The sequence below is a fragment of the Saccostrea cucullata genome, unplaced genomic scaffold (genome assembly GCF_032062105.1).
Source record: "Saccostrea cucullata isolate Sc308-1 unplaced genomic scaffold, CSIRO_AGI_Scuc_v1 ctg3156, whole genome shotgun sequence".
Lineage (NCBI taxonomy): Eukaryota > Metazoa > Mollusca > Bivalvia > Ostreida > Ostreidae > Saccostrea > Saccostrea cuccullata.
The window spans coordinates 38,686-100,026 of NW_026921961.1; the positions used below are offsets into that span (position 1 = coordinate 38,686).

Here is a 61,341-nt window from a genome sequence, read left to right on the forward strand (position 1 = left end):
TATTTTTATGTTGGGATTTACATGCCTAAACAGTAAGTTATGTAGAAATAATTGTGACAGAGAGTCAAGTAAACAACTAAATGACAAAATTGAAGGGAGCGGCAGTGTTGCCTTTGTAAATAATTCTTGCTATAGTCGGCCAAAGTTGGGGCTCAATTTCCAGACATGAATTATGAAGAATTGTCCAGAGATTCTGTAGGCGTCAGTCCAAAGATTAATAATCAGTGACCTCATAATGTCAGCTTTTCTCAAAATGGAGTACAACTTGCAGCAAAAATTTGTTGTATACTTTAATTATAAGAACGATATCCTGAATATTGAACAGGGTGTGATGATAAAAAATATTCAGACCACAAATTGTTGTCTAGTTTTCATATATTAAGAATAATAAGAGAATTTGAACTACATTTTAATGTTAAGATGACAGACAGCTAAATCCTGCCCCCCCCCCCCCCCCCAAAAAAAAAAAAGAAGAGATGAACAATATTAAAGTGAAATCAATCATTGAGAAAAACCTCATGAAAATTAGATCTGAGTTTAGGAAAGTGGATTGTAACAATGCCGGTTAGTGCATCAAGTGTATTTAGAAATATTAAATTTGAGTTGTTTGACTGCATATAACATTTCAGCATTTAAAGCCAGTTGACTTTCAGAGTCGGTTCAAGTTTGCAATATTGACTAAAAAGAAGAGCGAAAGAAGTGGACACCAGTTAACACATGCCGGTATTTCTGAAACAACACATTTACTTATATGCAACTTTAAATGAAAAAAGATATTTATTTTGAGTGTGCCAGATATAAAACAAGAAAAGTCTCAAGTATCCAGAGAAACTTACAAAACAGTGGTCAGAAATTTCAAAGCATTAGTCTCATAAGTTATTTAGGATGTAATGTTGGAAAACACTTTGAAAATAACATTTTAGGATTTGTTGCCATAGTAACAGAAGTGGAGAATGTTGGGTACTTCTGAACCCGAAAAATAATTTTGAATATATGCTGATTAAATTGATATATAAAATGTATTTGTAGCTTTAGTTGTCATTTATCTATCAGTCTTTAGATGTGTGACATGTATTGTGAAACACCCTGTATGTTCCTTGAATATTAGCCTTGCAATTACGAGATGCATATCACTGATTCTTTTTTTACTGCTTACATTAGCTTCCTTTAAATAAAAATCGCATGAATCCCATAAGTTCAAGAGTTTTGACTTTATGTATGGCCAACGAAATCTCTATCTCACAAAGATTCTAAAATTAAATATCACAGGATAAACAAAAAAAAAATAATAAAATAATGGAGTGTAAAATTCATTGCCTGAAAAATACGTCTGGGTCAAAATAAAATTTTTGTCATTCTCCACTACATTTCTCAGCCTACACTTTTGATTCCAGAGCCCCTTTATAATTATATGACTTCTTACTGTTTAGACTGAAATAAAAATGCACAGCTGTCACCTGCCTGGATGTGAATGTTATTTACACTGCCGTAGCTACTTGGTCGCAATAAAATTAATAATTGTACGACAGTATACATCTATACCACATCAGTCCAAAAAGTAATATCCATATTGCACATGACATGCTCTATAAACAAATATAAATGCAAACTATCTAAATAAAATGTGAACACTAGAGCAACATAAGGAATAGCACACGTCGGCCATGATTTCAAGGTGTGTTAACAGGTGTTACGAAGGCAAAGTGTACTAATTATATCATAATTTAAATTACATTGCTGATACAAAAGTAAGAAAGATCGTCTGTGGTCATTTACAAGTCGTGTTCAGATTGAACAAAATAGCATGCGGATATTAGAGCAGAGCTTCCGCAATGTATTTTCCAACATATGAAGGGTGTAAACTATGTTGTGCATGGGATGTAGGCTTCCGAAGGTCTTGCTTATATTTCTTCAGTATTACAAGGTATAGACATTTAAAGGTTTCTACTGGTATACGATATCGATTGTTAGTTTAGTTTCTTTTAATATCCACAAGAAAAGTTCTGCATCTTGTTAGACACTTTTTGAAATTCTGTAGATGTTTGTTTTTTGGGGTGCATCGTATTTCGTGAGTATATACTGTAGCATTTTCTTATTCATTGAGGATGTAATTCAGAAACATCCCTAAAATAAGCACCACCCTGTTATTTGATAGATTTTTTTATGATTTGAATAAACCAGCATAATTCGAATATAAAATGAATGCAATATTCTTTTTAAGTCGCTGTCCCTGGGATGTCACTAGGGAGCATAAAACAGAATTCTACAATAATGTTTTTCCCTAGCTGCATTGATATCCTTGTAAGAATGCAGAATTGTATAAATCATATTGTATACATTTATTTGAGAAATGGAGGATTTGATTGAATATGTAATTTTCTTGTAATTGAATGGTCTTTCTTTGATAATGATAAAGCTATTTATTGATTACTAAAGCATTTATACTGAATATTTATATATTAATTGTTGTTTCAAAAAAGACTTTTTTATTTGGTACATCTGTAGAGTATTTTAATTATTTTCCTACATTGAACATCTGCAATATTAAACATATGAACCCTTAGCAAGGACTTGGTTATTTTTTTATCAATCTTGAACACCCCATCCGTGCAACACATCCGTCAATAAAGATACCATCTTTTCCAACCTAAACGAATGGCCTTGTATTAGTCATCGTATAACAAAAGTCTGTTTTATTTTTCAAATAAAAGATTACACAAGAGAGTTTTTTGACAGAAAACGGAGCCGTGATTGTATAAATCACCATAATTGTCCTAATCACACAGTAGTTTTAACAGATGCTACGTAGTGGATGGATTCTTTTTAGATTAATCATTTCCATCGAACATATATTACATTATATATTTTGCAAAGCTTTTGAGGGAGAGTAAAAACGATGATTTCAAAAATATAAACAACCACTGAGAAAAAGATTTGAAAAAGCATACTAAATATTTTCCATCACGCATGATTATGTTATACAAACAAAGATAACCATTTTTCATTGATTTCTATGGTAAAAAATACGAGTTTTACCAAAATTTTAGAATTGTCTCTTGTTGCTGTCCCAAATAAGCAATGTTTTATGAAAATCTTTTAAAAATTTATATATATATATATAAATCTGAAAAATAATTCGAATATCTTAATTATTTTGAAAATTGACTTGGATGTAGGCAGAAGAACAATGCTATCGTTTGCAGTTCTAAATTACAATTACTGACTTGGTTTCAGGGTTATGTTTGCTGAAAGAACTAAAATGGAGCCGTCAGGCTGAAGACAAACAGTTTGATTTGAGGGGGCGATAATAAACATTTTGAAGCTTAGACTAAAACGGATCTATGCGATTAAACGCCTATTTTTACATATACGTATTCAATGGCTTGTACAATAATTTTTTTTTAAAAAGTTACATTCAATTTATACAAATGTACATGGTGAACAATGTATAAGATTTGAGCTTATACGGACCACAGTGTAAAAAAAGCCGTCCATGTCCAACATCTCACTGACTAGTGTGCAATCAAACATGGATTCTGGACTGCTCTTCCGCTGAAAATTGTAAGACTTCTTAATGTATATAGCAGATTTGCTTATTCTCTGAAAACATACGCTGAAAATTTGTCCTACATCATTTAAAAAAACTTTCTATCTAATTAAAAAAAAAAGATTCGTCTGGTTATGTATATATTGTAGTCAGATTTTAAATGCACTAATGTTGATGAGTACTTTTGATGCTAATTCAATGAAATATATACACATGTAGTAAAATACGTCTTTCCTGCTGGTATATGCATGTCATTACCATGCTCATAATACTAAAATTAAGCAGAGGAATTTCTTATTACTCAATACAATTAGTGAATTTAGAATCTGAGTAAATTTAGAATCGATCTATTTGTGTTAATGCCCAATTTCTTGCAAAAACTTTTACAAATTTCCACACACACGAAATATATTCTCATCACGACGTGCAACGTCGTGGGAAAAAAATTGACAAAGAACTCACTCAAAATAAAGCATGCAATCCATATATTCGATTTTATTCTTTGATGATAGTTTTCATGTAAACATTGCCATAGTTTGCAAGGCCAACTACATGGGGCTGATGTATGATTTGTATCTCTCAATAAACTCAAACAAGACAAAAAATAGAACATATAAGTAAGTACACCAATTAAAAAGGAACAAAACAAAAACAACTGAGAGTTTGCAAATTTTATTGAGGTAATGATATATAAGAGACAAATAAAATGATATGTATTTAGAAAATGTTTATAAATATCTTTGAACAATTATTAGAGGATTTGTAAAATGTAAAGTCACCAAAACTGAAAATGAACAATGAATAAAATACCAGCAATATCAATAATTTACACTAATAATAGTTTGAGTGTGTTTAGGTATTAATCTAAAATGATTGGAAAAAAATCTGGTCATTTTACAAATGGAAGTAATTATAGTTACACAAAATTTTTGTCTGATCAGCTGCTTTAAAATTTCCTTTCTCTATAAAAAAGCTATCTAGCAGTCTAAAATCAATTTTAGAAAATATTAAGTACTTAAAATAATTGAATTTAAAAGCATAAACATGTAACAATCATATTGTATTGTAAAATTTAAAATGAAACGTTTTTCTTGTAAAAAAAAATATCCAACCAATGATATATTTGCATGATTATAATACAATGCAGATGAAACTCATTAATAAATTGATGATGGTGCACAGATAACAAAAAAAAACTACAAACAATTCAATGACGTACACACATTCTTTTTAAATATATATCGACAAATGTCAAATCCATCTTTAATAATTATACCACTAGTACCTTAAAATTATAGAGTCTGTAATTTACAAAAGCAGAATGTGCTTTATGTATAACATATAATTATGATGAACCGTAATAAATCACATTATGAATGAATCTCATACCACGAAAGTGACTGCATATCATACAATGTGACACACGCATCAATTCATCGGCATAATCCGCATATGATATATTAATTTTGTGTTGCATATTTCATTTTAACTTACCAGTTATTCACTAAGAAAATATTATTATTCAATTATGTTTCTTTAAAAAGAATACCGCCTCACATGTTCTTTTAACTCATCCAAAGTATCCACGTGTGATAACCCCAATCGCCGTGTCCCTTCTAAAACAGAAAAACCCTCTCCGTTCAACATTAGATAAGGATTCTTTATCTTCTCCCTTTTACTCAATGGCCATTTGAACAACTCAGAAAAAGTTAAAACCTCGCATTTAAATAGAGTATCTTTTGACACATCTTTTTCGTGTAACACAGTATAATACTTTTTGTATCTTATCAAAAAGTTGACTTCCGCCCCAGCGTTCAAAATGATCTTTACCCTCTCTACTCTATCGACGCTTCGAAAATCATCAATGAGTGTAAACAGCAGGGGCAATGATAAAGCTTCAGACTTATTTTTATACCGATACATCAACTTATCTTTATTTAGCCCTACTAACTGATTGGGATCTAGACCACAATCTAACAGATGTTTTAAAACATTACAATCACCTACAAGAAACTCATGAATATCTCCAAAATATTTGATATGCCACACTTTTTTCTTTGTCCTTATCACATCATGCTTTGTATCAGCCATCACATCAGATTGCCTCAAATTAACAAGACAGTTGAACTGAATGTAACTTCAATGTTTTCAATTCAATTTCCCTCTCGGCTTTCAACAAATGTCTCACAACATCAGTATTGTTTTTTAGAAATGCAATATACATGTATAATGCTGATAACCCCTCTTCATTACAGATAGTTGGATCTGCACCATACGTTTTGAGAATCAGCATAATAGGTATGAAAGTTTTGATGTCATTTCGTATTGCCATATAAAGAGGAGTTCGTCCTGCTTCATATTGTGCATTTACATAAGCTCCATTTTCCAGCAGCTTCTGTTTTCACGTGTCCGCCCTCACATGCTGCTATCAGTGGTATTTTATCTTTATTTTGTGGATTTACATTAGCTCCCTTTTCAATAAGCATCTTCACTAAACTCAAATGTCCAATCTTACATGCTGCTGTAAGTGGTGCACCATGTTCCCTTTGATCATTGACATTAGCTCCTGCCTCCAGCAGTTCTTTTACTACACTCAAATGTCAATAGCTACATGCTGTTATCAATGGTGTATGATAATCATTTAAGCATTTTTTATTAACATCAGTCCCTACCTCTATCAGCTTCTTTACAACATTGAAATGTCCTTCATAACATGCTTCTTGCAATGGATGAAGTCGATTGACATCTGCACCTGCTTCTAACAACTCCTTCACTACACTGATATGCCCATGGCTACATGCCTTTTCTAGTGGAAAATCTAAATAATCTCGTCAAAAAACGCCCCTTGCCGCGTTCACCAACTCCTTCACAATATATATGTTCCCTCGAGAAGATGCTACATAAAGTAATCTTCCAAACGTGTCATAATTATTTCCATGGAAATTAGCCCCAGCCTCTAGCAGCAATTTCACAACACCCAAATGATCACCTTTACATGCTGCCAGTAAAGGAGTGTGTTTGATTTTAGTCACTTGATCTTTATCAGCGGCTGCATTTAATAGCGCCTTTACTACAATTTCATGTCCACCCTTACATGCAGCTGTCAGCGGAGAATAACCATAAGATTCTTGATTGAGGTCAGCATCAGCTCGTAAATCTAGTAACATCGTCACAATGTCAAAATGTCCATACCTACATGCTTCTACTAGTAAGGTAATATAATTATTCAGTTCTTGGTCCTTTGTTTCCATCAGCTTCTTCACTATATTTACATTTCAACCCTCACATGCTGCTTTTAAAGGCCAATTATCAAAACTTTGTATTTTGGCATCTGCCCCTGCCTCTAGCAGTGCAGTCACGACTTTCATATATCCACCCCGACTTGCTGCATCTAGTGGTGTTTTATATAAAACACGCTTTGTTGACATCAGCTCCAGCCTTTAATAACATATTAACTACTCCTATGTGTCCATTCTCACATGCTGCTAATAGTGGTGATTTATCTTCACCGATTAGATTGACATCAGCGCAAACCTCGAGTAGTTTCTTTACTACATGTGTTTGACCACCCATACATGCTGCAGATAGTGGTGAAATACCAATATTTTCAACTTTCAAATTAACATATGCACCAGCACCAAGCAGCTCTTCCACAACAATCAGGTGTCCGTTCCTGCACGCTTCTATAAGGGGTTCGAGATAAAACAGAAAATTTGTTAGATTTACTTCCAGTAACTTCCTTACAACACCTATATGTCCAGACCTACATGCTGCTGTTAATGCGCTATCATTAAGACTTTGGTTGACATCAGTCCCAGCTCTTAGCAACTCATCAACGACATCCAAATGACCACCCATGCTTGCCACAGTTGGTGGCGTCTGAAAGTTCCCCATCAGATTGACATCCGACCCCGCTTCTATCAGCCCCTTAACTATATTCAAATGCCCTAACTTGCATGCTGCTGTCAGTGGTGTGTCCTCCCTTCCGTAGCCGCTACACATTTCTCCTGGTTCAGAATTTATTAAATCTTTATCGATGCATTTCAATAATAATCTAACAGTTTCTAAATTCCCACTGTAACAGCCCAGTAATAATAAGCGGTATTGCTCAGGGGTATACCGACTGACAATTCCATAGGTTAAACCAGACCCAAAAAACTCTGACTGTGTTTCTTTGTGCAGTTCAGTTTGTTCTAAAATATATTGAGTAGTCTGATTGTGCCCGTAGTAAATCACCCAACTAATAACCTTAAACTGTATTCTATTTTTGGATACTCAATTTCATTCACCAACACTCTTTGTCTGTGATCTTCGTTCATGGTCTCGCCCAGTATCCACAGCGGGCCAGTCGCATTTTTGTCTGTGTTTAAAAAACCTCCTTTGTGCACCGTTTCTTGTCTTCCATATTCCGCTCCCCCCTCTTCCTACCTATACGTATTCCTCTTCCCACTACCTTTGGCACGTCATTATGTACTGACAGAAATAAAGACTTCAGTTTTGTGTAAGGCATTTTCTTTAACAAGTCAATAAACGATTGACATACTTTAGTTTGTTTTAAATCGTTATTCATATAAACATCATTAAGTTCCATGTCTTATATATATCTGATCAAACGCTCTGCAAACATAGAATATAGATCCTCTCCTGTTGGTATTCGTAGATCCAATGACTCCATTCTGTAATTAATTTCATCATTGATTTCCAGATTTTCTTTACATAGTTAGCAATGTATCCACTACTCATGAATTGTAAAATAACGCCTGGGAACTGACAACCTAAGTGAAATGCAATAATTTCAAACATGGAATCATGAATTAATGTATACTCGGTGCCATGGCGTGTTGTGTATGTCCCCTCCATCTCTGACAAAGCATTGATAAATTCAAAATTATCAGTATGACTGCTGACGTTGCATTTTCGAAGAACACAGAGTTTCATTTCATTAAACAGATTCATACCTGTTCTGATTCCCGTTCCGTTTAAGATATAATGTTATAAACTTATTGAATAGAGGTCATGTTCTGTCACAGAACATCAGAAATGCGACAAAGCTCTAGATTTAATTTTGGAAAAAAAACTCCGGTCTGTTTCATGATATAGTAAAAAAAATACACTTAAAGAGATTAAAATGCTTAATTTTTTCCAAATATAGTGTAAACATCAAATACTGTAGATCACTAAATTTTTGCGACACCTTATTTTCGCGAGATTCTCATTGACTCTTGATTAGCGAGACAAAATTTTCACGAATGGTGGTTATTTCTCTATGTAATCTTAAGGAATGATATTATACGCGAGAATTAAATGTTCGCGAACACACCGTCTTGCGTAATTACGCGAAAATAAAGTTCTCGCGAATAAAAAGTGATTTACAGTATTTACACAGTCTCACAAATGCTATTAATAATGACGCTTTCATGATTTTGTATCTTTTGTAGTTTGTATTTTTCTTTCTGAATACACATGTTAAAATTTTTTAAAAAATCAAAAATCACTGACATTTTAAAATATCATATTACTTTTTATAAAAGAACACTCCATGGCTAGGACATGACGTCTCAACCGCTGAACTATGATGTCACTCGCAAAGCACTGTGTTAGGAAAACGCAGTAAATTTAAAAAAAAGGTAATGAAAAGCATGTTCTACACATGGACATGGAATTCGTATTATGTACAAGACTCATGATTTTTTTTTAAATCTGCCCCACTTGTGACATTAATTCCATAGTAAAGAATAAACATTGAATATCCTCTTTTTCTACAAAACATAAATATAAATCAATATAATAAGGATTGTTGTTTTTGCAGAAAAACTCCAAAAGCCCTTTACGCCAGAAAGTAGTAAATTTTTGTTTTCTTGTAACTTTAATTCCCAAACTTAAAAGAAGTTAGAGCATTTCGTTTTTAAAGTGAGTGACCTTTTATAAAGATTTTCAATGTTTTTCATACACATTATAGAGGTAAAAATTATACAATCCAAATTTGCACGATAGCTCCATCTATAAGATTCATTTAACATAAAATTGAAGGTGAACAACTTTCTAGTACAGATCTAGATATCACTTTGACAAAGCAATACTGTGTATAAAAAACAAATTCAATTAATTTTACCCTTTGTCAAAAATTTAAAAAGACATTCATTAATTGTGCTCTGAATTGTTAACTATAACATTAGACGTAAATATAGTAAATAATGAGGACCTTAGATAACTTATTTTAAAAGGTTCTAAATGTGGAGAACCCCGATTCTTCGACTGGCAATTGAATTTCATAAATATTATCTTTTGAATATTTTGCCAGGCGATTTGGCAGAAACGAAAAAAAGAATACGTTGACACTTTTCCAGAATGGATTAAATAACCCAGATCCATGTTAAAATCATGTCTTTAAAGATTCTTTGGCAACATAAAGACCATTTATCCTTTTGTATTCAATAATCCAGAGGTGAAAAAAGAACCAGACAAATCACATGATCAGTACGTGCTGATCTCCGCTGAAGAAAGCATGTAACAACGTTGTCTTCGTTTGTAAGGGTCAATACATAAATAGTATTTTAGAAGAACTTGGATTTAATTCTGCAAGTGGTAATCCAACTTAAAGTGAAAATTCTTCAAAATCATGTCTGTTTTGAATATTTTTAATATCCAAAAGTACCAAAATGAATTTGAACAACCATATAAATTGGATTCCAAAACTTCATAAGAATCGGGTTCCAGTACATGTTCAAGTTCCTAAATGTTCAACCAAGCCTCCTTCGTTACTCCTCAATACGATATTAACAATAGTTAAGGATAAATTAAAAAATATATTCAAGAAGTGGTGTAAATAAGATGTGCATACTTAAAAACTCCACCAAAATCAACAGTTTTAAAACCTACGAATTTTCAACTTTATTCACAACCATTCCCAACGATAAGTCTAAGTCCATGCTTTTGATATCTTTGAAAGCTGCTTTTTAAAACAAAATGGAAATCGTTAATTTACCTACCCTGCCATTGGTCAATTGCAAAATTATATTATTAGAAAAAAATTCTGATTGTACACTCAAGTACTTTGAAGTTGACTTCAAAAAGATGCTAGAGTTTTTGATTGACAATATCTTTGTGGTTTTTGGAGACTAGGTCATCAAAAAATCTATTGAAATTTCTATGGGTACCAATTATGCCGCGTTACTAGCAGATCTATTTTTGTATTCATATGAAGCAGAATTTGTGCAAAAGGAAAATAAAGGAAGAAAATATTTGCTGTGGCTTTCAACTTGACATTGAGATATATATCGATGACGTATTATCAATTAACAATAGTGATTTTCACTCTTATGTCAATACGATATATCCTGATGAGCCTGAGATAAAAGATACCTCATAGTCTGATACATCTGTTTCATATTTGGATACTTTAATTCAAAAAGACTTTAATGGTAACCTAACTGCCAAGCTCTATGATAAACGTGATGACCTTCACTTTTCTATCGTCAACTTATCATAAGATAACTATGACTTAACTTTTTCAATACCCAATCGCAGTTTACGAAGTATTATGTTAACTGATGATGTCAGTTGTTGATTTCAATTGCAATAAAAACAAATATTGTGATTGGCTAAAGATGACGTCACAGCAAACAGGCGTAAATATTCAAGATAACGACACTTTATGTGATCAAGCAACCATGGGCAGGAGAGAGCCGTGGTTTGAGACGTTAGACTGTGTCAGATTATTCACTTTGATTGATTTTATAGCTTGACCATTTTGGAATACGGTGAACGGTAAATATTTGGTAATTGGAACTCAATGCAAGTGATATTGACCTCAGACACAGAAGAAGGATATGGAGATAACGAACAGTACTCAGTCTCCAAGTCTATAAAAATAAGAGCAGAGCAAATACGGACCCCAGAAACAACAGAGGTGGGATCAGGTGCCATGGAGGAGTGAGCATCCCCTGCCGACCGGTCACATCCGCCGTGTGCTCATTGTCATGATCAGGAAATAACGGAAAAATCCGTCGTCAATTCAGTGTATAAACAATGGACTAACAATTGGTATGAAAAACGTCAGTCACCATTTGACTCAATGACAAATTTAATTTGCTGACAAGGCCATTGTATCGACCATAGAACTTACGAAATGATGACTTTAAACGAGACTGCTGATATTCTTGATTCATCAACTTGCTTGTCAATAATTTACCTCGTTTCAGAAATTGTTCATACGTAGAGCATGCTCTTGCGTATCGAATTAACTGAGATATATATTCTCCGTATGCAGGTGATGAAGGTACTTAGTATGTTGCTGCATAAGTAAGGGAAGTTGACAATAGAAAAGTTAAAGTCATCACGTTTATCATATAGTTTGGTTGTTAGATTACCATTAGCGTCTTTTTCAAGTGTGAGACTCTGTGTCAATATACGTAAATGTCGAGTTGAAGGCCAGAGCAAGTGTTTTCTTCTTTTCACGCATAAGATTTTGCATAAATTCTGCTTCATATGAATATGAAAATAAGTCTGCTAATAACGGAGCGCAATTTGTATCCATAGGAATTCCAATAGACTGTTGGAATACCTGGTCTCCAAAAACCACATAGATATAAAATAGATATAAAACAGATAGAAAATAAAAGCAACCGAGGAGCATTTGACTCAGTGATAAATTGTATATGCTGCCAAGGTCACTGTATCGACCATAAAACCTACAAAATAACTGAAATTCTTGTTTCATCATCTTGTCCGACAATAATTTACCTCCTTTTAGAAATTATTTATATGTAGAGCATGCTCTTGTATGGAACGCCGTCACTGCCTTATAGCAGAACACAATAATTGCATTGCGTCAACCTTCCATTACATTATGTTAATACTTTATGACATTTACTCACACTACTATTGCATAATGTCAACCTTCCATTACATTATGTAAACTCATATGACATTAAACCACAATACTATTGCATTGTGTAAACCTTCCATCACGTTATGTCAACTCTTTATGATATTAACCCACAATACTATTGTATTATGTCAACCTTCCATATTTTGTCAACTCTTTATGACATTAACCCACACTACTATTGCTTTATGTCAACCTTCCATTACATTATGTTATGTCATTTACATAATGTCCCGCCCTACAAGCTTTAGTGACCAAAATATTCATAAAATTGATAAATTTATTGGTTTTACTTTGTAGGAGAATTGCATTAGTTTTACATTAAGTTTAGTTGAATTAAGTTGAAACTTTTTTTCTATAAAACTGTTAAGCCTAAGAGCGTCTCTGCTTTCCTCCTTGGTCTCCAATCATATACCGTCCCCCTTCCTGTTTCAAGATTCCCATATCCTCCACTGATATGTGCCCATGCATGTTTACTAAGGCATATTCAATTGATTTAGACGTGGGACTGGTAGATTTCTGTAATAGAATTCTGGCCTTAGAATGGTTGAAAAATTTTCTAATTCAAGTGACGTAGCTTCTTTTTTGAATGGAGAGGTCAGCCAGAAAAAAATATTAATTTGCCCGAAAAAACTTGACAAGCCCCAAAAAATTGTCCAAGCCCGAAAATACTATTTCGGGGAGGGGGTCCAACTTTGATCAGTCCTTAAAATAAATTTCAGATATACTACATTGCCCTCAGTGGATTATACTTCAACAAAAAGTTGGGGTAGGGACTGCGCTTTCAATGAACATTAGATTTTCAATAGTAAAATTATGTCTGGGAAAGAGGGTGGGGAGGGGCTGATATTTTGTGCCTGTAGTTCTTCCTTATCAATCAGGACCCCCCCCCCCCTCTTAACAGTCATTAAAACACGGTCGTCAACATTCATTGTATACCAGATATACAGCTTTGAGATAATGTAAGTGTATTTTTACATCAGGTAATGCACTTTTGGAATCATCATAATAAAGAGTTAACACAATATAAAGATATTTTTAAATCACATTAGAAAGAGTTGACATAACGTTAATATACCGGTATATATCCACATCACGGTATGGAGTTTTGACATAATGTAAAAAAGTGTTAATATAATATAAAGATATGTTCACATTATACCATCGTCTTCCACCTTCCTCAAATAATTTATTTTCTCCACGAATGAGTCTACTCTGCTCTGTTTTTTGCAAATATCAAAACAAAATGTTTGTTGTAAATGAGCATTTATTGTAATGCCAAACAAATTTAACTTGTCGACAAGTAATAGCTTTTCAAAAAAGCTTGCCTGACTAATGCAATCAATATCTATAGAACCTATAATCATGATAAGTTATATATATAAACGTTTACATTGGGGGAGGGGTAATTATTTCATTAGAGTTAATTATGAATACGTCGAACAAAACATCATGCATTAATTTTAAGTTGTTCGCTACTTATGAAAGCAATGGAGAGCCTCGTTTTTGAAAGTGTGTGTGGGGGGGGGGGCAGCTAGATAATTTTTTTTTCACTCATCTGCAAAAAAAGAAGGAATATGCCCTAATTTGAAAATCCTATTTTGGGGGGTGGGGGGATAGGTGGGTAGTGACCAACTTTTATTCAGTGTCAAGTTCTTTCTGTGCCAATTTTTTTTTTAGCATTAAATACTGCATTTCCCTTAAATAAATTTCCTGTTATATACAGGGGGATCCAACCTTTCAATTAATATTTCGTATAAATAGTAAAAGTAAGGTTGGGAAAAAAAGAGGAGACAGCCCCCCCCCACCCCTGTTGCTACGTGTCTGATGGAAAAGGAACAGTGAGATTTTATTTAAAAGGTATATTTTGTATGTGTTAAAAATTGGTTTTGATTTGTTTTTCGTTTGTTGTATAATGACGCCTGTGGAGTGTTACAAATACTTGGAACTCGGGACCAATGAGCAGTTTCATGTAATCATTTTCGTGCTAACACCTACTGCGACTCGGGACTTGGTTTTAAACGGTCTCATCCTAAGGACCGATCTCCACGTCCTGCAGTGGATTCAAACACGCGACGTAAAGCTCAGCTCCTCATTCCGCAACTCTATAAATGGTTTTAGAAGATGTAGTAATTAAATAAGGGAAATGAACTAATGAATTAATGTATGCTGGAAAGCCGTGCCTATGTAAAGGTTATATATTAATTTTAAAATTAAAATTTAGAATTAGATTCAACTGCATAGACTACCAGGAAGACAGCTGAGAATATGATAACTACAAGAAATAAATGAATCGTTATGATTAACATGCAGAATATGTTTAAGTACTAGATTGTTGGGTATGCCAGAACATCAAAGATTGTTGGAAACAGCCCGTTATGCATAAATGACCCAACGAACTTGACGGTGATCCCTTATATTCCTTAATCCTGGAATGGGAGGGGCCTTTTCCTAGGTCTATTTTCTGTGTTTCATTGGAGAAAGAATTTTATCTCTGAAAACTGGGGGGGGGGGGGGGCCGCGAGTCCGGGCGAGATATGATCAGAAATATTATGCATATTTGGCCAGTTTTCCTCTTAAGGTTTCGTCAAAGGTCAACATGTCTAAAAATTTAATTTTATAATAGCCCCAAAACTATGTGGGGTATAAAGTTAAAACTTTTACAGTTTATTAATATATCATTGATTAATAGACAGAAAGTATGACTTGATGAAAAATACTTGGAAAAAATATTAATTGAGAAAAATTCTTCTTAAAAATGCATATATTTTCAAAAAATACACCTAATTAATTCCGTGCTCTTAGTGAAAACCATTATTGCAGAAACAAAATATGTTTATCAATGAAGGGCAAGTTGGACTTGGAGAGCCTATGGAAAGTTGTTTTCCCTGTTTATTTTGTCCAAATGTTAAGACTTGAAAGTGAAAGTACATTACAAATGGCGTATTTTATAGGGGTCTTGTCTTTATACATGTCATGCTTTGAATAACAGCCTTTCAGAGACCATTCACATCCAACTTGCCGTTCAATGATAAACATATATTATTTCTGCAATGATGGTTTTCACAAAAAAGACAATTAAGCAGGTGGATTTTTCTTTAAAAAATGCAAATTTTCTGATACAATTTTTCTTAAATAATATCTTTTAAAAAAATATTTGTTAACAAACGATACTTTCTATCTATTAATCAATGATATATTCATAAACTGTAAAGGTTTTGACTTTATACCACACATAGTTTTGGAGCTATTGTAAAAATAATTTTTTAGTCGTGTTGACCTTTGACGAAACCTTAAGAACTCTTTTTCCGTTTCGTTTTATTTACTTTAAATTATGATGTAACTTCTAACTTTTTTCACAATATCATCGATATGTTTTTTTCCCAAAGTTCGAAATTCCGATAAAAAGAACAGACTTGAAGTTTTATTTCCATTCAGTGCAGTAGAATCATCAAGGAAAAGGGCGCGAAGATATATACACGTGACGTTTGGCGCAAAATGATTGTGACACCCCTTACCTAGAAGAAAAATGGACTCATCCAATAGTACAGAAACGCAGAAAAAAGGTCAAACGGACATGTCCGTATATGAAATCGCATGAAATAATCAGCTGCATGCAAAAAAACTAAAGGAAATAAACACATCAATACGAGGGCCGTTCAAAAATTACGCGGACTGTGCTATTATTTACTTTTATGGACGTCATATAGTTACGAAATTTCACAGAAATATGTATCTCAAAGATTTCAATAAATTTTGGGCTAAATTTTTGTATTTTAGAAAAATTCTACTAAATTTGCGGTATGTTGATATCGCTGATAGAGAGGTACGGAGCACGACAAAAAATTTGAAGCAAAAGCATGCGGAGTCCAAAATTTAATTCATTAATTTCCTATAATTCGCGATATTTTTCGAAAATTTTTTCAAATTTATCTTTAAATTGTTCTATTATTATGTATTTAGATTTCTGACATGATATTTGAAGTATTTACAGAAATATAGTCAGTTTTCTCTGATGCGATTCCCGTGGAAAAGACTGTGAAAATGACGTCTCCTGAATTGACGGCGCACCACACTTTTGTTAAATTATGTGTAATGCTCGAGATATCGCCAAAATAGATCCAAAATATGCATAATAAAACATGTAGTCAACTGGTGTATTCGTGACATTCGTCCACAAATAGCTTATTGAAATTTTAGACCGGTAGACCTCTGTAAAAAGGCTATACAGGAGGACGGGAAGAAGATTATCGACGAAAACTTTATCCGGACTGTAAAGAACGTGATTGAGAGTGACCAATGCCACGCTTTATCTCATAAATACCTGCAGTTTTTGGTTTTAAAACAAATAAAAAGAATATTCTTTACTTGTTTAATAAATTTTAAGCTTGACAAGAAATGGAGTTTGGATGTTGAGTAGATAAGGTAACTCAAACTATACGGGTACTCCTGGGAAAATGTTGAGAAAATGAAAGCTCAATCACAATTTTTTATAATGCCTGTGACGTCGAAGATTTTCCTGATCCGTTACTTAATGATATGTCCTGAAAAATCACTCAGAATTGATACCAATTTACACCATTTTGATATGAAATTTGGAATACCATATAAGTAAAGATTCTTTTATATTATGTTTGACATTTTGCCCGATTATGTCGTTAAACATTTTTTCTGTAGAACAAGTCCGCGTAATTTTTGAACGGCCCTCGTATATTGTATCAGTAAGACGGTTATTTTTTCTGCTAAATGTTTTGTTGAAACGGAGGTAACAAATTCCAGTGATAATCAGCATGCACAAAATTTTGCTGGCTAACTGTGACCTCTTCCCTTCGCACCTAGGAAATATCAATCCTTATACAGCCTGACGCCGTGACGTCAGGCAATAACTAACAAGTTATGGACAAGTGCCCCATTCTAGAAATACATGAATTTTGGTTATAACATAAAATTACTAAATATAATCTAAAACTAGTATGACAGGTAAAGCATATCAAAGATAAAATGAAAGTATTTGACTTTGAATTGCAATTTACAATCTAAGTTTACAATCTAAGTAAAGTGGTTATTTATTAACTTTGTTTTGACATTAAATCAAATCCTTATTCTGAAATGTACATTACCAGGAGTGCTAAATTAAAGTTCTACAAGAGATGTGTATAACAATTTTTTTTAAATATCCATATCATCAACATATAGGGGGTACCCACATATAGGAGCATAATTAGCTTGTATTAAGTTGTAATATACACCCTGGGACAGAGAAACACATATATGTACTTTTTTTTTTACCAACATAACAGGCACACAATTTGCCATATCTAAATGTCAGGGCACAAATATAAATGTGAAGAAATTATGCTTATTTGAGTGCCATAATAAACCAGTACTCGTAGTTTGATAAAACACCCCAACCATATAGGGGCACAATAACAAAACAATAATTATTGCACAAGAATCTTCCATAACAATAACGCGCAAATACTTAAGGGCACAATAATAAAGCAATTATGCTAGCTAGAAAATAAACCCCAACCATATAGGGGCACCAAAATAAACCAGTAATCAGGCTAGGAGACAAACTCCAACCATGCAAGGAGACTTTTAACCATTAATTCGTATGCAGACATTGCAATTAATAAAATAAAAAATACTGCATCATTTATAATTCTGCAGACCATAAAAACGACAATGAAGAATAATCTCAACTATGTTGGGTGTCAAGATCCTTCTAAAACTAAAAATCATATAGAAGTGAAATCCTGAAAAAAAAAATAATCTGTGACCATATCAAAGTACAGGAACCTGCTAAACTTAAACTCTTGACTTAACAGGTGGTATCCTGTAAACATGAAAACCCAAACCATATATGGGTGCTTGATCTTGCTAAAATTAAACTCCAAAAATATAGGGAAACAAAACCTGCTTAAACTAAACTCCGACCATAAAGGAGTATAGGATCCTGCTAAAACCCAAACATATAGGAGTATAGGATCCTGTTAATATTAACCCCAACCATATAGGGCAGAAGATCCTGTTAGTATTAAAACCAAACCCCTTAGGGGGAAGGATTTTGTAAAATAAACCCCAGCCATATAACTGATATAGGGGTAAATGGTCTTGTTAATATTAATATTAAATCCCAACTATATGGGGGTACAGGATCCTTTTAATACTAAACCTCAACCATATAGAGGTAAATGATCTTGTTAATATTAAACCCCGACCATAAAGGGGTACAGAATCATGTAAATATTAAACTTCAACCTTAAAGGAGAACAGGATCCTACAAAAATTAACCCCGACTAAAAAGGGTATAGGATCCTGTTAATATTAAACTCCAACCATATAGGAGTACAGGGCCCTCTTAAAATTACAATCCGACCATAAAGGGGTACAGGGGCCTCTTAAAATAAAACTCCAACCATATAGGACTTCTAGGGCCCTCTTAAAATTAAACTCCGGCTATATAGGAGTACAGGGGCCTCTTAAAATTAAAATCCAACCATATAAGAAAACAGGGCCCTCTTAAAATTAAACTACAACCATATAGGAGTACACGATCCAGCAAAAGTTAAACCCCAACCATATAGGGGTGCAGGATCCTGATAATATAAACTCCAACCATATAAGAGTACAGAAATAGGATCCGTAAAATTCAACATTGATCATAGTCACAAACAGGATTACTGGACGTAGATAAAATTAAATCCAGACAACAGAATGTTGTGGGAATTAAATGGAGCTCCTTCATTAATATTTTCAAATGTAAGTAAATAACAAATTCAATAATTTGTTCCAACTATATAGGAGTACAGGGGCCTCTTAAAATTAAACTCCAACCAGATAGGAGTACAGGGCCCTCATAAAATTAAACTCCGACCAATTAGGAGTACAGGGGCCTCTTAAAAATAAACTCCGACCATAGGACTACAGGAGCCTCTTAAAATTAAACTCCAACCATATATGAGAACAGGGCCCTCTGATATAATCAGCTAATGTACTTGCAGTGTTTTGTAAACAGAGTTTAAAAATATTGGGTAGCAGACAACTTTATAAGCCCAATCAACGATGAAAGAAGATATAAATCAATTCAGATACTCACACGAGTCAAGAAATCAAAAATTATTTCCATCAGAAAGCGTGGTCTGGATAAACAAGATCGAGTTACAAATATAATATAGTATCAAGAATTCCAAGCGGCATTGAAAATTCCGGAAAAATTCTCTCATAACAATAGACTAACAGAGATGGTATAAATTACTTTATGTTGCACATAAATACAATTATGTCATATACTTTTTACATCACTAAAGCACTGACATGAAGGTAAGATGTGTTCACCTCACATCATGATGCTCTCGCCGTAAAATAAAGATAAATCCATATCACGTAATAATGCTTTGATATAATAAAAATATACACTCTCAAAAAGGAATGGATTTTTGACTTCATGTAATGATAAGTTTAATTATAAAACGCAATTTACTTGACGTAATGCAATTTTGAACTCACATATTAACGAAATGAAATGATGTAAAGAAATTCATTTCACGCAATAAAATTTAACACAATGTAAACAAATTATCACTTCACATAATGAATGTTTTACTTCAGCTTATGAAGTGCTGACATAATGAAAGGATGTATTTACTTCATGTAATGCAGCATTGGCATGATGTAAAGATATTTTTACATCATCTCATTAAAAATTGATGTATCGTAAAGACATGTTCACATCACGTTATGATAAATTGACATAATAAATGCATCGTTGGATGCTTAAAGGCAGTTATGGCGTTCCATACTCTTGCGTATCGCATCAACTTAGATTTATAAACTCCTTAAGCTGGTGATGAAGGTATATTGCTGCATAAGTTAGGGAAGTTGACGATAGAAAAGTTAAGGTCATCACGTTTATCATAGAGCTTGGTAGTTAGGTTACCATTAAAGTCTTTTTGAATTAAAGTATCCAAATATGAAACAGATGTATCAGACTATGAGGTATCTTTAATCTCAGGCTCATCAGGATATATCGTATTGACATAAGAGTGAAAATCACTATTGTTAATTGATAATACGTCATCGATATATATCTCAATGTCAAGTTGAAAAACACAGCAAATGTTTTCTTCCTTAATTTTCCTTTTGCACAAATTCTGCTTCATATGAATACAAAAATAGATCTGCTAATAACGGGGCATAATTGGTACCCATAGAATTTCAATAGATTTTTTAAAGACCTAGTCTCCAAAAACCACAAAGATATTGTCAATCAAAAACTCTAGCATCTTTTTGAAGTCAACTTCAAAGTACTTGTGTGTGCAATCAGAATTTTTTTTAATAATATAATTTTGCAATTGACCAATGGCAGGGTAGGTAAATTAATGAGTTTCATTTTTTTTTTTAAAGCAGCTTTCAAAGATATCAAAAGCATGGACTTAGACTTATCGTTGGGAATGGTTGTGTATAAAGTTGAAAATTCGTAGGTTTTTAAGCTGTCGATTTTGGTGGAATTTTTAAGTATACACATCTTATTTACACCACTTCTTGAATATATTTTTTAATTTATCCTTCACTACTGTTAATATCTTATTGAGGAGTAACGAAGTAAGCTTGGTTGAACATTTAGGAACTTGAGAAGAGAGAGAGAGAGAGAGAGAGAAAGTTTTAGAATCTCATTTATATGGTTGTTCAAATTCATTTTGGTACTTTTGGATATTAAAAATATTCAAAACAGACATGATTTTGAAGAATTTTCACTTTAAGTTGGATTACCACTTGCAGAATTAAATCCAAGTTCTTCTAAAATACTATTTATGTATTGACCCTTACAAACGAAGACAACGTTGTTACATGCTTTCTTCAGCGGAGATCAGCACGTACTGATCATGTGATTTGTCTGGTTCTTTTTTCACCTCTGGATTATTGAATACAAAAGGATAAATGGTCTTTGTGTTGCCAAAGAATCTTTAAAGACATGATTTTAACATGGATCTGGACTATTTAGTCCATTCTGAAAAAGTGTCAACGTATTCTTTTTTCATTTCTGCCTGGCATAATATTCAAATGATTTCATAATACGATTTATGAAATTCCATTGCCAGTTGAAAAATCGGGGTTCTCCATATTTAGGACCTTTTAAAATAAGTTATGTTAGATCCTCATTATTTACTATATTTACGTCTAATGTTATAGTTAACAATTAATATTCAGAGCACAATTAATGAATTTCTTTTTAAATTTTTGACAAAGGGTAAAATTAATTGAATTTTTTTTTACACATAGTATTGCTTTGTCAAAGTGATATGTAGATCTGTACTAGAAAATTGTTCACCTTCAATTTTATGTTAAATGAATCTTATAGATGGAGCTATTGTGCAAATTTGGATTATATACATGTAATTTTTACCTCTATAATGTGTATGAAAAACATTGAAAATCTTTATAAAAGGTCACTCAGTTTAAGAACTAAATGCTCTAACTTCTTTTAAGTTTGGGAATTAATGTTACAAAGAAAAAAGAATTACTGCGTTCTGGGGTAAAGGGCTTTTGGATTTTTTTCTGCAAAAACTAAAATGCTTATTTTATTGATTTATATTTATATTTTAAAGAAATAGAGGATATTCAATGTTTTGTTCTTGACTATGGAATTTATGTCACAAGTGGGACAGATTAAAAAAAAATACGAATTCCATATCCATGTATAGAACATACTTTTTATTACATTTTTATTAATTTACTGCGTTTTCCTAACACAGTTCTTTGCGAGTGACATCATAGTTCATCGGTTGAGACGACATGTCCTAGCCATGGAGTGTTCTTTTATATACAGTTTTATGATATTTATACCCGCTCTTTCTAAAGAAAGTTCGGGTATATTGTTGTTATTCATGTACGTCCGTCCGTCCATCCGTCTGTCACACTTTTCTTCCCTGAACCCCGTACGAAAGAATAGGCACGGCTTGGGTACAGCTAAGACACGGAATCCACTAGGGTTTTTAAAAAGCCGCACGGGTTCTGCGTGTCCAAGACACGGACACGGCTTCCGTGACTGAAAGTGAGGAATCCTTACTCACAGAAACCCGTGTGGAGGCACGGAATCCGTTATCCAGGGAAAGGGTTTTTAACTTAGGCGGGTTTTGCTTTAAACTATTTATTTATATCTCACGGCTTTTTACTGAGCATGCTCAATCATAACTTCCTTTATTTGAATATTAAATTGGAGGGATTCATGGTCATTAACTAAGTCAATGTGTCTTTTTGCTCTATTTTAAGGATATTTAACTAAATAGATGTCAGTTGGAATTGTGTTTATATCAGTTTCGGATAATTTCTTCACTCTTGAACTAAATGCAGTAAGTGTTATCTAGAATAAATAAGTCAATTTTTCAATTTTCATGATCTTCCTTTATTGCGATGTTGACAATGAACATGATGAAATGGTTTAGGTTTATATGAATGACTTTAGTTGGACTTTCACTAATCCTTTATAGTAAAATATTTTATGTGACATCACTGTGCATAGGGAAAGTTTTATTAAAGTAAATTCTTTCACAAACACTCAAAAAATTGTGCAGACTTAGCTACAAGATTAAATTACAATTGAATATTGTACATTATCATTAAAATCTTAGTTAAAAACTAGCATGGATTGTAACTGATAAATTTAATCCTTAACAGAAAGTAAATGGACACATTCATATAAGATTTTTAACTTTTGAAATTCTAAAACTAAGCATTAATGTAAAGCAATGTGAAGTTAGTTTGGTTTCAGTCATCAAATTTGCATCCACATGCAGTTACATCAGGAGATTCTCTAAAGGTCATGACCTAGATGTAAACAAATGCACAGATCCCGTGACTCCTTATATGTTATACGGCACGGCTTTTTGACACGGGTTTCTAAAAAACTGTGTCTCCATAAATGGAAAAGGACACGGGTTTCAGACACGGGTTTACAGAATCTGTGAGTCCATATATAGAAACAAGCACGGCTTTCTGAGTTTTTGAAAACCGTGTGATCTCATTTAAATATTCGGCCAATATCCCGTGCCGTGTCCGTGCCTCGACCACTTTTAGGCACGGCTTTCCATACATACTTTACATAGGAGCAGGGAATGCTAAAGCACGGGTTTCTGGAGACGGAATCCGTGCCTGAGCCGTGTCTAAGCCGCCCGGACTGTTTCGTACGGGACTCCTCATACATTTTACACATTAGCTTAATCATCTTTTGGGAGATGGTTGGTGGTGTCATGTAGATGTGCAGTAAAGTTTCGGAATTTTGATTTTGCCCCGGGAGGTCAAATGGGGGTCGAAAAATGATGTTTTTTATGCCAAAAGCCCCATCTTCCCTGACCTCCTTCTACCTTTTACATAGTAGCTTAATCATCTTTTGGGAGATGGTTGGTGGTGTCAGGTAGATGTGCAGTAAGGTTTCGGAATTTTAATTTTGCCCGGGGGGGGGGGGTCAAATGGGGGTCGAAAAATGAAGTTTTTATGCCAAAAGCCCCATCTTCCCTGAACTCCTCTTACATTTTACTCAGCAGCTTAATGAGCTTTTGGAAGATGGTTGGGGGGGTCATGTAGATGTGCAGTAAGGTTTCGGAATTTTGATTTTGCCCCGGGGGTCAAATGGGGGTCGAAAAATGACGTTTTTTATGCAAAAAGCCCCATCTTCCCTGAACTCCTCTTACATTTTACTCAGCAGCCTAATCATCTTTTGGGAGATGGTTGGTGGGGTCAGGTAGATGTGCAGTAAGGTTTCGGAATTTAAATTTTGCCCGGGTGGGGGTGGGGGTGGGGAGGGTCAAATGGGGGTGGAAAAATGACGTTTTTGTGCAAAAAGTCCTGTCTTTCCTGAAGTCCTCCTTAATGTTACACAGAAGCCTAATCATCTTTTAGGAGAGTTAAATATTTTGAAAATTATGTAAAACATCAACGACAAGGGGTAAAAAAGCATCGCATGCTTGGAAACACCTTGAATTCTTATGAGTAATTAATGTACATGTCAAATGTCATATCTCATCTCAATCAAAAGTTATAAGCAAATGCAACATTTTTGAAAACTTTTCTCTTTCAAAATTATGAATTTATAACAATTTAATGTTTTTGCAAGTAGGTCAACTTCTAGGTCATATGTAAAAAAAGAAACCCATGCCATTCTCACAGGTATATACTAGTACATAAGTTTAATATGAATGCCTTGTCTCTTCTCATTCAGTAGATATGACCGTGATGACCAAGGTTAAATTTATTGAGACAGATGGACAGTCTGACATACAAATTAAATATACATATTTCTATATGAATTGGGTAAAATTGGCCCAGTGGTTTCAAAGAAGTTAAAAATGTAAAAAGTTTTCAGACAAACAGATGAATGACACGTCACGACAGACGTTATATGATAAGGAAACCAGAAAAGCTCAAATGAGTGTTTTGAAAGGGTTACAATATGGTTGCAGTATTTGAAAAGCTGTTTTTTTCATGCAGAGATATGCATGGCCAACATATTCATGTTTTATATTTTCTTTAGTAATTTGTTTGTTTGTTGTGAAAACATCTCTCTCAGATATTTTTCCCTCATATGGAGACACCACCAAATAAAAATGAAGAAAAGATGTGTTTGTGAAACACTGATGTCCCTGTATGGAAGCCTATGGCAAAGGTTGAAGTTTCTCAAATATATGTCAAACTAAAATGTCTAGGTCAAAGGGTTCAAATTGTTGATATCAGAAGAAAGTCTTGTCACAAGGAATGCACATGTGAAATAAGTAATCCCTAGTACTTCCTGTTCAAAAGTTAATTGCCAAGGTTAATTTTTTTTAAGTGGTTCAAACCCTAGGGTCAAGGTCAAACATATTTATACCTGTTCGACAGTTCACAATGAATACACATGTTAAGCATGAGAGCCCTAGCACGTACTGATAAAAATTTAGGCCAAATTTAAAGTTTGGTATTTTTCTTGTAAAAATGTGTATCCTAGGTCAAGCGATCAGAGGTAAAAATTAATGGCACCCAAATAAAAGGTCTTAATTGTCACAAGAAATAAACCTATAAAATGTGGAAGCCATTTGTATAGCCCATCCCACTGAAAACTTATGGGCAATGTTATAATTTCTGCAGACAAATAGACAGACATAATATTTGTTGTTAAACAAGACTATATACTGAAGCAAATAAAAAATGACTTTGGACATCCTCCCCCTAACTTAGAAAACATTGACCCCACTATCATTGTTTTTATTTTGTTTATTTGTTTTCAGTTTTTTCTCTCCTGCTTGTCAGGAAATTCTGGGCTGGAATTTTTTTACTGAGATGTGAACCCCTCCCTACTCCCCCCAAAAAAATCTGGATCCGCACCAGTATTGGCAGAAACTGAATGTCACATCGACAACGGGAGATAACTTCACAATATGAAATTCGTCTAGTGTGGCATGCGATGATCTTTGACCCTTTTTGAATTTTAACCTAATCGTTTGGGTTTATTTTAACCCCCCCCCCCCCCACTATACTTAAACTTGTACTTACCGACCTCCATAGGTCTTGTCAACTTCATGAAATATATAATCCAATTATAACGCAAAATGAATTAATCCAATGCACACCAGACTGTAGCATGTGCTAATGCTATTCCATTCGGCAAACCTTCGTGCCGTCGATTCCGTCACCTTATCAGATGAAGTGGGAATCGGCCGAGGTGTGCCGAATGGAGTTTTATTACCGGCCGCCAGGAGGCGGTCGGTTATATGATATGAAAGTTTTTAGTCGCTGTGCGTTTCTGCGGAGTTAACAATTTAAATAAAAATATTCAACATTCATATCGCTGGCGAATCAATATTAAACAAAGATAGTCTAAATGTTTAGAAAAAGCACAATAATCGTAAAACTAGGGCTAATTGTAACGGGAACCGTTACAGATGTTCCCCAAACGCTCCCCAACTCCCTTTTGGTGCCATACTCCCTTTAAGCTTCATTAAAAACTACAAACTCTATGCATTTTACACTTTAACAACGTTTCCCTGAAGTATACCGAGTATATTCAAATTTTAGCCTTTCCACGCGTGCACATGTAAATGCATATGCGTAATGACCATATTCTCTTCTCTACACTATCTATATACATTGATATGATAAAATAATAAAACATTTAATCCAAAAGTATTAAAAAATACGCTTCATCAAGTGTATTTTTGATTTTACCCATCTCACGTGCATGCACGTGCATGCATGTGCATGATGACCTTACCGTTTTGTAGGAATCCACCATGTCTATCTATGTTCTAAATCCCATCCTGTTTGGTTGAAAATCAAAGGAGTTATACCCATTTAAAGTTTAAGCCAATCAGATTGCAGCGCACGTGCATGCGCGTGTTTTCATGATTCATGCTATATATTATATTGTAGTATATCCTAATGCATGACTATGTTTAAAATTTCAAAGCATTTCGTCAAAAAACAACAGAGATATTGAAATCTTTGTTTCCGCCAATCAGAAGGAAGCGCACGTGCATGCACGTGAGTTCATGCTAATTTGACCATGTCATATTATCTAGACTATTAATATATCCTTATAGAATGAGTTTCAAAGTATTTCAATAAAAAATGTAAAAGTTATGGCTATAATAAGTATATCAGTCATTTCACTCATTTCACGCGCACGCACGTGCATGCGTATGCGCGCAAAATGACCTTCGTTGTGCACACCTACACTTGACACCTATTAACCCTAAAAAGGTTTTAACTTAGTTGGGTGAACAGTTTCTGAGAACACTCGCGGACAAAAAAAGTACCGGAGAACAAAGAAGAAAAAAAAGAATAATAATAATAATAACTAGAGCAAAGCTCGTTGCAAAGCAACGAGTAGGTCTTCCGTCCTGTTTGACCGGAAATAGCTTTAATTTTTAACAAAAAATAAGAAATAACGCCTAAAAATGGTTTGAATCATCTAAAGCTATGTTGATTAATGCAGAAATAAGCAATTTTTGCTACTTCCGGTTAAACCGGAAGTGACAACGACGGACGGGAAATTAAGTTTTAGGCTTCCAGTGATATATGTTACCCCAAAACTTGTCAAGAATGGCAAAAATACGCGTTTTTCGACTACTTCCGGTTTGGCCGGAAGTGACGACACCGGCGGAAGTGACAACAACGGACAGAAAATTAAGTTTTAGGCTTCCAGTACATATGTTACCCAAAATTTGTGAAGAGTGGCAAAAATACGCGTTTTTAGACTACTTCCGGTTTGGCCGGAAGTGACGACGCCGGACGTATTATTTTGACTACAGTAGATTAATCTTGACATTTTGAACAACTTTGCTTCTTTGAGGTATTACAAATTCTCAATACTTTTTGAGATATAAAGGAAAAACTTTCGGCCCCCCTTGGCCCTTAATTTTAGGGGCCAGCCCTTTTTTCGAGATATCACTTGAAAGATCTTCAAATTCTACACTTCTTTTGTTCTACATGTTTTAACAAAATATTTCTGGATAAAAAGTTATCGTAGAAAAGGTGTTAAAAATTGTGAAATTCTTGATAGGACTGTTTTCGGACCATAGCCAGCGTCGGCGCTTCGTACTTCCGGTGGTTGAGATATACCAAATACATATCTCCAAAGGTTGCACTATCAGCACTGAAAATTTACTGCTTCTGCGTTGAGTTCTTTTTGAGAAAACTGCCGGACAAAATGACCCTCTAAAACTCACTAAATCGCGAAAAACTCTGAACCGGAAGTGACGTCATCAAATTAAAAAAAAACGCCTTAAGTTCATATCATTTGTCATCAATGCTGAAAGTTTCATGAAAATCCATCGACGCATTTACGAGAAATCGCGTGCACAAAATCGGTAAGAATAATAATAATAAGAAAAGTTGAAAAGAAACAACAGAAAAATAAGAAGGTCTTCCGTTGAAACGGAAGACCTTAATAATAATAAGAAACCGAGTAAAAACAATATGTTCCCAAACTCCGTTTGGGGAACATAATTAAATTTTATAAATAATGGGGTAAATATTTCATCCAATCCTGATTGACAAACTCTGATAAAACTGAAGTGCAGGGAAAATTAGTACGAGTGTTAGGCATAGTCTAAAACAAAGACCGCGATGTAAATCAATTACAGTTTTACTTTCTCTTTTTAAAACAGAATCCGATTTGCTGTATTTATTTGAAATGAAGTGAATATTTAAACATTTCCTATGGATGTTTTAAAAAAATATGATGAACTATTGATTTCTTAAAAGCAAAGAATGTTACGACATGTTAGTCCAGGAGACTAGGATAGAGCGCGTTTTACAATGCGCCAAACATTTTCCCGCCCACATCTCAACAAGAGATTGAAAGAGAAGAAATGTAGTGGTGGATCTAGAAGGAGTTGGGGGGGGGTTAACATCCTCTAAGAGAGAGCGAGGAGCCCCACATATTATATTTGTTGCATTTTTATTAAGGTAAAACTATAGCTAAGTTTAAACTTTAGTATTGTACGTTTTATGTAAAAACTATTTAAACAGCAAACACACCAGAGTTCGTTAAGTTGTACCAAACTGAGTGCAGAGGCGCAGAGGACTATGCACATTTTATATTGCCTATACATGTAATACTGTACATGCATTATGCATGAAGAAAATCGGCATTGTCGCATGCATTTTTTTTCGTGTCACGAGAATATTTTAACAGATAAATATAAGAAATTCAAAAAAACCCAGCAAATTTCAGTTTCTAACATAATTTCAACAGTTATATAAATTGGTTTGCGGCCGATTTTTGACGCTTGCGTCAATATGTTTCTTGTCTAAAAATATGATAATGGGTGACGCAACGTGATGTGATGTAGAAATTTACATGTTAACATGTATAGTACAAGAACAAATTTTAAATTAATTCATAACAAACGATGTTTTAACAAAACTGTTCCATCTAGCCTATTCCAAAAAGTATGTGCTGTGTGATTGTTGTGTCGAGAGGGGGGATTAGTAAAGTTGAAAAGGTCCTATTATGAGCAAAACATTTATCAAAATCTAATTTACATCATTAATAGAATTCAAACTGGTATATAATGAATTAAGCATGTAAAATAAAGATAAGAGGTCCTGAGTTAACGGTCACAGGGAGAATTTCATACTCAGTTTGATGAATACATGTAAATTATTAGAATTATTTTGACTTTTTCCTTGGAAAGCATCCAATATGTAGGAGCGTGTATTTAGAGGCAAACACCTTAGTGCGGGTATTATACTGTCTCATGACAGCATCTAGTTTAAAATGTCAGCGAATTTTTATTTTTAAAAAAAAATTAATGAGTGTATTCAGACAGAAAATTGCATACTACAAAAGAAACATAATCATGAAAGTGTCATTATTGATAGCATTTTTGAGACTGTGCAAATATTTGATGCTAACACTACATTTGGAAAATCTTTAGCATTTTAATCTCTTTGAGGGTATTTTTTTTACTATATCATGAAACAGACCGGAGGTTTTTTTTTCAAAAACAAAATCTAGAGCTTTGTCGCACTTCTGATATTCTGTGACAAAACATGACCTCTATTCAATAAGTTAATAACAGTATATAACCGTTGAACATGTTAAAAATAATGATACAAGGTACGTCATGATTTTGTTTGCACTATATTATTCATATCCATGTCATTGTATATTTCATATTAACACTAATCAGCAGCGTGCCCCCAGTCTGAACAAAACAACAATCTTGAACAAAAAAAAAAAAAAAAAAAAAAAAACATTTAAAAAACTACAGAAGTTTCAAAATTAAATGGATTTATATCATTTCCAAAGAGTATAAAGACTTTTATTTAAGAATATGAAAAAAACTTTTTTTTGGGTGGGAAGCGGGTGGGCTTTAAAACAAAGAGTGACATGTTAGTTTCTTCAATAGATCTAGATATGATAAAAAAAACGGTACAAATATAACCAAGGTCAAGCAACCGTATTAATGACATTATTTTGTTATATACCCGCTTGAAAAGCGGGAGAGTATGTAGCAATCGGGATGGTCTGTACGTCCGTCCGTCTGTTACGCTTTGGGGTACCCATCTCTTATCCGCAACTCCTCTCATACCACTGAATGAAATTTGATGGGACTTACACAAAATCTTTGTAACATATTGCCATTGTTCACCTCCTATTTTACTTTTTGTTTCGACGCATATTTTGGGTTTCACATAAAAAGGATACTGCCATTATATTTATGTGAATATCATTTACTGAGCTCATAGCTTAAGGTACCTCTAGTTTTATATGCCATTTACCTGGGTAAAGTGTTTTTTCCCCTCATTTTTAGTATTAAGAATATATTTTTGAAACGATTATGAAAGGGTAAATATCTCCCCAGCATTTACAAAAAAAAAAAAAAAAAAAAAAAAATCAAAAAATGGCAACTGCCCTGCCAAAGAGTTACTTTCAGTAATATTTGAAATATTTGTTTATGTAAAAAACAAGACTAAGTGTTTATTTTTTCATTTGTAATTTTTCATCATGTTCACTAATAAAAACATAAAATATGAAGGAGTCCACAAATTTCTGGATCATCAACCGAGTCACTGTATCCTCTTGCATACAGCTGTTTTTGAGTAGTTATCATTGAGACATTCATTAAATGACATTTATTTTTCCCGACACCAAATGACGCATCAGATACTTTTGAACATATACACAAAACAAAAATTGTGCACAATCATAATTATAGTGGATTTATTAGAACCAATTTATCGTATCCATCTAAACAAGTCTTCCAAAATAAAAGAAAAAAATCTCTCATCAAAATTTGTAGAAAATGTATTTGTATGAAATAAGTGATTCATTCCAATCAAAATGCTGTTAATCTAAACTTGTATAGAAATAAGAACTCTTATTATAACTTTTTTCTAAAGTTATAAAAACAAATTAAAAAAAAAACAAATTAATAATCAAAAGCATGAGGTTATATTTTTCTTGCAAATTCCTTGAATTTCTTTCGTCGAAAAACAGTAATTTGTATAAAAAAAAAGGAAAGAACAATATTAGCCCCTGAATGACGAAACCATACAATGTAGCAACAGTCGACAGACCTTGACCACGGGTCACTTGAAAATACTATTAGTGCGCACAATTCATGCATGCAAAATTCACTGTTAAAAATATATATCATTATATAAAAAAATATTGCTCCTCGGTTAACAATGGAACAGATGATAGTGAACATTTTCAATACCTTTAATTATATGCAAGATATTTATATTAAAGTTATCTCTCTTAGCATGCACAGAATATTAAAAAAATCGTGAAGTAAGCAGGACATTTTTTTCAAAACAGAATGTAGTTCAGCATTTGCACAAGATATATATTTGATATATCCCTGATGTTTTCTGCTCATAAAAGGGGATTATAAATAAAGGTGACTTGAAATTTAGCTTTAAAAATTATAAATCAGAGAAGGATATGGAGATAACGAACAGTATTCAATCTCAACGTCCATTAAACAATATACAAAATAAGAGCAGAGCAAACACGGACCTCCGAAACATCAGAGGTGGGATCAGGTGCCATGGAGGAGTGAGCATCCCCTGCCGACCGGTCACATCCGCCGTGTGCTCGTTGTCATGATCAGGAAATAACGGAAAAATAAATCACTTGGGACATCCATGAAAAACGTTTTTCATTCTAATGTTTTGTCCATTATTTATACACTGAATTGAGGACGAACTTCGCCGTTCTTTTCCGATCATGGCAAGGAACTAACGGTCGGCAGGGGATACTCACTCCTCCATGGCACCAGATCTCACCTCTGAAATTTAAATTGCCCGTGTTTTCTTTGCTCCTATTTTCTGTTCTTTTATGACATTTGATCTTGAACACAGTTCGTAATCTCATGTTTTATCAAAATATACAGAGATGAGAAAGTAAAACATTTGTGCATTAGAAGAACAGTAGAACAGCACTGTTTGTTCTTTCGTCCTCAGGAATCACGCAAGTATGAAAAGCTTAGAGTTAACAGAAGTATAATAAGTATACAAAAATGTGTGACCTCATTACTCGAAATCTCTCTTTACAACTAAGGATGGAAAAATATAAACATATATAACATAACAATTAGTTATAACATAATAATGTATGGTTTAGTTTCTCAGTCATTTAAAGATTTTATAAGAAATATATATTCATGGATCAATCAAATGGATTTCACGGCTCTTTCTTAAATAATTGTTTGAACAAATTAGAGAAACCACACAGTAAAATTTTCCTTAACATGAAAATATGAACAAAGCTAAAAACAAAAACCAATAGGCCCATTGGTCACATCACTCACCTGAGCGACTATCTAGTTAAAAGCAAAAATCAGTTCAGTATTGAAAAAGTTTTAAAATATTATAAAAGTGGGTTCCAGGAGGGGTATTTGAACAAATTTTAATCTACACTTCCTATGACTGTTAATATAACACATAATGGCTTTGCTTATTAAAAGATGAAAATGTATTGATGAAGCCTTTATATTTCTTTGTTATGATCCGCCTTTCATGGCTCCTCTATTCTCCTGAATAGTCATGATTTGATCATATATAAATCTCGATTCTTGTTAACTGATGATCAGCCATGGCATTGTGAAGAATTTTAACAATTTTCCCCATGTAAAAACTTGATCACCCGTTGTGGCCCCACTCGGTGGTCATGAATTGAACAAACTTCTATCTACACTTTCATATTACTATGACCAATCACAAAGTTGCTGTTTTCAAGAGGAAGAGCTTTAAAGTGGAATTTTCTATGTAATCCTACTCATAATGACCCCACTCTTGCCCCGGGGGTCATGATTTGAACAAACTTGAATCTTCACTACTAGAAGATGCTTCCATATAAATATAACCAATCATACATTTGCTTTCTCAAAAAGAAGATTTCTTAAGATTTTCTAAATGAATCCCTATGTTAAACTTTGATCACCTATTGTGGCGCACCCTACCACCGGAGATCAAGATATTAATAAAATTGAATTTGCACTTTCAGAGATGCTTTCAAATAACTATGACATATCACGGCTTTGATGATATTGAGAAAATATTTTTAAAGATTTTCCTCAGTATTCCTATGTAAAATTTTGATGCAACCCTACTCCTGGTGATCATGATTTGGACAAACTTGAAAATTCACTAACAGAGGATTTTTCTACTTGAGTCTAATTTTTCCTGACCGATAGGTTCTTGAGAGGAAGATTTCAAAAGATTTTTCCAATGTATTCCTTTGTTAAAAATTGATACCCCACTGTGACCCCACCCTACTCCAGGGGTCATAAATTGAACAAACTTTTATCTACACTACAAAGAGGATGCTTCCACATGAGTTTCATATTTCCTGCCTCACTGGTTCTTGAGAAGAATATTTTTTGGAGATACCATTAATTTATAACTGTCTCCATTTTGAAGACGACATGGCCTTTCGAACAAATTTGAATTCATTTCCTCAGGGATACACTGTGCCAAGTTTGGTTGAAATTGGTTCTATGGTTCTGGAGGAGAAAAATGAAAATGTGAAAAGTTAACAACAACAACGACGACACCAAAAACAGACAACGGAAAATTTAAATCAGAAATCTGAACTGAGCCTTTAGCTCAGGTGCACTTAAAACTAAATAAAATGATCACCTGGATAAAAATCTTTACAAAAAGTACATGTATTAATGGCGTTACTTGATATCATACATAATAGATTAACACACTACGTATACAGCATTAACAATGGTTTTCAAATGAAAAAGGAAGTTACACAGAAAACAAAATAAAGTACATCAGCAATTAGATTAATGAAAAATTCGAGCAAAACCTAAAAACTAAAATTCTAATAAATATTCTGAGATTGCTTTTTTTAAAAGCCTTGAAATTAGAATTGTAACATTTTTTTTTATAGATTTTTTTTAAATTTCTCATTAGCATAAACTAAAATTGATTTCAAGGAAATTGGCTACATTTAATTAAAAAATAGAATGCTTTTTTTTCTGGAATGTCCATGTTGAGATTCAAAAACATAAGTTTTATAATGAACAATGCAGGTATGTTAAGGCAACAAATAGATCATTATTCGGGAAATTCTCACTTCTTTGAAAAATGTAGTATTTATGAATCAGAAAAGCAAGAGATAAAACATTTCAATTATTGTCCAATGTAATGACGTCAAAGCTAAGCAAAGTTTAAAGCTAAAAGTAGCACTCCTCTCTCTCTCTCTCTCTCTCTCTCTCTCTCTCTCTCTCTCTCTCTCTCTCTCTCTCTCTCTCTCTCTCTCTCTCTCTCTCTCTCTCTCTATATATATAATATATATATATATATATATATATATATATATATATATATATATATATATAGAATTACCTTAATGATAAGTGAAAATTCAACACAATTTCGGGTATAATTCAGTTCTGTTTGCTAAAATATTTATGTAAGAACATTTATTTGCGGCTGGAAATCTATTTCCCATAAAAGCATACATATGATGAATGCTAAACAGACATGGTGATAAATCATCAGAAGATAATGTGACCTGCAAATTTTTGAATTTTTGAAGCACATAAATTCAGGATACTAAAGGTAAGACAGTCAGAAAACTGAAATATCATCTGGCATGTAACACGAATTAAAATTTAAAATCCATATCAAATTAACTGTCTAAACGTTATTACATAATTTTTTTTGTCCAATGAATATAGTTAATTTTAATTTACATCAAATTACATTACGAACTGGTGAAAAAATATGCTTATTTCATTAATTATATTAAAGGCACTTGGACACAGATTTGAAGTTATTATTTTCTCTTTAATATTACAACTTATATATTTAAATAGCATTTCACACAAAAATTTATTAAAAATCTTATTTCGTTTAAAAGATATTGAAATTTCAAATTTTTAGGCGGGTTTGATTTACACATCCTTGCACTTTCACAAGTTTAATTTTATTCTTAATCCTTAAGAAAAGTGGCAATCTCGTTTTGTATAAATGAAAAATATTAATACTATAATCCAGAAAATTTAGAGTAGACACGTTCGAAAGCAAAACAAACACACAATATATTGTCAGTCCGCTCAGTTGTGGAAAGCAGAATGTGACGATTGAACGCACCATGTGACTTCTAAATATAAACAATAACAGAACTCGAGCCCTGTTTACAAATATTGTGTACATAACACGAGTGTGCTCGATTTGCTAAACTCTGTACGCATCTCTTAGTTCGGAATGACGATACTTGTGAAGGTGTTTTGCTTTCTAACATTCCTACTCTGAATAAAATTATTTTTGTTGATAAAAGTTTTAATATTTCTCATTAAAACACATCAAAATTGCCACTTTTCTTAAGATTAAGAATAAAGTTAAAATTTGTGAAAGTGCAAGGATGTGTCAAACAAACCCGCCAAAAAATTTTAAGTTTTAATAACTTTTAAATGAAATAAGATTTTTAATTAATTTTTGTGTGAAATGCTATCATAATATATAATTTGTGTTATTACACAGAAAAAATGAGAAAATATTAACTTCAAATCTGTGTCCAAGTACCTTTAATACTCTGTCCGATGATTTTTAAAAGTAATAGTAATTGGAATATTCTAAAATGACATTTTTCTACATGTTTTGTTATATACATGGGAACCCTTGATCTTTCTCACAAAGAATATCGTCTCGCATATTTTTTCACCTCCATTAACACCATCTTGTACATCGGCTCTCTGAACCTTATCATCAGACGTCGTGTCCTCTCTAAAACAGAAACCCCCTCTCTGTCTAACATAGATATTACTTCTTTTTTCTCCTGATCGTTAAACTCATCAGTAGAGTGATTATCGGACGCATTCTCACTATCTAAACCTGACCCTTCACCTTCTTCATCGGTAGAGTGATTATCAGACGCAATCTCACTATCTAAACCTGACCCTTCACCTTCTTCATCAGTAGAGTGATTATCAGACGCAATCTCATTATCTAAAACTGAATCTTCACCTTCATCATCAGTGGGATAAATATCATACACATTCTCACTATCAAATACCAATCGTTCACCTTCACCTTCATCATCATCATCATCAATTAGGTCATCGAACACGCTGTCCCTGTCTAAAACAAAATGATTCCTACTGAATTTTACCCTGTCATTGACATTTGCTCCCGCCTGCAGAAGGATCCTTATCTTCTTTACCCTGTCTTCAACACCAAAACCATTAATTAGTATAAACAGCAAAGGCATCATATCAAAATTAGGCTTGTCAGAATACACTTGTATCCACTGATTAATATCCAGACCTACTTTTAACAGATGTTTTAGTCCGTCACATTTACAACCCTTTATTGTATTATACAATTCTCCGAATTCCTGCATACACCAAACTCGCCTCTGTGTCACCACGACATCATCCTTAAAATCAGTCCCCACATCACTGTGTCTTATGTCTACCAAACAGTCAAACAAATGTAACTTCAATCTATTCAGATTATTTCCTTTTTCAGTTTGAAATAATTGTTTCACAACATCAGTTTTGTTTTTAAATAATGTAATATACAAAGCTGAATAACCGTCTTTATTACGGATGGATGAGTCTGCGCCAAACATACTCAAAATATGTACAGCTTGTGTGACATTTTTAGTATGATCTAAAACAACTCTATATAGAGGTGTTCGACCCAAAATGTCTTGTGAATTGACACAGGCCCCTGCTTCTAATAGTTCCTTCACTGCATTTAAATGTTCACTCTGCCATACTTCTTGTGGTGAATCATGCAGATATCTCATATTGATTTCTGAATCCTCCTCTATCGTTATCCTTATTCCACCTAAATGCCAATTTTCGCACGCTGCACCCAGTGGTGCATCATATTTACTTTGAAGATTGACATCAGCTCCTGCCTCTATCAGCTGTTTTACCAGACTGAAATGCCTGTTTCTGCATGCTGCTAACAGTGGTGTACTCTTTGAAGTGTGAAGGTTGACATTAGTCCCGGCCTCTATTAGCTCCTTTATTACATTTGAATGCCCATTTGCGCATGCTGCTACCAGTGGGGTACTGTATTTCCCTTGAAGGTTGACATCAGCTCCTGCTTCTATCAGTTCCTTCACTACATTTAAATGCCCCTCTTCACATGCATTTATCAGTGGTGTATCATCTTCACCTTGAAGATTAACATCAGCCCCTGCCTCAATTAACACTTTCACTATACTTAAATGCCCATTCTTACATGCGGCCATCAGTATTGTGCCATATTCAGTTTGAAGATTGACATCAATCCCAGCCTTTATCAGTTCTTTTACGACACTTGAATGTCCATTCTTGCATGCCGCTATCAGTGGTGTATTATTATTAATTTGGAGGTTGACATCAGCCCCTGCCTCTATTAACACCTTCACTACACTTAATTGTTCATTCTCGCAAGCTGCTATCATTGGTGTATTATGATCATTACTTTGAAGGTTGACATCAGCCCCTGCCTCTATTAACACCTTCACTACACCTAAATGTCCATTCTCGCATGCTGCTATAAGTGGTTTAGCTATGTGATAACCATAAGCATTTTGAGGGTTGACAGCTGCTCCTGCCTTTATAAGTTCTTTTACGACACTTAAATGCCCATTCTCGCATGCTGCACTAATTGGTATACTATAGTTATTTTGAAGGTTGACATCAGCCCCTGCCTCTATTAACTTCCTCACTACTCTTAAATGCCCATTCCTGCATGCTGCCATCAGTGGTGAATCTATCAAATAATAACCTTTAGGGTTGATAGCAGCTCCCGCATTTATCAGCTCATTCACTACACGTAAATGACCGTACTCACATGCTGCTAGCATTGGTCTATCGTATCCTGGAAGGTTTACATTAGCACCAGCCTCTATCAGAAGCTTCACGATACTAACATGACCTGTCATACAAGCTGCTTTCAGTGGTGTTGCTTCCGCCATGTGATCATAACCTAAACATTTTAGGTTTTTGTTACTTTTATTTCTTTGAAAATATTTTAGTAAAAATCTAACAGTATCAAGGTCACCACTGTAGCAACTCAGCACAAGCAATCTGCGTTGCCCAGAAAGCTGAATATTTGCCATCCCTGCTGTGTAATTTCTTAAAGCAGGGTTAATACAATCTTTAATATTTATATCAGACTTTTTTTCTTCGTGTAGTTCACTTCGTTCTATAATATATTGAAGAAGTTGATGGTGCCCGTAATAGATCAACCAACAGATAGCACGCACAAATCCCTTAAATCCAAGCAGTCTCCATTTCCGCCACTTATCTGTATTCATAAAATCTAAACCACAGGCATAATTCTGTTCTTCATCCCTTTCCTCAGATAGAGCTTTTTGCTTTGAAAGAAATAAGGACGCCATTTCTATAAAAGGTTTTTCGTTTAAAACTTCAGTGAAAGCCTTCAACATATTTGGCTGTTTTAAAAACTGACTCTTAAAAACATCATGCAGGTCTCTTTTCTCAATATCTTTATACAAACGCCTTGCTAGCGCGGGATATTTATCCCTACCTAACATGATACTGAGGTCAAAGGACTCTCCTTGCTCATTCTCTTCCTCTTCTTTACCTTTTCTCATATCTTCATGTTTCTCACTGATTTGACATTCCTGAAGTTTCACAGAGTTGAAAATAAAATTGCTACTCATAAATTGTAAAATGAGTTCTGGAAACTGACGACCAAAATGAAAAGCAACAATTTCAAACATAGAATCGTGAAGAAAGCTGTATTCACTGCCACATAGTTTTGTGTACGTACCCATCATTTCTTTTAGTGCATCAACGATTTTAAAAATATCAGTGTACCTGCTGACTCTGCATTCTTTTAGAACTTTATCTTTTATTTCTTTGAGGTTTTGAGTGACTGCTTCATTTTCCGTGTTTTCTAGTATTTCCTCTGATATTCTATTTTCATTCATCATGCATAAAACCAAAGAAACATAGTGGATTTTGTTCTGTTTTTCCATTTCATTTAGTTCCTCTAAAATACAGGGAATCGGATTTTCAAAAAATGCAGGTCCATACACCTGAATTTTTTTGTCTGTTGAATAGATTTTGCAAAGATAAGGGAACATTTTTGATGCCGATTTCAGATTGATAGGAGACAACAAATCTACTTCTATGTTGTACATCTTCAGTATATTAATTTTGTCAGTGTGAGATAAAGCATTAGCTTCACTGTGTAACCACACAATATTGTTTTCTGTAAAGAAGGAATGTGTTTTAATTGCTTCTCTATAAACTGCTTCTCTACAAGTCATTAGAGTCTTTGATTTTGGCATAGGAGGATCCATAATTCTATTTTGATAAAGAAATAAAAGATCAGATTTTGTCTCTTGGAGTCCAAACACACCTACCACATCATCAATAACAAAAACCTGTGGATTTTTAAGATCACAGTATTGCTTTATCTCTCTGATTTCATCGATCGGTACAATCTCATACCCTTCCTGTTGTAACATCAGGGCGATGTGTCGAGCTGTTGCTGTTTTTCCAGATCCTGGGACACCGACAAACGTCACGTGTGTTTGATTCTTCACCTTATCTAGCATAGTGGAGAAGTTGTGACATTCATGGAAAATTTTGTCATCATCTTCCCATTGAAGGACATCATTTTCGTGAATAGCTGTTGATGAAAAATAATTTGTTAGGGTAAATTGAACAATTTAATGCAAGATATTTAACACTTTAAGGTGTACTACCAAAATCTTGCTCAATAAATATATACAGAATATATTTAAACATCAGTATCCCAGTACTTTGAACTAAATGTCTTCTTTTGACAGAACTACTTCCACTTTTACATGTACTTTATTCCGATTTTATCTCTGCACCCAACCTAAACATTTAATTTGTTTTCTTTATAGTTTATTCTTACTACACAAACAAAAACTCATATGAAAAGTTATTGTTTATTTTTAAGGTATAATTTTGATAAAACATAAGCGCACAGTGAAATTAAGATCATTTTTATGTCCATACAACCTAAAAACCATGGGGAATTGCTTTTATCCCAAGTCAAAAAATTCATAACCAATATTATACACAGTAGGACTTCACTTTATCTTACTTCATCATGGTAACGCCCCAGCCATTATGACCTCAGGACAGCATTAAACTAGAATTTCAAATTTATATCCAATGCGTCATATCCAATGGATAAAGGGTTCAACATGGAATACAATTGTGTATATATTTTCAGGTTTAATGTGTACTGTAGATTCCTTATTTTTCGAGAGTAATTATTATCGCCAATGGGCTCTACAACGGCAAATCCTGAGAAAAAATTATTCGCGAGTGGATGGGTGATCAAGATATTATATATAGATTCCAGCACAATATAAATAAAGGCAAGTTATTTTATTTAGCTTGTGGTGCTTCTCGCGAAATCACGCGAGAATTAATTCCACGCGTATATTTAGGAATCTAGAGTATAGAGATATGTTTGTACGGAATTTAAATGTGTGAATACTAGTGTGTTGACAGATGCACTTTGTGATAAGTGCTTGTGAGTTGGTGTCAGTCTTTCTGATCATCTTCAAATCAACAGGGCTTTTTTAATTGGTAGTAATGAAACCAAGTGTAAGAAAAACGTGCAAGAAGTTATAACTCAAATTAATGCAGAACCGCATAATAAGATAATACCTAAGGAGGAGTAAATGTTGAAATCATAGAAAATTCAAACAAGAACCCCTAACAAGTACTATTGATTCATTGACTATTCAAAATTCTGAACTGCTAAATATGCACAAATGTGATGGCAGAATATGGAATTTTATAAATTACAAATTTCCAGGACTGGAAAAATTGTGTCAACAGGGGCAGAGGAATGTATTTCCGATCTCAGAATCAACAGCAACATACTAAACAATCAAGGCAACAGAGGCAGTTTACTGTCAGGGCTAAGCAGTCTATTAACATTTTATTGGTTTGGCTCAGGTAGTACTTTATTAAATTAGAATCATCTCCTGTTGCAAGGCAAACTGAAATTTCCGGCAAAAACACAGAATTAAAAAAAACAAGATTAAGTGTAGATTTACTTGATATTTGTTATTTACGTTCAAATTCAAATTTTCACGTATATTGAACTGAAATACCCCCTTGTTTCTATTATTTCCGCGTCAAAAATAAATCAATTATTGTTTAATATCTATGATTAAGTCGTGTAATTTACAAAAAAGTCCTATCTTTATATAAAGTAACAAAACAAATAAAAAGATTTTTAATTCTAGAAAGTCTGAACATATTAAAATACGTCATATATCACTTTAAAGAGAAACACCGACATCTTACGAACGAACGTAACTCTCCCTAACTTCCCGTATCTCGATAGTTTTCTCGGGACCAGTGATTGTATCCACATAAAGTTTAAAGCTGACATGAACTCTTAAAAAGGCATCATTTTTCATCTTTGTACGACTTACTACATTCCTGTACGCCTTTGTCCGCCATATTTCTTCGATTCCGCCATATTTAATCAAAAAATTTTGGTCACCTGTGCCTGCTATATATAGCCTTGTACAATTGCTTCACTTGAGTGATTTTCTAGCCTGACTGTCGACATGTACACATCTCCGATAACAAAGTTTTTAGAAGTCCATAAACTGACCAAATGCATGTTTGAAAAGTAAAAATTCATCAAAAAATAGAACTATACCGAGAATTAAATTATTTTTGAATGCATTTGCTGCAATATAGAAAATAAACTAACACTGAATACATACATGTACATCAAACACCTATGCAGGTCGAGAAAACGCGTCAAACGCAGTGATAAAAACATTTACCTGGCTACTGCTATCGCTACAGGGATGTGCACATGTCGGAAGAATTATCCTATTTTACTTTTATTGAAAAACCCATCTCAAAAGTCATGTTATCCATTCCTAACTCAACAGTAAAAGATGCTTGGACACACGTGGCCCATGCCGATCATTTTATTTGGTCAGGGAAAATATCAAAGGTTGAAAGCTCAGTGGGGTTGATTGAAAAAAAAAATGCAAGTAATTTTTTTCAAAAATAAACATTACTCTTGTCTGTACATTTTGTAAATAGAATTAAGTTAAACTACGATTAAGTACTTGGTTTAACTTCATCAAATTCATTTAAAAAAGCAGGCATTATTATGAATCATTCACCTTTTGAAGATATTTTCCCGTGATAAAAGGGGAGGGGGAGGGATAAAACATGCATAACACTCTCATAAAAATAATGTAAGAAAAACATCTGAAACAGATTGGATTTCTTAATGATCAATTATTATCAAATAAATACTGTGAATTGGCTTTATTAGACCTAATATATTTTGATTTAAAGTTATTTATAATTTTATGCACTATGAAAGAAAAAGTGAGCAAGTTCACATCCCCACGCTCCCCCAAAAGTCGAAGTGCTAAAAATTCCAAGAAAAAAATAAAGGAATTGTAATTTCCTTATAATATCACATCTATACACATTGTGTCCTAAATATCTGCAAAGTTTGAGTAAATTGTGTGCAGCGGCTTATGAGGAGTTGCGCTGACAAATTGCTCACCTCTATATTCAAGATATGGCCAAAATCTAAATGTAAAAGTGCGGAAATTCCCGGAAAAATAAAGAATTCGGAATTTCCTGGTGATTTTCAAATCTACACACACATTGTCTCCTATAAATATCTGCAAAATTCGACAAAACTCTGTACAGTGGTTTATGAGAAATTGCGCTGACCAAAAAGAAAAAAAGAAAAAAAAAAGGACTGACTGACGGGTCAAAAACATTATACCTCACGCGTGGGGTACGAGTATAATAAACGAGTTTGATTCTTTGGTACAATGATAATGAAAATAGAATTTGATGTGAATTAAATTTCTAGACATAAATAATTAATGATTATTAGAAAAAGCATATAGGAAGAGAGAGAGTAAACTCCTCGTGAGAATTCCACATTCTACCTAAAACTATAGCTTTTAAAAATTCTCTTGTCTGTTGTCCAAGCTCGACACATACGTTTGGGAAGGTATTCGAGAAAGTTCCCAATTTTTCCATTCCCGTGATTTATATTTCACATTTATTATATCCCCCGCCTGAAAAGTGGGGGGTATTCGTTATGTCCGTTCGTCTGTCTGTTACGCTTTGGGGTACCCATCTGGCCATCTCTTAACCGCAAATCCTCTTACACCACTTAGAGTAATTTAATGAAACTCTCAAAGAATCTTAAGTTTAATATTACATATTACCATTATGCATCTCCTATTTTACTTTTTGATCTGACACGTATGGGTTTAGCGAAATATGGACTAACCATATGGGAGGTAGGGGGTATCATTTAGTGAGTTCATTGCTCATAATACATGTACGTCTAGTTTCTCTTTCAATTTGGGCGTTTGGGTTAACTTCCTGTCCAAAGAAAATTATAATTCAATTTATGAAGTTTCGACATCCCGCCTGAAAAAAATCCTTGATCTGTCCTAAGGCATAATAAATGATGCAGCACAAAGTGCGTAGGATTTTATACCCATCTTTGCCCCAACGGGTAGTTACAGACAGAAAGACAGAGAGAGAGGGAGAGAGAGTTCAATATACAAAAGAATAAGTAATAATTACCCTAGCTTTTAAAATTATCTCCCAAATTCACCTAAAGAAATTATTTATATATAGAAAAAAAATACCTAGACTATCAGACAGGGGTACTGAAATCTCGAAATACTTCCTGTAACAACATAATATTATAAAACAGTTACATTCCTCAAAATGCACATACTTTGTGGTCGGAGTGACACATTTTTAAAAAATCTCAAAACTGAATTCGACAGAAATGTCTGTCTTCCAAGAATATTTAAATAAATTACTTTGTTTAGATTTGAGATTAGTACTTAAATAATCAGGTATAATTGACAAATGAATTTTGCGACGCAAACCAACTGCAGACTATATACATGACTTTGTATAGAATGTATATTAGAACTACATGGAGATAAACAATTCACAATTATAGATTATGAACATCAGTTATAATACCCCCCCTCTTTCAGCCGCGCAAATTCCAAATAACTTCTCGTTCCACTTTTGATATTTTCCCTGACCAAAATCTGATCAGCACGGACTAAGTGCATCGTCGTGCTAGTGTGTACGGAGTAATGACAGTGTGTTTACTATTGAGCTTTTATGGAGTTTATTTCTTTTTTGTGATGCATATTTCAATAAATGGAATTCAGGGTGTATTTCACTTGACTTGTGCACATCTTCGAACCGATGCAGTAACCTTATTACCAGGTATGGGTACGTTTACGGTTTACAGCGTTCGATGCGTTTTCTCGATATGCATCAATTGCATAGGACCTGCAAATCAAAGACGTTGGTTGTTTTCTTTCATTCAAATGATATAATTTCAAAATCTGTTTGCAAATTTTACTGCTTTTATTTCAAGTTTATTCTGCATAAATTGGCGCACTGTAAAAATACGTACTCATGCATCTAAATTTCTCTTCCAAACTTGCATTTTTTTTCTTTTGGTTCAAATCAATATCATTCAAAAATATGATTATTATGTTGTTTATTTTGTTTCTGAAATGTCTTGATCACCTCATGTGTTCTCATATGCTTTACCATCGGAGATGTGCACAAGTCGATACCCAAACCAAAAAATCATTCAAGTGTAACGAGCGAATTGGGGTATACATCGTTACAATGAGACAATGTATCTGAAAGAAATATGGCGGAATACGGCTATAGTTGGTATGAAACAAGTCGTACATAGATGAAAATGTTGCGTTTTTAAGAATTCATGTCAGCTTTAAAATCGGAAGAAATAAGTATAGGTGTAAAATAGAACTAATAGTGTTTAACCACTTTGTAATTAAAAATTGCTCATGTCAAATTTTTGTAATCACTTACAATGTATTAAAAAAGCGAACAAATAGAAGAAGATGCACGATAATACTTGAGACGGATTAGGAAACACGTTTGTCATGCGTCAGTGATTAAACGTATACAAACTACTCGTAGTGTGCGCTTTGTTCATATGGGGAAAGGTTACTTTTTACAGCTTGAAAAAATAAAATAAATCCGTGCAATCAAGTAAATAGATAATGCACTTTATAAAGTGTCTTGTATTGAGAGAGAGATAGATTCTTTTTTAAATTTATCAAAATATCACTTCAAAGAAATAAACGAACATTCATGGTAGACAGTATCTTCTTAGGTGATGTACAAAATGGCGATCTTAACTATAATAAATTATCTTGGGCTGCTTTTATCTTATATATATGTAACAGGCCTGAAGCAAGCAATTTCAGTTTGGTGGAGGGGAGGGGCACAACCAATCATTTTTTAGTTCAGAGTCGCTACCAAACAGTTCCTTGGGACGCCAAAATGAAACTAGAGGTACTGTGAGTAATGATCTTACTAAATAATACCCCTCCCCTCCCAAATGAATATAATGGCAGTATCCATGTTTTCCTCTGGAAAATCCAAAATATATGTCAGATCAAAAAGTAAAATAGGAGGTGCACAATGGCAATATGTAATAAAGATTCTCTGAAAGTTTCATCAAATTTCCTTCAGTGGTTTGAGAGGAGTTGCAGATAAGAGATGGGTACCCCAAAGCGTAACTGACGGACGGACGGACGTACAGACGGACGGAAATACCGATTACTATATACCCTCTCACTTTTGAAGCCGGGGGTATAATAATTTTTTATTGAGGGGACACAAGTATACAGTAGATAAGTTTTCTATAATATTACTTTATGTATTTATCGCCTTCATGAGGGGGGGGGGGGTTATCTCCAACCCCTCAACCCCGTTCCTATATACGACCGTGTGTACATGTATATCTTTTATATACGTGGATTATAAAAAATGGCTGACAATATGCATTTGAGTAGGGTGGTGCATTTTTCTCAGTAAAGTTCTTTTCTTTGTCTTAAATGTATGCTCCACTATGTCATTGTTTGTTAACCATGGATCAATCGTCAAAATATAAAATTAAAAGATACACTTTATACTTTTGACCACCGAAGGTCAAATATACATATAAAACTATTTTAACTTGCTTCATTTGTAAGGAGAAATATATATTCTCCATCCTGTTGTAAAACCAAAAAAAAATTGATTCTAGAATGTACCGACAAAAAGATATCGGGCTTTAAAAAGGGTGAATAATATGAAAACGTAGTTGTCACTTAGTTGTCATGGCATCCTTCGAAAGTATGTGCACACATATGCTTATCACAAGTGCTTGCAGACCAAACAACAACAACCCCCCCCCCCAATATTCATACCAGCTCCCAAGATATTCATATTTGTCTTTTTTCATAATTATCCGTCTAGTATATTTACAATGTATTTCATATAATACATAGAATTCACTTTTTAATAAAAAAAATCATGCCCGTAGTATCATAAAATCACCTCTAACTTTTTAACTGCAGGTATCAATTTTGTATGTTGTAAATTGTAAATGTTTTTCATGAAAGAAAGCCAAAAATATCTTTGGACCCGGATTTATATATATTCCAGGGATTAGGTGACGGAGGGGTGGGGATGAGGGGGTGGCATAGGTCCTATGATGGCATGCTAATATGAAATTTGCTCTCATATATCTTATTTTATGTCAAAAACACAATTCAATAAACTTCCATTTTTGTGCCGACCCCCCCCCCCCCAAAAAAAAAAAGTTGGGGATATTTGCTTCGGCCTGATGAATGAAACAAAAATATGCTTTGGGTCTTGGGTGTTAAGGGCGGGGGGGGGGGGTGGTCCTGTCCACTCGCACCCTTGAGAATTTTATGAAGATTTTTAAGATACATGTTTGTAAGAAGAAGCTTAATCAACCGACAAATAACGAACTGACATCCTCCCCCAACTTATAATATGGCTATAATACCTGTATATTAAAGCCATATAAATTTTATTTTTCGCAGCATATAGTATTTTGAACAAGAATTTCTTATAAATTACAATTAAATATGCTTTCTTGCTGTTTACAACGGCTAATGTTTAAAAAAAAAATCTCAACAAAATATGCAGAAAACAAAAGGGTTGAATTTGGTCAAATTCTAAAATATTTCCTTTTACCAAACATACCTTTTACATTTCGGGAAACAAGTTCATCTTTCATCTGTGATAGTTTAACTGAAATATAAAGATAAAATTCTTTTTCTATTAGTCTGCCAGATACTAAGAATATAGTCTTAAGCCTAAAAAACACAAACAAGAAGTTTTTCAAAAGAACGGATGCAATTAACGCATTTTTCTCATTTATTAAATGTGTCTAATCACGTCAATTATATATATTATGTAATTAAGGATTTTTGTCACTAAAGTAAAGTGAAAAATGCAAAACACTGTACTAAACTACACAAAAAAAATCTAGCTACACAGTCATAGGTTTTGAGAATCACCATGTCTAGCCTAGGAAATATTAAATAAAAATATTTGCAATATAGTTACAGAAACGTTTTCAGTTATTTCCTGATTTTTAAAAAAATAAATGACCAAATTTACCTTTTACTCCATCAATTATTTTTCTTGTTGCTGCATCTTCTTCAGCCTGTTTTCTCAGTTCCTCAATAAAACGAAGGTCACGGACAGGGTCCATTGTCTCAAGTCTCAAAAAGTCAACTTCCCTTTCGAACCGATTCCCATTGTTTAGAAAAGAATCGAAATCCACAACGGCTGATCTGACAGTGGACCAGATTGTGTTGAAATCAGCATTGGATAGAATGGGACTAGAAGAATGAACACACTGATTTCTGGCAATACGAATTCTCTCAATGTTGGCAGAGAGAGATCTGTCGGTCGGGTCTGGATCATTTCCCCAGCCGTTGCTGTGTGGTGGTATACTGCATATATTTCTAAGTAATGTGTACAGTAAAGGAATGTCCATTTCACTGTAGTTTCCAGTATAACTACTACCCCTGGGTAAAATAAGGTTCATCTGAGGTGCTGTCAGACGGGGAAGATTACTTATTTTCTGTTTAATAACGTATGGAAATGTAGACGGTGGTACATAATGACTTAAAACATCTCGTAGTTCATCAGTACATGGACCCAGAAGAAGTCGACAGGCTCTACATGCATTTGTGGTCTCCTCTGTTGAGGCGTAAGAGAAGGCTGCCATGTTTGTTTCTCTGAAATATAATCACAGAGAGAGCTTAAATATTTTATGTTGATTTTAAAGATATTCATGTTGTGTTTATTCACAACGAGAACGAAATTTAATGTCCATAGACACTGTTTTGTTTTCTTTGTACGAATATCTTTTTCCATAAACTTTCATATTATGCTACATTAATACGCTTTTTTTCACAGAGTTTTTAGATTTTTGTGACTCATTAAGTAATGTATATATTTCAATATTAAATGACGTAAAAGGAGGAAAACAATATTTATGCGGACATAGGGAAGTTGTTCAAATTCACCCGTAGTCCGTTGTACATAAGAACTTACGACTATGGCCAAAAATTCTACGTTATTGATTAATTAAAAAAAATTAATATTACTGGTTAGGATGGTTGGGTTTTGCAAATAGCACGAGAAGCTTGATGGCACAACTTGCTCAAAAAGGCGAACATAAAATGGCGCTCAAGTCAACATAATGACGTAACTGACATAAACACATAACATAATTGCACAAGTAAAAACAGGCAAAAAAACTATTTCCGTAAACCTCATTCATTTACAAGAATTAACATATTAACTGGTATTTGTTTCTAATTAGTTAACCACATTATAATCGCAGAATGAAACATTTTCACATATAATACACTGTAAAAACTGTGTTTAGAATCTAAACGCAAATCTAAACACATTTTTTGTATCACTTTTTTTACACGTTTAGGTCTAAACATGTCTCATTTCTAAACACGTTGGACTTCATGTGTTTAGTTGCTAAACATGTTTAACCCCTAAACACTTACATCTAAACACATTTTTTGTTTCACTTTTTTTACACGTTTAGCCCTAAACACGTCTCATTTCTAAACACATCAACATTTAAGTGTTAAGTTGCTAAACATGTTTAGTTCCACAACATTAGATCCAACGCAATAGTTTAATTTATAAACTATCGCAGAAAAACATATTTTTTAAAGAAATACATTATTAAATAAGTTTCCTATAAATACGTTAGCATATTTAAGAACTGGTGTTTACATGTTCGTACAAAAACCAAACTTTGAACTTGAAAAGTACCCATATTTCAGGAAAGAAACAGCTAACCATAACATTATTGAATATTCAAACTTGTATTTATTTTGAAGAATTTTTAATTCAATATACATATAGGTCTAAACATGTAATTTTTTTTGCTCGTTTCAATATTATTCAGCTCAGCAAGCATGCAATTATTCCTCATGTCTTTAACAAATTAAAGTTAATCAAGTTTATTAATTTCCTGCAAGTCTTTCACTGGAAACACACGATCATATGTTTTCGTCCAAGACTGCCAGGAAGGAATCCATTTCCATTATATGAATGTTTTGTGGCTGTTTAAAACTATACCAAACAATAGACTTCACAAAATTCAGTTTCCTCCAAAATGCAAGAAGTGCTGAAGATGTACCAACAATTGCGTGGACTTGGAAATGGACACAGCTACTCTGAGACGTGTATTTTTGCTTCGATCTAGACCATATCCTGTCAGAAAGAATGAAATTATATTAAAAATATGCCCTTGCTGACTGATAGCTAAACTAACTAATACTATGCAACTTTTATTGAAATTCATTTAACTATTATGTACATATACACATGTATCATACTGATATCGATATAGATATTTTCAATGACATTCTATATAGCTCCTTTCTAGCTTTCAGAATGCAAAAATTAAAGAAGGAAATCTTGATCTACAATTGTGTAATTGCATGTTTATTTACGTTTCTCATTCTAGTCAATTTATGTCAAAATAATAAAAGTAAGCAGACCTTTTATTGTGGTAATATTGCCTTTCACATGCTTCTCACAATCCCTTCCTAGTTATCACTTTGGTTATGATTCGCTTCCTTTAATCCATCTTCTTTGGCTTACACTGGAATTTCCTTTGTTTCGATAACCGCTCTATTAACGTTCAAATAATTACGCGTCATTTCCGGGAAGATAACTCTGTTTGTCACAGAAAGTGTTCAATTTCTAAACACTTAAATCTAAACATGTTTTAAATCTAAACACGTTTAGATATAATACATGCTTAGACGTAAGTGTTTAGCCGTTAAACACAATCTTAAACATGTTTAGGTCTAAACATGTAATGGAAGTGTTTATTTTCTAAACGCAGTTTTTACAGTGTACCAACTAGTAACTAGTCGGCCATTATCGTAACCACAAATAATAGCGAGCGTGATGCAATTGATATATTAAAACTACTTTCGATAACTGTCAGCTGTTGACTGCAAAGGAAGACGACATATTGCGCTTAGAAAGTAAGTTGGTCGACTAGTATTCAGTAATTCGCAAATTTTAAATAATATTTAGCATACTGTTTCTCCAGGGCAGAAAGAAATCATCAAATGCATCTTAGATTCATGTATGTTTTTAAATGTTGATTGCATGATTAAAACTTCAGATAGGGCGCGTGTGCTGCCATGCTGAATTGTTTGTTAACCATACGTTTTGACAAAAGATCTAGATCCCGCGAATCCTTTAATCGTGATTTATGGTATCAATAACATTTTCTATAATTAGTTTCATTAAATGGATTGATACAAGTTACTCTTTCCTTTATTTTTTTCTGTGAACAAAATTACTCATATAGGTCTAGATCCATGTCATCTCAAAACTGATGCTAGAAGTAGATGCGTGCCGCCAAACTCATAAATAAATTGTTAGTAAGCATGAGTTTTGGCAATGATTGAAACGAAATGTCTTAATTTCTTTTGTATTTGAACAAACATTATGAGTGAAAAGAATAGTAGCATTGTGTATATTTTACTGTGAAACATTTTGAACACCATATATAATACAAAAACTGCAAGGATTGGGTATATGTTTATATTGGTTTATGAATTGTCTTGGAATTGAACATGTAATAACTAAGAAAATTGAAATTACTTGAAGTTGAAGAAATTTATACAATGAGTTTACAACAACATTTTAACTGGCGATTGGATTTTCTTGGAGATTAACAATTTGAAAGATGTAAGATCTCTTGGAGTTAAACTAACATGTATGTACATGTATAAGAAATCGATACAACAAAAAATGCATTATGTTGAAATTACAGTATATTGGAAAAAGTATTTGAAATATACATGACAGGTGTTCCAGGTACTGTAGACCTGCAAATATGATCTAAAAACTTAAAAAAAAGGATATGGATATAACGAACAGTATTCAATCTCAAAGTCCATAAAACAATACAAAATAAAAGCAGAGGAAACACGGACCCCCGAAACATCAGAGGCCGGATCAGGTGCCATGGAGGAGTGAGCATCCCCTGCCGACCGGTCACACCCGCCGTGTGCTCCTTGTCATGATCAGGAAATAAAGAGAAAAATCCGTCGTCGATTCAATTCATGATCAGTGTACAAATAATGGACTTACAATTGGTATGAAAAACGTAAGTCAGCATTTGACTCAATGATAAATTGTATTTGCATTTAATGTGAGCTTACATGCAATGATATATTTGACTGCTTCTTGAAGATAATCAATACGTTTGCCTATTTGTGTTGCACATAAACATTGACAGTAACAAAAAGCGGGAATGTAATGATTTATTGTTTTAAAATACTTGTTAACTTTTATGATTTTTCTTTGATTACTGTGATTCTTATCTTGTAAATAAAAGTGTTTAAAACGTGCTTTGTTCTACTTTTCTTTTTAAAAATTCAGCAAGGTTAACAGGAACAATGGGAAAACTCTCTTAGCAAACACTGAATGCAAAGACGTGTTCATTTTTTTTTCTGAAACTAAACGAAAGGACAACAATAATTATGTTATAGAAGTAGACAGTAACACATGTTTGCTAAATCAATTATATACCAAAAAAGAAAAGCACCAATGCTTTGTTGTACATCGTGTAACAAAAAAGGGCAAACAGTCAGCATGTCTCCATTTACCATAGCTGGGAAGGATAAAAATGTAACATAATGAAAGTGGTGAAAGCTAAGTGACCGGGTGATAACAGCTACAGGGTCATGTGAATGAGGCACCGTTTAGTAACTACGAATAAAAGAAATAATAAATCCATGCAAATAAATTTATGACAATTTGTTTCCAATCACGTAAATTACATAGAAGAAACTCTTAATCAATTTGAATAATATTTCGATGTCAAGGAAAGTAACTCAAAATTAAAAATACATGCTGGAATTTCTTTGTTTTTTTTTTCTATAATTGAATTTTCAGCCAAAATATATACATATAATCGGAAGTCGGAATACAATAATGCATTTTATAAAAAAAAAAACTTCTAAGAAATAAATGGGTTTTAGAGAAATGGTTATGGGTATGGTTTATAATAATGGAGGTCCATTTTATTAGTATTTTATATAGAAAATGCCTTGAAAATTGTGAAACATATATTGAACAAAATCTAAAAAGGAAGGCTGGCTAGTGGCTTGAACAACCAGAATTAAACACGTTTGGTACCTTTAAGCCTGTTCAAAAGTTCATGAAAATTTCGTTTCTAAATCCAGGAACGTTGCCAATGTACTGAACAAAAATTGAAATAATATTTTAAATAATTACCCCTTATGCGCACATATTGTAGAGTTCTACATAATTTTACATATTGTTGTCTGAAAAATTATAATTTTTCTCCTGCTTTTCATAGATTTGAAATTTGTACTGTTCATCTTAAGTAATGCAGCAAAAATTTCTTTTGCGTTTCAGCATAATATTGGTATGTTAATAATATTAAACCTTTTGTTTATTCCAGCATGTCAAATCCTTCACATCATTCATTTTATATGTATACAAATAAATTTTTTCTTCGCTCTATCTTTATGCAAGAAAAACAATTCAAATAACATTTAATTTTACAATCTTTTGTCCAAAATAATAGCATTCCAGACAAAAAGACGCAGGTATTTTTAATTTAATCTCCAATAACACAAGTAGCTTAATCGTTATTCATTCTAGATTTCAATGAAACTTGTTGAGTAGCTTATAAACATGATAACCAACGTTGTTTAGAAACAATTCATTACTCTTTATAAATATGTTTCCTTAGAGTTTCTTTATATTGTCGTTTACTGATTTTTATTTGAAAATTAATATAAGTACACTTCTACATAGTCGTGTACTTGTTTAATTTTCAAATAAAAATCAGTAAATGACAATATAAAGAGGAAAATTAAATCAGAACTGTCTGCTTAGTTAAAAATATCGTTAAAATGTAACAATTTAGGGTTGGCTCCTCTAAAAAAATTATTAGACTAGTTCAGCAATTGTTTAGCAATGTAGGATTTTTTACTTATTTGTCCTTATAAATTCTACAATGATCGATCTTGCATTGTATTCAATAACACTTTGCCCCCACCCAACAGACGTTTCCTACCTCGAGCTCCATCGCGAAAGAGTTCCGCTAAGTTAAGTAATCGCGATATCAAGTATTTGAAATATATTTTCTTGTTATTATTCTTATTTATTAATGCATTTAACGATCTGTTCTAAAACGTAAAATGCTCGTTGCACTTAAAAATAAAGTAATTAGGATTTACTAAGCCTCTAAATAACCATTATTGCCTTTGGCAGTGTTTATACAGTAATTCTCGTTACTAAGCACCTGTTACCTGGCTTTTCTCACCTTTATCTGTCTTCTGCCCTTATTTTTGGTTAGCTTTAATTGTTTCACTGAACATCCTTAAAGGTCTATTATGTTTAAATAAATTAGATAATTTTGGTTATTCTCTGAGAAGCTGTAAATTCTCGGGAAAAAGGACAGATGATATTACACGTGAGATTGTTGATATGGTTGTGTTTGATTACATTCCAATACAAATGATTGAAGGCAAAGGCTTTAAAATCTTTGTCCATCGTTGCACGAAACTATACAAAATACCGTACATCCGTTCTGTTAGAAGAATAAGATCATGTTCAAGTTGATACTGTACGTAGCTCTGACGACTGATGTCTGGACGATAAACGCAACAAAGAGTTATGTTACAATTACAAAGCATTTTTAAGCAATAACACTGTGAACCACGCATGATTTTATTTCTTGTGCTTATCTGATAAACAAATTGAACACAAAAAATTGTTATATAAAATTTCATCCGTCATGAAGTGCTTATCATTGTTACAACAGAAATACATTTACGGGTAAACCTCCTATAAGAGCATGTGGTTTTATTTCTACAAGAGTTTACAATGTTTACAGTAATCATTTTATACTTGTTCATATTTTATTTACACATTTACTGAGTACCCGGGTACTCGATCGGAAAAAAACGTCCGAGTAACCGAGTATTAAAAATTGACCGATTTGACAATCATAATACATGTATACATGGTATATTCCATTGTAAAAATTGAACCCACATTGTGTCTCCACCATACCTGTAAGAATTTAATTTGAACAATCTTAAAACTTCACTACTTGAGATTTTTCCCAGTACTTGTCTTAATAATTTCCTGCTTTTAGAAAATGGTTCTCTTTTTATTTTTTTAAAATAATCGAACAATATCACAAGGATATTTATAGACAAATGATCCCTAAGGAAAACAAATAAGTAAAATACTTTTTATTGTTCTGTAAGACTGCCAAATGTGATTGAAAAAGTAAAAAAAAAATTATACACTCTTCAAAAGTAAAATCAAATATTTAATGCAACAAGCGCTGTAGGAGACAGTTGAAAATCAATTGACCAAAAGCATTGCCTAACTTCGTCAGACATAGCAATGTAAAAATCTGCAGATAACCAGCAGTAATCAACACAAATATACAAATCTTTGAACAGACATCAAACGATTGTGCATTTACGATTTTAAGATTTCAAAAGAGCATATGTTTATAATGATTACTTGAAATTAGAAGTCGTTTTAATATTTGAAATGAACTTTTACGTATTTTGTTTGATTTCTAGGGATTAGTTGTGTTCAAGAAGGATATGGAGATAAGGAACAGTATTCAGTCTCAAAGTCCATAAAACAATACAAAGTGATATTTTTCGTTTAAAAAAGGGTTTAATAAGCTAAGCTAAATTGTTTTCCAAAGTTGATTTTACTTTGTAAAAGTAAGAGCTTTGTGGTATTTTTGGCAACTTTGATCGGTCGGTATTTTATTGTACAAAAATCATAACTTCATACTAGTCATATCAGCAATTACAGATGTACTCTAAGCATAGACGTACTTGAATTTTTAAATAATCTAATAAAAAAACCTTTTCATGCAGAACTATACAATAAAATTTATATTTATATATTTTCTTTTCTGATTAATGGTACATTTTCCGATTCGATTTGATTTGCGGTAAAATGTTTACTGTTTTCGACAACATGAATTGGTGCATCTGCGTCAAACATACAGTGTATACATGTATCTATTTAGAATTTAATCGAAATTGGAGAAATTCAGACATATTTTTTTTAATAGTCAGTATTTATGAATGACATTTTAGCAGGTTTTTAAGTCTTGTGTTATACTAGGTATGTGATATTAAATCTAACATGAACAAGGGAAAACACTCAAGAATTTACATAAACCTAGAGAAAATGCTTGACAAAAAGGACTGAAACAGATTGTAGTGTAAATAGTGATATACCTAATATATTTGAAAATTTTAAGTGAATATACGTTTAAAAAATTTAAATAGCATACAAAATACCTTATTCACCGTATGAATTTTGGGGAATTCATTCTATTTCATTGTTGCGTAACAATATACCTGAAACCCCTATTTAGATATCAGGTTCTTTTTTTAAAAATAAAATGTCTTAACTCTTTTGTACCCTGACACCAAAAAGCATTCTCCCGATTTATGCTGAAAGGAAACGTGACGCCCATAGAAAGAAATCTGTGACGTAAAATTTTAATACTAAAACGTAAACAATTATACAGATACTTGTGAATTAAAAAACAATGATATTTTATTTGTCAGTCCTGCGGTTGTATTTGATGACATATTTTAATGATCATTTTATTTTACTTTTACGCCCCGGAGGTATTTGGTGTTTGCACTGTCTGCCTGTATGTATGTCTGTCCGTCAGTTTCTGTGCATGCTTATTTGTTTGTCAGCAAAAACTTTGACATTGCCCATAACTTTTAAGGGTTGGAGCTATAGCTTTCATTATTCATTTGTTTTTTTTTTTTTTTTTTTGTTTTTTTTTTGTGACAATGTCTTTCTTTGGGTATCAGCAAATTTGAATTCATGAACTTGACTTTGAAATTTGACCCAATTTTGCAAGAATTCATCAAATTTTAACCTAACCTATCACTTCCGAACAGTTTTTGTTTGGCTTTTATACCACCCATTCATATGATATCTATAATAAACAAGTATAGGCTCACTACGGACGCCTACCAATCGATGAAATAGTTAAATAATTGGAATTCTCTTTAATGACAACATTCAGTGTATGAAATGACCGCACACTCAACATTGTACAAGCAAATTCTCATGATTTAATGCACTTTCCCTTCAATAAACATATTGATAGAAATAGAAATAAAATAAAAAAGAATCTATTGTAGAAATTCTAAGGACTATTAAATGTTCTTCAGATTATCATAGTCTTTACAGAAAGATTTGAATAACTTGTAAATTAGAATTTTTCTTTTTCAGTTCATTAATTGGGGAATATCTCCATATGAATAAAACATTGTCCATTAACAACATTCAAACAAACAAACGAACAACATGCATATTAACTTCTATTAGACACTGTCATACCGATATTAATTTTTTGGATGTGCATTGACGCACATTTTTCAAAGTGGGTGTCATAATTCATTCCATATTTGTTTTCCATATGTTTTATCTGATTACTATGAGGGTTGTCCCAAAAAGTCGTAGACTGGGCTCATATCTTTTAAAGGAATGAATGTATCTTTATAAAATTTTCAGGGTGGATAAAGCGTGTTCTTGGCAGATAAATTACGAATTTTTATCTTGTTTACTTGAAAACTTTTCGAGTAAACACATTTAAAGTGATGTCGTTCTCTAACACCCGGAGCAATCTGCAAGGTCAAAAAATACAAATGTCAACAGTTCAAAATTTTGGAAAAAATATTTCAACTACCAGAATCAAATTCATGAATAAATGAAACGGTTATAGTTATAAATGTGAAATATCTTAATCACTATGATATGATTAAACATCAAAATATGTAAACAAAGTATATGCATGTACAGGTATGAAATAATAATAATTTGAAAACACTATATTTCTACGGGCTTTTCGTCTGTTTTATCTAATGGAGTTGCACAACGGAACTCTTGCCCATTTCTTAGTCTTGTCTTTTATTTTAGTTACTGTTATTCACATAAACATAGAAAAACCGTTTCAGTCATTTTAAATACAAGGACGAGAAAATGTTTCCAAATCTACCAAACATTTTTGACTGTTACTTTTCTGTAAGAGTAAATTCAGGATCAAAACACTTGATCATAGTCCAGTGCGCCGCCTGTGCCAACGCAGCCGCCATTTTTCAAAAAGTTGTATTTCAACCCCATGTGTATAAAACATTATAAATTTTATATTTATCAAAGGATGATAAACACCAGAATTCAAAGAAATGTAGTCAGTAAAACAGCATTAAGATTTTTCATTCCCATTTAAAAAATACTGGGTAGTAAATACCTTTCCGTAGGATTTTAAATATAATAAACCAAATTTTAATTGCAACTTTTGGGTATTGCGCCGCCTTCCTACACAAGACAAGGAAAGGTGTCTTTTAAATTGGAATAATTTGAGAAATTATACCATATTTGTCCATAAATTTATGAGAAAGTGTTGGTTTAATCTATATACGAAGTTTCATTTATGTATGACAAAGGGTTCCTACAAAACAACGCTTGTCTACGGAATTTTGGGACAACCCTCGTATATACCTAATATTATTTGCCTTTGACAATATATTTTCAATACTTTTTAGCTTGTTTAAAAAGTTTTACCTGGCGAATTAAAATTCGAGAAATCAGATTGGACGTAGCAATTGAAGAGAGCAGTAGTGTTTAAGATAGCTCAACTTTCTACAATACTTTGTTCATTTGTTTTATTTCATTACCAGAGGTCAGCCTATTCTGGGTAACTGTTTTTTATTTATTATTGTAAGTTGTATGATTCATGGACGGTTTTTATTTCAAAATGGACACAAAACTTTGTTCTATCATTTCATTCGTAAGTTAGATTCAAAATAGTATTTGTTCATGTAAAGAATACGAGGGTTGTTAGAAAAATTCGTGGACAAGTTCTGTTGTAAGCGTATTACTTCCATGAAACCAGTTTTTCTTATTGCCATGAAACAAGTTAAACTCTCCAGATAAAACCTAACATATTTTCCAATAAATATACATAGATTATGTGTTTTCCAGTGATCCTAAAAAAATACAGCTATATTATCTTTATAAAACATGTTTTGCATGTTAACATCACACAGATGTTTTATTGAAATTAAAAACTGTAGTTGTAGCACAAAAAGATTATCATGTTTTACCAGTCGCTAGAGTATTCATGAAACGTCACTTGGCAAAATATTGAAAAAGTGGGGGTATATGACTGATTTATAGCCATTCATATACGAGGGTTGTTCAAAAAGTTCGAGGACGATATTCACCTTTCCTTTTCCGTTTCCTAATACTTGACATATATTTGTTAAGAATTTCTCTCGTTGTATAATTTCCCTTGTTAAGGTTTTAATTTCGGTAAGGTAAAGGTAAACCGTAGCTTCATAGATTGTCCTCATCCGACACAGAGTCTCTGTCACTCAAATACTGCCTGCACTATTTGTACGCACATGCACAACTCGATTGTGACATATTTTCCTGATTTCTTCAACATTTTTAGAGTGTATTAAGTATTTTTCCTGAGAAAAACACAAAATTGCATCGTTATCTACTGCTTTGTGACGTTCTAAAACGTCATCATTTTTTAGGACTACCTATCTTTTCAAGTTGATTTCTTATCAGCAATGCAAAATATAAAGCCATAATTTGGTATACGAATCGATGTAACAATTCTTTTGAATTTGAATTTTTACATTGTTTTTTTTTTCCTTTTTGCTCCATTTTACAGAGAATACGACTACAGACATTACATAGTTTATTGTCTGTAACTTACAAAATTTAGACCTGCTCTGCGATCCGATAAATCGTAATTTTTTTTTGATAAATTTAATACAAATCATTTGGATTTATTTTAAGATATTTCTTCCAAATTCTGATAAGATATGACGTCAAATACAAAAAATATGACATTTGTCAACGAACTTTTCGAACAACCCTCGTATAATCAACGCGTAAAAACAAAGCTGAGATTCTGAACGTCATTGAACGTCATGAAGCACCGAGGAACTAAAATTTATGGGTGCACACAGGAAAAATTCTTAAGATATACTGAAATGCTTCTACATGTATATGCTGCTGGGAATTGCCTTCATATATAAAGAACAAAGCTGCTAGTATTCAAATGGCAGTACCTTCACAAGAACGGAAGGATCAATATCATTAATGATCAAATCCTGCGATACCTCAGTACCCATGCTTGCTCTTTTATGCCATGTATGCCATTCAGCTGTTGAGCCATTCCGCCACGTAAAATACGTATTTGTAAATATTTTCAAATAAATATATATATATTATACACCTTGTACTGTGATTTTGGGAAACCGCTAACCACCCTGTGACAGTGGGTAAATATGTATGTATGTAGTTAAAAAAAGAATTCTTAACATGCAATTTAATACTTGTCATAAAAACAACAGATAAAGATCTTATCCATTATCATAAACAGAAATTAAAATGTATTTTGCAGTTAAATCTTAAAAGTAAATTGCTTGATAGACAATTGATAGAGCTTAACTGAAAAATAAAATCAGATGATCTGTATTTTTAAAAACCACATTAATAGAATACAGTATAGTGGAAAAATGTTTGGGTACAGGCAATTTTCATTTATTTTTTATTGGTGGTCTCATTCAACTTTATAAAGGGAAAACAGCTAGTTTGATAAAATAAATAAAAGTACACTTACATTAGTTGTAAGAATATGGATTCCAATGAAAATTCTGTAAAAATGCCGCCATCAGATTTATGAATTATTTGTAATGAATTCACTATATGGAGGTTCTCGATCACTGAAGCATAACAAAGTAGGGACTCTTTACCTGGAATAACCAGATGAGTAAGCATATCTTTGGGGTTAAAGAGTGTAAATTCCCTGTTCTATTTTTAATACTTTTTGTGAGTTTGGGTATAGAAATAGTAACAGGCTACACGATAAAAAAATAATAAAATGCATTGTAGAGATCAAACGACCTTCTAAAAGCTCTCCATTTATTTTGTCCTTGACAGAAATAGTCTAATTTTTAATCAGAAATGATCCTTCCTAATAGGCTATATATTAATTCCTATATTGAATTGAATAAATTTGACAAAATATATGAACTGTTACTTGATATGGACATTTTAACGTTGCTTCTAGTTTATAGGTGTGATAGTATCTTCTGTAGCCTTAACCTGGTGAGATAGACAAAAAGATTGTAAAGATATTTTAAAACATGTATGCCATTATATTAAAATAAACTTTTTTTGCTATCCTTCAATGTTTTTAAATGTATAGATTTATTCTTCGAGGGTGAAATTCACTTCAAGTAAAAGAATTACCATGTCACACGATAGCTTGTTTACAACATCAACCTAGGACTCTTTCGTTATAAGGGGTATATAAATAAAAAGACAACATTTTCAAAAATTTCAGTTTTCATGCATGCATTACTCTGGTAATGTACATTTTGTGAATTTATTAAAAGAGTTATCTAGCCTTACTTAGTAGG

The 61,341-nt window shown here is 33.0% G+C and overlaps 1 protein-coding gene across 1 annotated transcript; it reads right to left on the reverse strand.

Annotated features, from left to right (window-relative positions):
* Positions 1 to 36,072: 36,072 nt before the first annotated feature.
* Positions 36,073 to 48,521, reverse strand: LOC134260970 (uncharacterized). Its single transcript, XM_062743474.1, has 3 exons — positions 47,906 to 48,521; positions 47,486 to 47,533; positions 36,073 to 40,046 (listed from the first exon to the last, which is right to left on the reverse strand). The coding sequence occupies exons 1-3, from the start codon at positions 48,519 to 48,521 to the stop codon at positions 36,073 to 36,075; spliced, it is 4,638 nt and encodes a 1,545-aa protein (XP_062599458.1).
* Positions 48,522 to 61,341: the final 12,820 nt, after the last annotated feature.

Coding starts and splice junctions, on each gene's coding strand:
- LOC134260970 (XM_062743474.1), bottom strand. CDS start 48,521: ATGGCAGCCTTCTCTTACGCCTCAACAGAGGAGACCACAAATGCATGT. Junction 47,534..47,905: donor AATAATTGATGGAGTAAAAG/GTAAATTTGGTC, acceptor TTTATATTTCAG/TTAAACTATCACAGATGAAA. Junction 40,047..47,485: donor TGTTTCCCGAAATGTAAAAG/GTATGTTTGGTA, acceptor TTTCATCAACAG/CTATTCACGAAAATGATGTC.